General features: G+C 39.8%; 2 protein-coding genes and 2 pseudogenes across 3 annotated transcripts; 3 read left to right on the top strand and 1 right to left on the bottom strand.

Moving 5' to 3' along the window:
• Positions 1–22,391: 22,391 nt before the first annotated feature.
• Positions 22,392–28,006, bottom strand: LOC118968007 (olfactory receptor 10A5-like). Of its 2 annotated transcripts, XM_073215727.1 has the most exons (2): positions 27,900–28,006; positions 22,392–24,110 (listed from the first exon to the last, which is right to left on the bottom strand). In XM_073215727.1, exon 2 carries the CDS (start codon positions 24,055–24,057, stop codon positions 23,224–23,226), a length of 834 nt encoding a protein of 277 aa, XP_073071828.1. In that variant the 5' UTR covers positions 24,058–24,110; positions 27,900–28,006; the 3' UTR covers positions 22,392–23,223. The 2 variants fall into 2 exon arrangements, with proteins under 2 accessions (XP_073071828.1, XP_036852370.1); XM_036996475.2 differs by lacking the exon at positions 27,900–28,006 and having other exon boundaries at positions 22,392–24,211.
• A 9,479-nt stretch (positions 28,007–37,485) lies between these two features.
• Positions 37,486–38,858, top strand: LOC140844243 (rho-associated protein kinase 1 pseudogene; annotated as a pseudogene).
• Positions 38,859–57,334: 18,476 nt separating this feature from the next.
• Positions 57,335–58,279, top strand: LOC108389309 (olfactory receptor 2AG1-like). Its single transcript, XM_017647825.3, has one exon. It carries the CDS (start codon positions 57,335–57,337, stop codon positions 58,277–58,279), a length of 945 nt encoding a protein of 314 aa, XP_017503314.3.
• Positions 58,280–64,722: 6,443 nt separating this feature from the next.
• On the top strand, positions 64,723–65,823 carry LOC140844635 (olfactory receptor 2D3-like; annotated as a pseudogene).
• Positions 65,824–72,089: the final 6,266 nt, after the last annotated feature.

Raw genomic sequence — 72,089 nt, 5'->3', positions numbered from 1 at the left:
TTTTCCATTATAAAATTAATGGAACTGTGAATATATCATATTAATGTGGAATTAACTCCCAGATAAATTTTATTTGAAAAAAATAATGGAAAGAACATTTTATACATGCTACTCAAATTACATCATACAGGTTTCCGAAACTACCAGAAAGTAGAGTATTCCCATGAAATCTTACCCTCTGTAAGCAAAATGGTATGAAGTGAAGAAGCAATTACCATTACTTTATATGGAAAAAATGTGGAGCATTCCCACATCTAAAACAATAACCTCTCGTTACGGAAAACCTGGACAGGACTGATGACGAAAGGACAAAGCGACACTCGGAGATCTTGGAGGGTGGTTTATTTCACACTGGTGGGCTCAAAGGAAGGAAATCTCCAAAGGTCTGAGCCCCGAGCATATGCAGGGGGAGCAATTCATACTTTTTTTCGCTTCCATATATGTGGCATTTCGATGTGTGCAGCAAGGAGGGCAAAAGAGGAGCCTGGAGGAGTGAGAGAAGGGGAGGGTGCCAGAAGTTTTCTGCTGACCTGTTGGCCGTGTTAAATATTTTCCTTATTTCCCTTAGTATTTTCAATAACTTAGAACACATAATGCAAACATAAGCACAAAATAAGTTGAGAAAAAGCACAGATGGTCACAGACATAGTTCAAAGCCATAGCGGCTTGATGCTGAAATACTGAGTGTGGTTCCTGGGAAAGAGCTGGGCGATGGCGGGGGAGGGGGACCACTCTCGCTGCTCTGTGTGCACTGCCTCCATAATGGCTACTGCAAAACAAACACTGAATGCTACTTTTGCTTCCCACCTTTTTTGATAAAAGTGAATATCCTCTCCAGATTTCTTTCAGTTGGCAAAAACAGGTATGAATGTAAGGTTTTCATAAAAGCAAAGTGGCCTAATGAGAACTTTCCAAAAGCAGGGGACACATGTATTCTATAGAAATACATATGACACACACATAGAAATAAAATATGCAAATAGAAAATTTCTCAAATGATACACAAGAAATTAACAATAGTTGCCTTTGGAGCAAGAAGGTGGTGAACCACTGAGGTCCGCACTGAGAGGGAAATCTTTTTATTGCATGTTATTTCCTACTTAATTAATTGTATAATATATATTTTTCAGTTTTTAATACAAATGAAAGAAACTTGAAACAAAATGCTTTCTCTCTGGTTCTGTCCCTATTAATTTCTAGCCTTAGCATCTAGAGAAAGTTACTAAAATTACTCCATGTCCCAGTACTTTTGGTGAGAAGGTAATTAGAGGAAATATAGAAAACATGCCAAGCTGTGGTGAATTTCAGATATGGCAAGTTTCCATTAAAACACCATTTGGCCTGGAACGAAGGTTCGCATCAACGACAGGAAGAGGCATTCCAGTGACTACGTGATGACCAACATCACTGCCATTACTGCCACCAACACCGTTTCTGCAACTACACTTAATTTTGATCAGATTGACTTCTTTCTCTCCCACAAATGCATTAAACTCTTTCCTTCCTAGGACCTTTACACAGTTTGACCCATTGGTTTCTGAGGTTTTGCTTCTGGTTTTTACCTGGTTGTCTCCTACTAAATTTTCTGATACCTTTGTTGATATTCTGGTGTTACTTCCTCAGAAAGGAGTTCTCTGACCCACTTTTATTAGGATTACCATTTATTCTTCATCAGAGAATTTTTTTCTTTCAATTCATAGCAATGACAGCATTATATAATTATAGATTTGTTTGTGAATTCTTCATTAATTCCCTTCTAATTGGATTACAATGTCCCTGAGGGTAGGGACCCTGTAAATCCAGTACCTCGCAGTGAGTGTAACAGAGGTTAGGAAGTAAGCACGGAACCCGTGAGAACAGTGAGGAGGCTTATGGAAAAAGAATTCACAAATAAGGACTGGGCAGTGGCACAGAAAATGGGAATGGAAACAAAGGATGGGGAAAACTCTGCCAAAGAGAAATTAGCAGGATTTAGAGATTGGTTGAATACTCCTATGATAGCACTTATCCACATGTGGAATTGTAACAGAGTAGAGCACTTTGAATGGCACTGTTTTTGTTCTTCAGCTGTTTCTTTACTTGTCTGCTCACTCAGGAGCTATGAACTCCTGGACGGCACCACCTTGGTCACTGTTGTACCCTCAGGATTCAGTATGTGAGTATTCACTGACTGAGTGAAAGAATATGTCCATGAAAGGTGAACTTGAAAAGAGGAATCAGTAACAAGGCCAATGGTCATGGCAATGGAAATGGAGTTAACACTAAGGGATGAGTAAATTAGTGTGTTGCCAAGAATGATTTGCAGGAGTTGAAAACTGGGTGACTACTTCTATGATGGCAATGATCAAGTTGTGGCATTAAAACATTGTAAATGTACTGAATGATATTTCAATTTCATAATTGTTTGTTTACTTCTCTGACCCACTTACTAGATGAATATCAACCAAGTAGCAGTTTAAAACTACTTTCAAAACTCAGTATATAAATGTTCCCTGATGGAATGTAAAAATAAATCAATGAAAATTTGAATCCAAAAGAGAGGTAAATGATAATAAAGAAAAATTGTCCAGATTTGGTGATTGGAAGAATGTAATGTTTAGTAAATCTTGAGTTCAGAATGTGATTCTGTAGGCACACCACACAGGGGGTTAGGGCTTCCATCTGGTGTGCATGTGACCCTCAGCTAAGCAGCTCAGCACATCCCTGAGGCTCTGATCCTTGCTCCATGGTCTACAAGGTTTGGACGTTTGTGCTCAGTAGGGTCCCTGAGTGCTCACGCACATCTCTCTATGGACTCGTGCCTGCATCACTCATGTGTTGATCGATACTCAAAGTGCCCTCATACATTGCATTGTGGGTAATGTAAGTTGTTTACAGCTTTGGGGTTCTGACTCCAAGCAGATGGTTATAACTTTTGGTTGAGTTGTTTATATCAGTGCATGTATAAAGGGGTAGTCATGCTTACCTCTTTTGGTGGCCATCCCGGATAACAATTCTGGTTTTTCATTTAAAATTTTGGGGGCCTTTTGAGAAAAACGAATTTAGAAGCAACAGAGCATTTTTGGTAGGAGGTTGTTTAGTGAAAAATCTATTTGCCATGTTTATTATTCACTGTTACTAGGGAGAATGAAGCATTCTTCATGACATTTATTTCATACATTAGAATTCAGGAGCACTGTGGTATACAGCTATCTTGCTCCCTAAGGAGAAATGTCTTAGAAGCAGCTGGAAATATGAAATTCACATTTGGGTAAGAGGTCACTACCAAAGATAAGGATTTGGGGCTTAATCATTCATTTCAACATTTATTACTAGTGAGTACCAGGCACAGGAATATGAACACAAATGAGAGGCTGTGTTAGACAGGAAAATACATTTGAAAAGGGTGGAAAGAGAATAAGGTCTGTAACGCCCACTAAAGGGACTCAAAGAGTTAACCAGATAAAACTAGAGACTAGCCAGAAAAGATTCACAGAGTTTGTGAGTTAATCAGTGGAAGCTCCAAAGGCCAGGAGTAACTTGGAATATCCTGATATTCCCCAGATAAAGACAGGTATCTGAGTACATAGCCCATGTCCTCATTGTGTCAATTAGATCATGCCATTGTAAGATTACTTTAGCCTGGTAAAAGCCCAGCTTATTCTTTAACTTAACCTATATGTTGTTTTTAACCTCTCAAGCACCTAATCAGGTAATTTGCAACCTGGGCAGGAGACAAGCATCATTTTACAAACATCATTTAACGTAACTTTTAGCAAACAGACAATAACTCAGCCCATCTTGGGGGCAGGGAAGGTGGTCTTAATTTATATGTTCCTAGAGGGAAGTTGAGGAGGAACTTGATCAGCAAATTTCTTGCAGTTATTAATTTTGCAGAGTTACCTAAAGGACTGACAATAGAAGAGACATAATGTTTCTCATCAAAGATAAACATCTTGAAACCACTTAACTGGTCTACACCCCCTAGCCCTTTGTCACATTCTAAGGGGGAAACCCCAACCTTTCAGCACACCTCTTCTCTGAAGTAGCCCACACTCCCCATTCTCCGAATGTGTACCTTTTTGCCTTAAATAAAACCTTTTCTCAACCTTTCAGGATGGACCTCCTCTCTGAGGTTGCCTGCACTTTTTCTCAACCTTTCAGGGTGCCCCTCTTGAGGATGCCCACACTTTCTCTCTCTTTAAGTGTTAACTTTAAAACTTTTACTCTGCTTCACTACTGTGTCTCTGCCCTTCAATTCTTTGTTCGGGGCAGCAGGGACAAGAAGCAAAGAAAATAAGCAATGCTCCCCTAACAGCTTTCCTTACACTCAGCTGATAGGAATGCATGTAAATTACAATTGATTTCATTGTTTAAAATACTCTAGTAGGAATTGCCCAAGATATACCAAGTGAACTCAGCTTTGTCTACAGGAATCCGATAGGGATTCTAGAAGAGAAATATTTGAATTGTATTCCAAAGACTAGAATTAGAGCTGAATCTTGAAAGGTAAGTATAAGTTGATTTCATTGGGAGGATGTGTGTGAGACATAAGAATTTTAGATGGAAAAAGTGTGTAAAGACACAAAGGCTTAAAGATAAGTTCTATCATATATTGAGCACTTACTCTGTGCCAATAACCTTTTTCATTCAAAAAATAAAAGTAATTTTATACATACATTTAATGTTTCCTCAAATAGCTCAACACACAGTAGATAGGGCAGTTTCCATTAAATTGATGTCAAGTTTTTTTGTTTTGCTTGCTTGCTTTGTTCCTACCACTCCCCTAACTGGTCTTTTCTTTTTTAAGTTTTTATTAGGGTATTATTGATATACAATCTTATGAAGGTTTCACCTCCCCACCCACCCTCCCACACCCCTCGCCTTTGGTACCCATGAGTTCATTCTTGGAGTCTCTGAGTCTGCTGCTATTTTGTTCCTTCAGTTTTGCTTCATTGTTATACTCCACAAATGAGGGAAATCATTTGGCATTTGTCTTTCTCTGCCTGGCTTATTTCACTGAGCATAATGTCCTCCAGCTCCATCCATGTTGTTGCAAATAGTAGGATTTGTTTCTTTCTTATGGCCAAATAGGATTCCATTGTGTATATGTACCACATCTTCTCTATCCATTCATCTACTGATGGGCACTTAGGTTGCTTCCATTTCTTAGCTATTGTAAAAAGTGCTGCAATAAACATAGGAGTGCATATGTCTTTTTGAATCTGAGAAGTTGTATTCTTTGGGTAAATTCCAAGGAGTGGGTCAAATGGTATTTCAATTTTTAGTTTTTTAAGGAACCTCCATATTGTTTTCCACAATGGTTGAACTAGCTTACATTCCCACCAGCAGTGTAGGAGGGTTCCCCTTTCTCCGCATCCTTGCTGGTGTGATGTGATATCTCATTGTGCTTTTAATTTGCTTTTCCCTGATGATTAGTGATGTGGAGTATCTTTTCATGTGTCTGTTGGCCATCATAATTTCTTCTTTGGAGAACTGTCTCTTCATATCCTCTGCACATTTGTTAATTGGGTTGCTTTTTGGGTGTTGAGGCATGTGAGTTCTTTGTATATTTTGGATGTTAATCCCTTTTTGGATATGTTATTTACAAATATATTGTCCCATACTGTAGGATGCCCTTTTGTTCTGTTGATGGTATCCTTTTCTGTACAAAAATGTTTTAGTTTGGTTTAGTCCCTTGAGTTCATTTTTGCTTTTGTTTCCCTTGCTCGAGGAGATGTATTCAGGAAGAAGTTGCTCTTACTTATATTCAGGAGATGTTTGCATGTGTTGTCTTCTAAGAGTTTTCTGGTTTCATGACTTACATTCTTGTCTTTAAACCATTTCGAGTTCACTTTCGTGTATGGGGTTAAACAATAATAGAGTTTCATTTTCTTGCATGTAGCTGTCCAGTTTTGCCAACACCAGCTGTTGAAGAGGCTGTCATTTCCCCATTGTATGTCCATGTCTCCTTTATCATATATTAATTGACCATATATGGTTGGGTTTATCTCAGGGCTCTCAGGTCTGTTCCATTGGTCTATGGGTCTGTTCTTGTGCCAGTACCAAATTGTCTGGATTACTGTAGCTTTGTAGTACAGCTTGAAGTTGGGGAGCATAATCCCCCCAGATTTATTCTTCCTTCTCAGAATTACTTTGGCTATTTGAGGTCTTTGGCGCTTCCATATGAATTTTAAAATGATTTTCCCTAGTTCATTGAAGAATGCTGTTGGTATTTTGATAGGAATTGCATTGAATCTGTAGATTGCTTTAGGCAAAATGGCCATTTTGACAATATTAATTCTTCCTATCAGTGAGCACAGGATGTGTTTCCATTTATTGGTATCTTCTTTAATTTCTCTTAAGAGTGTCTTGTAGTTTTCAGGGTATAGGTCTTTCACTTCCTTGGTTAGGTTTATTCCTAGGTATTTTATTCTTTTTGATGCCATTGTGAATGGAATTGTTTTCCTGATTTCTGTCTCTGCTAGTTCATTGTTAGTGTATAGGAATGCCACAGATTTCGGTGTGTTAATTTTGTATCCCACAACTTTGCTGAATTCATATATTAGATCTAGTAGTTTTGGAGTGAATTCTTTAGGGTTTTTTATGTACAATATCATGTCATCTGCAAACAGGGCTAGTTTAACTTCTTCCTTGCCAATCTGGATGCCTTTTATTTCTTTGTGTTGTCTGATTGCTGTGGCTAGGACCTCCAGTACTATGTTGAATAGAAGTGGGGAAAGTGGGCATCCTTGTCTTGTTCCCGATCTTAAAGGAAAAGCTTTCAGCTTCTTGCTGTTAAGTATGATGTTGGCTGTGGGTTTGTCATATATAGCCTTTATTATGTTGAGGTACTTGCCCTCTATACCCCATTTTGTTGAGAGTTTTTTTTTAAATATGTAAATTTCATTTAAAAAGGAGTAAAAAAGAACATTCAATAATATTGAATTTAAACCTGACTGAACAATTCCTCATTTTAGGTATCACACAAATGAATGAAAAATTATTTATGTTTGATCCTACACATCATGTGAAAATATTGTATTTTGACAGGTTTTGATTTGAGAATATAACAGTGTGGAACAACAGATTTCCTTTCACAGATCTTGCTTTGAGCCCTCTGGACTCGTAAGATTCTATATATCAGGGTTAGATACTGGCATTACAGCACAAATACCAATTATGGCTCTGACATGAATGCTGTTTTATCAATCTAATTTGTTTAAATGTCTGTTGAATAATTTCATTAAATGATTTTTCATTTGAATGATATTACCAATGTGACCACCGTTAAACTCTGATTATATATATATTTTTTGAGAGGGCATCTCTCATATTTATTGATCAAATGGTTGTTAACAACAATAAAATTCTGTATAGGGGGTCAATGCTCAGTGCACAATCATTAATCCATCTCAAGCCTAATTCTCGCCAGTCTCCAATCTTCTGAAGCATAACGAACAAGTTCTTACATGGTGAACAAATTCTTACATAATGTGTTGAGAGTTTTTATCATGAATGGATGTTGAATTTTGTCAAATTTTTTTCAGCATCTATGGAGATAATCATGTGGTTTTTGTCCTTCTTTTTGTTGATGTGGTGGATGATGTTGATGGATTTTCAAATGCTGTACCATCCTTGCATCCCTGGTATAAATCCTACTTGATCATAGTGTATGATCCTCTTGATGTATTTTTTAATTCAGTCTGCTAAGATTTTGTTGAATATTTTTGAATCTGTGTTCATCAGGGATATTGGTCTGTAGTTTTCTTTTTTTGGGGTGTCTTTGCCTGGTTTTGGTATTAGTGATTCTGGCCTTATAGAATGAATTTGGAAGTATTCCCTCTTCTATTTTTTGGAAAACTTTAAGAAGAATGGGTATGAGGTCTTCACTAAATGTTTGATCACATTCAGCAGTGAAGCCATCTGGTATGGGTGTTTTGTTCTTAGGTAGCTTTTTGATTACCAGTTCGATTTTGTTGCTGGTAATTGGTCTGTTTAGATTTTTTGTTTCTTTCTTGGTCAGCATTAGAAGGTTGTATTTTTCTAGAAAGTTGTCCATTTCTTCTAGGTTATCCAGTTTGTTAGCATATAATTTTTCATAGTATTCTCTAATAATTCTTTGTATTTCTGTAGTGTCTGTAGTGATTTTTCCTTTCTCATTTTTGATCCTGTTTATGTGTGTAGACTCTCTCTTTTTCTTTATAAGTCTGTTTAGGGGTTCATATATTCTGTTTATTTTCTTGAAGAACCAGCTCTTGCTTTCATTGATTCTTTCTATCATTTTATACTTCTCAATTTTATTTATTTCTGCTCTAATCTTTATTATGTCCCTCCTTCTGCTGACTTTGGGCCTCATTTGTTCTTCTTTTTCTAGTTTTGTTAATTGTGAGTGTAGACTGCTTATATGGGATTGTTCTTCTTTCCTGAGGTAGGCCTGTATTGCAATATACTTTTCTCTTAGCACAGCCTTGGCTGCATCCCACAGATTTTGTGGTGTTGAATTATTCTTGTCTATTACATTTGTCTCCATATGTTGCTTGATCTCTGTTTTTATTTGGTCACTGATCCATTGGTTATTTAGGAGCATGTTGTGAAGCCTCCATGTGTTTGTGGGCTTTTTTGTTTTCTTTGCATAATTTATTTCTAGTTTCATACCTTTGTGGTCTGGGAAACTGGTTGGTACAATTTCAGTGTTTTTGAATTTACTGAGGCTCTTTTTGTGGCCTAGTATATGATCTGTTCCTGAAAATGTTCCTTGTGCACTTAAGAAGAATATGTATTCTGCTGTTTTTATGTGTAGACTTCTGTAGATGTCTATTAGGTCCATCTGTTGTAATGTGTTGTTTAGTGCCTCTGCGTCCTTACCAGTTTTCTGTCTGGTTTATCTGTCCTTCAGAGTGAGTGGAGTGTTGAAGTCTCCTAGAATGAATGCATTGTATTCTACTTCCCCTTTTAATTCAATTAGTATTTGTTTCACATATGTAGGTGCTCCTGTGTTAGGAGCATAGATATTTATAATGGTTCTGTCTTTTTGTTGGATTGACCCCTTTATCATTATGTAATGTCCTTCTTTGTCTCTTGTGACTTTCTTTGTTTTGAAGTCTATTTTGTCTAATACAAGTACTGCAACTCCTGCTTTTTTCTATTAATTGCATGAAATATCTTTTTCCATCCCTTCACTTTTTTTTTACTTTTTAAAAAATTTTGTTATCATTAATCTACAATTACATGAAGAACATTTTGTTTACTAGGCTCTTCCCTACCCCAAGTCCCCCCCACAAATCCCATTACAGTCATTGTCCATCAGCATAGTAAGATGTTGTAGAATCACTACTTGTCTTCTCTGTGTTGCACAGCCCTCCCCTTTCCCCCCACCACCCACATTATACATGCTAATCATAACACCCGCTTTCTTCTTCCCTGCCCTTTTCCCTCCTTACCCTCCTATTCTCCCTACTCTCTTTCCTATGGTAACTGTTAGTGTATTCTTGGGTTCTGTGATTCTGCTGCTGTTTTGTTCCTTCGGTTTTTTCCTTTGTTCTTATACTTCACAGATGAGTGAAATCATTTGGTATTTGTCTTTCTCCGCTTGGCTTATTTCACTAAGCATAATACCCTCTAGCTCCATCCATGTTGTTGTGAATTGTAGGATTTGTTTTCTTCTTATGGCTGAATAATATTCCATTGGGTATATGTACCACATCTTCTTTACCCATTCATGTACTGACGGACACTTAAGTTGCTTCCATTTCTTGGCTATTGTAAATAGTGCTGCGATAAACATAGAGGTGCATCTGTCTTTTTCAAACTGGAATGCTGCATTCTTAGGGTAAATTCCTAGAAGTGGAATTCCTGGGTCAAATGGTAAGTCTGTTTTCAGCATTTTGAGGAACCTCCATACTGCTTTCCACAATGGTTGAACTAATTTACATTCCCACCAGCAGTGTAGGAGGGTTCCCCTTTCTCCCTCCACAACCTCGCCAACATTTGCTGTTGTTTGTCTTTTGGATGGTGGCAATCCTTACCGGTGTGAGGTGATATCTCATTGTGGTTTAAATTTGCATTTCTCTGACAACTAGCGATGTGGAGCGTCTTTTCATGTGTCTGTTGGCCATCTGAATGTATTCCTTGGAGAACTGTCTGTTCAGCTCTTCTGCCCATTTTTTTATTGGATTATTTGTTTTTTGTTTGTTAAGGTGTGTGAGCTCTTTATATATTTTGGATGTCAACCCTTTATCGGATCTGTCATTTATGAATATGTTCTCCCATACTGTAGGATACCTTTTTGTTCTATTGATGGTGTCCTTTGCTGTACAGAAGCTTTTCAGCTTGATATAGTCCCACTTGTTCATTTTTGCTTTTGTTTTTCTTGCCTGGGGAGATATATTCATGAAGAAGTTGCTAATGTTTATGTCCAAGAGATTTTTGCCTATGTTTTTTTCTAAGAGTTTTATGGTTTCATAACTTACATTCAGGTCTTTGATCCATTTTGAATTTACTTTTGTGTATGGGGTTGGACAGTGATCCAGTTTCATTCTCTTACATGTAGCTGTCCAGTTTTGACAGCACCAACTGTTGAAGAGACTGTCATTTCCCCATTGTATGTCCATGGCTCCTTTATCAAATATTAATTGACCATATATGTTTCAGTTAATGTCTGGAGTCTCTAATCTGTTCTACTGGTCTGTGGCTCTGTTCTTGTGCCAGTACCAAATTGTCTTGACTTCTATGGCTTTGTAGTAGAGCTTGAAGTTGGGGAGTGAGATCCCCCCAACTTTATTCTTCTTTCTCAGAATTGCTTTGGCTATTTGGAGTCTTTGGTGTTTCCATATGAATTTTTGAACTATATATTCCAGTTCATTGAAGAATGTTGTTGGTACTTTGATAAGGATTGCATCAAATCTGTATATAGCTTTGGGAAGGATGGTCATTTTGACTATATTAATTCTTCCTAGCCAAGAGCATGGGATGAGTTTCCATTTGTTACTATCCTCTTTAATTTCTCTTAAGAGTGTCTTATACGGGAGGAACAACCTAAGACAGGCAGAGTCGCAGGGGGCCATCAGGTGAGAAATTGGGGATCAACAGTGGTGAAGCTTAGAACCTTACCCCCCCTGTTTTGAGAGAAATCTTCTGCATCCATGGATGTTTTATTGACCTTGTCTAGTTCAGATTAACACATAGTCTACAGGCACACACCTGATCATCTACAATTGCTCTCTTACAACACTAAACCATGTTTTCTACCTTTATCTTGCATCTACCTACCACTTCAGCATTTTATTAAAAATAAAAATAATAATAATAATAAAGGGAGAAATGTGGGAACCACATATAAATCAAGTATAAAAATCAAACGAATATTCATATTTGACCTGATAGTTTATAGTTCATAAGCGTGATCAAAACCGAAAGTTTCTGTGATGACTGCCCTTGTACTGTTCACCATGTAAGAACTTATTCACTATGTAAGAATTCATTCACCATGTAAGAAATTGTTTGTTATGCTTCAGAAGATTGGAGACTGATGAGAATTAGGCTTGAGGTGGATCAATGATTGTGCATTGAGCATTGACTCCCCTATACAGAATTTTATTGTTGTTAACAACCATTTGATCAATAAATATGAGAGATACCCTCTCAAAAAAAAAAGAGTGTCTTATAGTTTTCAGGGTATAGGTCTTTCACTTCTTTGGTTAGGTTTATTCCTAGGTATTTTATTCTTTTTGATGCAATTGTGAACGGAATGGTTTTCTTGATTTCTCTTTCTATTGGCTCATTGTTAGTGTAAAGGAAAGCCACAGATTTCTGTGTGTTAATTTTATATCCTGCAACTTTGCTGTATTCTGATATCAGTTCAAGTAGTTTTGGAGTGGAGACTTTAGGGTTTTTTATGTACACTATCATGTCATCTACAAATAGTGACAGTTTAACTTACTCTTTACCAACCTGGATTCCTTGTATTTCTTTGTTTTGTCTGATTGCCATGGCTAGGACCTCCAGTACTATGTTAAATAACAGTGGGGAGGGTGGGCATCCCTGTCTTGTTCCCGATCTCAGAGGAAAAGCATTCAGCTTCTCACTGTTCCGTATGATGTTGGCTGTGGGTTTATCATATATGGCCTTTATTATGTTGAGGTACGTGCCCTCTATACCTATTTTGCTGAGAGTTTTTATCATGAATGGATGTTGAATTTTGTCGAATGCTTTATCAGCATCTATGGAGATGATCATGTGGTTTTTGTCTTTCTTTTTGTTGATGTGGTGGATGGTGTTGATGGATTTTCGAATGCTGTATATTGTACCATCCTTGCAGCCCTAGGATGAATCCCACTTTTTCGTGGTGTATGATTCTTTTGATATATTTTTGAATTTGGTTTGCTAATATTTTATTGAGTATTTTTACATCTATGGTCATCAGGGATATTGGTCTGTAATTTTCTTTTTTGGTGGTGTCTTTGCCTGGTTTTGGTATTAGGGTGATGTTGGCTTCATTGAATGAGTTTGGGAGTATTCCCTCCTCTTCTATTTTTTGGAAAACTTTAAGGAGAATGGGTATTATATCTTCTCTGTATGTCTGATGAAATTCTGAGGTAAATCCTTCTGGCCCAGGGTTTTTGTTCTTTGGTAGTTTTTTGATTGCCACTTCAATTTCTTTGCTGGTAATTGGTTTGTTTAGATTTTGTGTTTCTTCTTTGGTCAGTATTGGGAGGTTGTATTTTTCTAGGAAGTTGTCCGTTTCTTCTAGGTTTTCCAGCTTCTTAGCATATAGGTTTTCATAGTTGTCTCTAATAATTCTTTGTATTTCTGTTGGGTCCATCATGATGTTTCCTTTCTCATTTCTGATTCTGTTGATGTGTGTTGATTCTCTTTTTCTCTTAATAAGTCTGACTAGAGGCTTATCTATTTTGTTTATTTTCTTGAAGAACCAGCTCTTGGTTTCATTGATTTTTTCTATTGTTTTATTCTTCTCAATCTTGTTTATTTCTTCTCTGATCTTTATTATATCCCTCCTTCTGCTGACTTTAGGCCTCATATGTTTTTCTTTTTCCAATTTTGATAACTGTGACGTTAGACTATTCATTTGGGTTTGTGCTTCCTTCTTTAAATATGCCTGGATTGCTATATACTTTCCTCTTAAGACTGCTTTTGCTGCGTCCCACAGAAGTTGGGGCTTTGTATTGTTGTTGTCATTTATTTCCATATGTTGCTGGATCTCCATTTTAATTTGGTCATTGATCCATTGATTATTTAGGAGCATGTTGTTAAGTCTCCATGTGTGTGTGAGCCTTTTTGCTTTCTTTGTACAATTTATTTCTAGTTTTATACCTTTGTGGTGTGAAAAGTTGGCTGGTAGGATTTCAATCTTTTGGAATTTACTGAGGCTCTTTTTGTGGCCTAGTATGTGGTCTATTCTGGAGAATGTTCCATGTGCACTTGAGAAGAATGTGTATCTTGTTACTTTTGGATGTAGAGTTGTATAAATGTCTATTAGATCCATCTGTTCTAGTGTGTTTTTCAATGCCTCTGTGTCCTTACTTATTTTCTGTCTGGTGGATCTGTCCTTTGGAGTAAATGGTGTGTTGAAGTCTCCTAAAATGAATGCATTGCATTCTATTTCCTCCTTTAATTCTATTAGTAGTTGTTTCACATACACTGGTGCTCCTGTGTTGGGTGCATATATATTTAGAATGGTTACATCCTCTTGTGGGACTGAGCCTTTTATCATTATGTAATGTCCTTCTTTATCTCTTGTTACTTTCTTTGTTTTGAAGTCTGTTTTGTCTGATACTAGTACTGGCTGCAACACCTGCTTTTTTTTCCCTATTGTTTGCATGAAATATCTTTTTCCATCCCTTGACTTTTAGTCTGTGCATATCTTTGGGTTTGAGGTGAGTCTCTTGTAAGCAGCATATAGATGGGTCTTGTGTTTTTATCCATTCAGTGACTCTATGTGTTTTGATTGGTGCATTCAGTCTGTTTACATTTAGGGTGATTATCTATAGGTATGTACTTATTTCCATTTCAGGCTTTAGATTCGTGGTTACCAAAGGTTCCAGGTTACTTTCCTTACTATCTAAGAGTCTAACTTAACTCACTTAGTATGCTGTTACAAACACAATCTAAATGTTCTTTTCTATTTCTTCTCCTTTTTCTTCCTCTTTCATTCTTTATATATTATTTATCAACTTCTGTACTTTTTGTCTATCTCTTGATTGACTTTGAGGATAGTTGATTTAATTTTGCATTTGCTTCGTAATTAGCTGTTCTACTTTCTTTACTGTGGTTTTATTACCTCTGGTGATAGCTATTGAACCTTTGGAACACTTCCATCTATAGCAGCCCCTCCAAAATAGGCAGTAGAGATGGTTTGTGGGAGGTAAATTCTCTCAGCTTTTGCTTATCTGGGAATTGTTTAATCTCTCCTTCAAGTTTAAATGATAATCTTGCTGAATGAAGTATTCTTGGTTCCAGGCCCTTCTGCTTCATGGCATTAAATATATCATGCCCCTCCCTTCTGGCCTGTAAGGTTTCTGCTGAGAAGTCTGATGTTAGCCTGATGGGCTTTCCTTTGTATGTGATCTTATTTCTCTCTCTGGCTGCTTTTAGCAGTCTGTCCTTATCCTTGATCTTTCCCACTTTAATTACTATGTGTCTTGGTTTTGCCTTCCTTGGGTCCCTTGTGTTGGGAGATCTGTGGATCTCCATGGCCTGAGAGACTATCTCCTTCCCCAGATTGGGGAAGTTTTCAGCAACTACCTCCTCACAGACACTTTGTATGCCTTTCTCTCTGTCTTCTTCTTCTGGTATCCCTATAATGCAAATATTGTTCCACTTGGATTGGTCACACAGTTCTCTCAATATATTTTCATTCTTAGAGATCCTTTTTTCTCTCTGTGCCTTAGCTTCTTTGTATTCCTCTTCTGTAGTTTCTATTTCATTTATCATCTCCTCCATTGTATCCAACCTGCTTTTAATACCCTCCATCGTGCTCTTCAATGATTGGATCTCTGACCTGAATTCATTCCTGAGTTCTTGGATGTCTTTCCGTACCTCTATTAAAATGTTGATGATTTTTATTTTGAACTCCCTTTCAGGAAGAATCACCAGGTCCATATCATTTAAATCTTTCTCAGGAGTTGTATTAATAATTTTACTCTGGACAAGGTTCCTTTGGCATTTCATGTTTGTATATGGTGCCCTCTAGTGTCCAGAAAATCTATTCTGGAGCTTCTCAGCCCCTGAAGCAACGTTGGGGGTCACAGGGAACTGGTACTGGTGCCTGGGGGGAGGAAAGAGCTGTTCCCTGCCTCCTGGCTGCTGTGCCTGTCTCCACTGCCTGAGCCAGTGGGCTGGTCACACAGGTATATTTTTGTCACAGAGCAGCCAGATATGGATCCCTGCTTTCCACAAGAAACCAGAATCCCAGTATCCCCAGGAACTCTGCCTGTATTTACTTTCCAACCCAGTAGTCATGAGAGTCTCATGAAAGCACCATGAAATGTAGGTTCGTGCTCCCAGAGCAGCTCTCCGGAGCTAGGTATTCAGCAGTCCCAAACATTCCACTCCCTCCCTGCTCCATTTCTCTTCCTCCCACTGGTGAGCTGGGGTCAGGGAGGGGCTCAGGTCCCGTGGAGCCACAGCTCTGGTACATTACCCCATTCAGTTAGGTCTGCTCTTTCCTCCAGGTGTATGCAGTCTCACGCCATCCACTTTCCTGTTGCTCTCTCAGGATTAGTTGCACCAATTAAATTTTCTACTTGTATTCAGTTTTAGGAGGAAGCCTCTGTCTCTCCTCTCACGCCACCATCTTTTCCATCCCTTCACGTTTAGTCTGTGTATGTATTTTGGTTTAAAGTGAGTCTCTTGTAGGCAGCATATAGATGGGTCCTGTTTTTTTATCCATTCAGTGACTCTATGTCTTTTGATTGGTGCATTGAGTCCATTTACATTTAGAGTGATTATCGATAGGTATGCACTTATTGCCATTGCAGACTTTAGATCAGTGGTTACCAAAGGTTCAAGGTTACCTTCATTACTATCTAAGAGTCTAACTTAATTCATTTAATATGCTATTACAAACACAATCTGAAGGTTCTTTTCTTTTTCTCCTCCTTTTTCTTTCTCTTCCATTCTCTGTATCTTAGGTATCATATTCTGTATTCTTTGTCCCTTGATTGACTTTGGGGATAGTTAATTTAATTTTGCATTTGCTTAGTAATTAGCTGTTCTACTTTCTTTCCTATGGTTTTATTACCTCTGGTGACAGCTATTAAACCTTAGGAACTCTTCCATCTATAACAGTCCCTCCAAGAGAGACTGTAGAGATGGTTTGTGGGTTGTATATTCTCTCAGCTTTTTCTTATCTGGAAATTGTTTAATCCCTCCTTCAAATTTAAATGATAATCTTGCTGTATAAAGTAATCTTGGTTCCAGGCCTTTCCGCTTCATTGCATTAAATACATCACGCCATTCCCTTCTGGCCTGTAAGATTTCTACTGAGAAGTCTGATGCTAGCGTGATGGGCTTTCCTTTTCATGTGATCTTATTTCTCTCTCTGGCTGCTTTTAATAGTCTGTCCATATTCTTGATCTTTGCCATTTTAATTACTATATGTCTTGTTGTTGTCTTCCTTGGGTCCCTTGTGTTGGGAGATCTGTGCACCTCCATGCTCTGAGAGACTATTGTCTTCCCCAGATTGGAGAAGTTTTTAGCAATTACTTCCTCAAAGAGCCTTTCTATCCCTTTCTCTTCTTCTTCTTCTGGTACCCCTATAATGCAAATATTATTCTGCTTGGATTGGTCACACAGTTCTCTCAATATTCTATCTTTCTTAGAGATCCTTTTTTCTCTCTGTGCCTCAGCTTCTTTGTATTCCTCTTCTCTAGTTTCTATTTCATTTATCGTCTCCTCGACCATATCCAATCTGCTTTTAATACCCTCCATTGTGCTCTTCAATGATTGGATCTACAAATGGAATTCATTCCTGAGTTCTTGAATATCTTTCCATACCTCCATTAGCATGTTAATGATTTTTATTTTGAACTCCCTTTCAGGAAGATTCATGAGGTCCATGTCATATATCTCGGGAATTACATTTACTCTGGACCAGGTTCCTTTGGCGTTTCATATTTGTATATGGTGCCCTGTAGTGTCCAGAAGCTCTACTCTCTGAAGCAATGTTGGGGGTCGCAGGGGAGTGGGATTGGTGCCTGGGGGGAGGAAAGAGTTGTTTCCTGCTTCTCGGCTGCTATGCCTGTCTCCACTGCTTGAACCAGTGGGCAGAGCACACAGTAATAAGCTTTTGTCCCAGAGCAGCCAAATATGGATCCCTCCTATCCACAATTGGCTGGAATCTCAGTCTCTCCAGGAATTCTGCCTGTCTTAGCTTTCCAATCCTGTAATCATGAGAGTATCATGAAAGCACCATGAAATGTAGGTTTGTGCTCCCAGAGCAGATCTCCAGAGGTAGATATTCAGCAGTCCCAAGCATTCGCTCCCTCCCCCGCTCCATTCCTCTTCCTCCCGCTGGTGAGCTGGGGTGGAGGAAGGGCTTGTGTCCCACTGGGCCACAGCTTTGGTATGTTACCCTGTTCTGTTGGGTCTGCTCTATTCTCCAGGTGTATGCAGTCTGGCACAGTCCTCTTTCCTGTTGCTCTCTCATGATTAGTTGTATTAATTATATTTTTGTATTATATGTGGTTTTAGGAGGAAGCCTTTGTCTCACCTCTCATGCCATCATCTTTAATCCTCTGCTTAACTGGTCTTTTAGTCTCTGTAGTAAACATTATTTCCCCTTCTTTATAGCTAGTATCTCTATATATGGAAGGCATACACAATTTTTAAAGTACATGCTATTTTGGATTAAGATGTCGATTAAAATTCCAGCTCTGACCCTTTAATAGATGTTACTATCAAACCAGTTATTCACCATTTGGAGCAAGTATACTATCTAGTAAGTTGTGATAAAACCTCAGAAGTGATTAAGCCTGGACATGAGTACCACACTTTTGAATAAGCCCACCAGCCTTCTCAGAGAGACCTAGGTTTCATCTTACTTAGGCTACAAACATTCTCCGGTGGAAATGTCAGCAAACCACAAGCTCACCTTTTCCCTGACCCATCCCCTCAAAAACCTACCAAAAACCGAGCCATAAAAAGACTCCTAGCCTGTAAGACATGCCTTCTTTGTTCTGCTCGCCAGAACAGAGAGGTCCCTCTAGGGATTAGCAATAAACCTGCTTGGACTGTTGAGTTTGTGTCCCTTCTTTTCCTTTTAAGATTAATTGATACTTTATTAAAAGTATGTAACTCATATTTGCTTGTCAATAAATATTAGCTACCTAATTCATCCTGCTCCATTTGAGGAGGTGGAGTTTACATATTTTTCTCACACTGCAGTTACAGCAAACAACCTTAAGAATTTAGCATAACTGATCTCCCACATTCAACTGAAAAACATACAGTATAGAAAGCATCATAAAGCTCAACAAGTAGAAATGGTTGGTTTATGTAATTTTTGTTTTATTATATATTGTTATGTATTAAGTATTATTATATATATATATATGTTATGAAATTAAGTTATTATATTATATCCCTCTAACAGATAAGGAAATATAAGGATAGAAATTTACAGTAATTTCTGTGAATTTGCATAGCTACCAAGTACTAGACAAAAGATGTGAACCAGTGTGTCTCAGGGTCTAAACTGTTGAGCAGAATAAAGAAGACTCTGCTTAGAGAAATCAGAAAGGCAAGGTCTAGGGAGAAAGAAAATAGTTCAGCATGACAAGAGTTGAATATCCATTCAACTATATGGTTGGGGTCTCATAAGAATTGAAACTGGAAAGATAAGCTATAGCTGAATCTTCAGGGGCTTGTATGACATGTTCAGAACATCAGTTTCATTCTGAAGATGAGTGTGAATTGTAGGGATTTTAAGCTTGATATTGATGGACCATCACAGGTATATTTAGAAAGAATTCTGGAGAGGGAAAGAAGGATGGGTTAGAAGGAGGTGTATATTTAAGTCTGCAGCATGACTGGAGGCTGGGAGACCAGTTAGGAGGCGCTAGCAATAATTCTACTAGGAGATACATCAATACCCAAGTTCCATCTCCACAGGGGCATTTCTTGATATTCTGACAATGGATGTATATCTAAGAGAAAAGTCCACAAGGAGGAGAAAAAAAGAGGGCCACCCACTGCAGTCCTAGGACAAATATTGTTTAAAAGCCTCAAAAATAACACAAAGAATCTGTATTTGGACATGTAGAGGGAATAGAAAGGAAATTGTTCAATGGTTTTTGAAGGCAAGATGATAAAAAGTTTCAAGAGCAATGTTCCCTTTACACAGACATCAAAGAGAACCTGAAAAGCATTTGATTTCCTCAAGGATCTCTGGGCCAAGTCGGGGATCACTGGATGCTGCTGTAATTCCTCCCACAGAATCACTGCTCCCTCCACATCTCTACCTGAAGAATCAGTCTCTGATTGCTGGAAGGGACCCTGGAGACCCAAGAGTAAAATCCTGGGAGTCTCTGCTAGAGGGAGTTCTGTCTCCCTCTGATGCAGCTATACGTTGGCTGAGCTCTGCTCTCACTCCTTGCATCCTCAGTCTCCTCCATCCCTGGGGTTGCAGACTAACCAGCCATTAGTGAGCAATCCCAGGCTGTGACCTCATTAAAAAGTTGTTAATGAGGCACACTGCTGTTCAGAGAGCACACCTGACTGAGGCCCCAGTGGTCTGTCCTGGGGCCTGAGGGAAGCTGAGGGGAAGAGTATCAGGTCTGGGGAGAGAGCTAAGGAACTCAGGCTGCAGAGCCACAGCTCCCAGTGAGCTCACCTAGTGAAGCTCGAGTCCCTGCTGGCCTGCACACTTACAGGAGTGGGTGCAGCCCAGGGCGGCAGGATTTCCCTCTGAGCTGTCAGCTTTGCTTAATGTCTGCTCTGCTGACCCGTATTAATGGAGGACTTCAAATCCTGAGACTCACAGGTGGTTTTCCCTGCACTGAATTTGCTCTCATGAGCTCTTAACTGCCTGAGTATGAAGATCTTTTGACTGGAGTCTGTTATAGGCTGTGTCACCTTGCCACCCATTCTACACTCTGCCAAAGGAATGTTTCCAAAATAAAGATTTGATTGTTTGTTTGCTCTGAAAACCTTTCAATTGATCCATATAGTTCCCAAAATAGTGTTCAAAGCCTTGACATAGAAGGCCTTTCCAGATCTGGCTCCTATGACCACCCTACCCTCATCTGCCTCCATTTTCCCTCCCATGTCATAAATGTTATTATTCTCACCATCAGCATCCACTTCATTGCCACTACCTTCTGCATAATTACAATGGTTAACCTTCTATAGAAATAACTATGTGCTTTCTTTAGTGACATACATGTGTTAACTCATTTAATCCTCCCAACCAAGATGTGAAATGGGTGCTATGATTACCTTCACCTTTCAAAAGAGGAAACTGAGGCACAGAGGTGCTATATAACTTGCCCAGTATCACAGAGTTGCCAGGTGACAGAACTAGGATAAAACCTGGGCATTTAGCCATAGAGTTCACATTCTTACCCAGCTGTCAGCCAACTATAGCCTATTGTCAAGTACAACCTTCCAGTAGTCTTCATATAGTGCATGAGTTAAGATGGTTTCTACATTTTTAATGGCTAGAAAAAAACTCAAGAATAATATTCCTTGACACGTGTAAAGCATATGATATTCACGTTCTACGGTCCCAATGAAAGTTTTACTGGAACACAGCCATGCTCATTCATTTACACATTATAGCCATTCTCATGCTGCAACAGTAAAGCTGAGTAGTTGCATAGAGTTCACTCATCAGTTCTTAGAGAAGAAACAGCTTTATTTACTTTCACCATTTTTAGATTAGAAAACTGCTGTATTGTTCTCAAACACGATGTTAAGGGCCTAATCTGACAGCCTTGGTGTGATATTAAATGATGAAAACAACTATATGAGATGTCCGTGCAGTGTGTTTGCAGCTGTCAGCGATCATTACAAGTACACTGACATGATATCATTTGCCTCTGGGTGATAAGAATTTGTCAACTTTTTTTCTTCTTTCTACTTGTCATATTTTCCCCAAATCGTAATGGCAACAGTTTGTTGACTATACAGTGGAACTGATCTCATTATGTAGACTTATATCAGATACAGTATTCAGAATAACTATATAATAATATGCTCCAAAATTATCCTTGGCAAGTGACAATGTAGCTTCCTCCCCTAATCTTTGGTTATAAAACTGCTTATTTAATTTTAGGGCAATTCCTGGTTTTGAAAGTTTTTTATTGCATTGTATACATAAATCACAGCTAACTTGTAATAGGGGGAAATTGTAGTTGATGTCAAGGTCTCAGTTTCATATCCTGCCCCTACTATTTTGGTGACTATGTGACCTTGGGATTACTGCACTCGAAATTATTCAAATATTTGTAACATCATATATTCTCTCTCTAAAACAAAACATTGCTCATTTCTTCACTTGATCTCTTGTTTCAACATGTAAATCATATGAATTTCCTTGTAAAAAATTTATAAAGAATTTGTAACTGTGAGGTGGCAGATGTTAACTAGATTTATGATGATGATCACTGTGCAATGTATGCATATATGGAATCATTATGTTGTGCACTTGACTAATATAATGTTATATCTCAGTTATATGGCAATAAAACAACTTATTAGTTTATATATATATATGTCTTAAAGGAAGGACATTCCAAATGTGGTCTAATCATTTTGGAATAGTGTTGAGCATTTTTTATTGGTTAATTCCTACAATTCTAATTATATTTCTGATAATGCAGTTTAAGTTGGATTAAATTCATGTTTCTCTTGTCTTTCTCACAAATATTTTCACATACTCAAGTCTCTGTATACTGCTTTTAAAATAATATTTTATGCTGATTCTGAGTTAATTAGCTTTGAATTTCATGGTACTAAGAAAGGACAGAATTAAGATTCAAGCTATCTGAATTGTATTCCTATTATCTATAATCAAATGTCTTGAATATTGCTTTCCTTAGCTATGAAATGATGGATTCAGATGAGGTAATGCTAAAAGTAAATACCTAAATATGGATCAGTAATATGCTTAGTGCTTTCTCAAATGCTTTACACTAAAATTTACCCTTAAAACAAACCAGTCTGACAGATACTATTAATATTTGCATCATATTACAGATGAAGAAAGAGGCAAAAAGTGGTTGATTGACCTTTTCATGGTCACCCAATTAGTACATGACAGAGTAGGACTGAATCCAGGCAAGTCCCTTTATGGTATGTAATAGTCCATTTCTTCAGGACTTACAAATTTTTCTTTCTTAATTTCTATTGGTCATGAAATTACAAACTTCAGAGAGCAGCAATTGGGCTTTATGGTGTTTTGACGTTCATATCAACAAATACAACATTTTATTTGTAATAAAACATACAGAGTTGTTAAAAAAAAAGATCATATTGGAGTAACCTATGATTCCTTTTAACCCTTGAAGAAAGCAACACCATGATTGAACTCACACTTGAGGAATTTTGAAATTACTACAACAAGACCTAATAGCCTGAAGATGAACTTGCAAGAGAATTGAAAATTCACATCATTCTACCTGGTATAATCAGCATAGGATGGAGTTGATTAATGTCACTGGGTTTATAAAGGAATATAAAGGGGATGGCTGGTCCTGTATCCACATTGCATAACAACAAACGAGATCCAACTCAGCCTGCCAGAGCAGCATACAAAATAAAATGAATGAATTACAAGTATTATGTACTGGAAGAATTGTGTTTGTTTATTGTTTGTTTTGGATTGAATGGTGTCAGACTTAATCCAAAACAAGATAAAATGCCAGGATGACTGTTGTGTCCCCAAATTCACATAACAAGCAGGCTCATACTGTGAACAATGTGTGGCACATTGGAGAACACTAACAAAGTTAATACTTGGAATGGATTGGCCACAGATGTTCCAGAACACCAGTGAGCCAATAAGAAAAAGAACTTAAGCCTACAATAGGCATGCAGAGGATTTGGCAGATGGTAGAGATAAGTCTAAACTACCTCTGTGTTATTATCTCTCTGAGCTCATCAGTAGTCATTTCAGCAGCTGGCTGTGAGCTCAGTACACATGGGAGGAGAAGCAGAGAAGGATCACAAACATGAAACTGATTGTTCCTCATTCCATAAACTTTGATCTTGTCTCTTAAAAGACTACAGGATGCAGCTTCTGAGGCCTACGAACTTGCGGAAGGTCTGGCCAATAGCATTCTTCACCTCATTATTTCTCAGGCTATAGATGATGGGGTTCAACATGGGGGTCACAACAGTGTAGGACAATGACAGCAGCTTCTTGCTCTCAGGAGAATTATTGGACTTAGGCCGGGCATAAGTGAGGCTTGAAGATACATAGAAAAGGGAGACAACAAGGAGGTGGGAGGAGCAGGTAGAGAAGGCTTTATGCTTCCCTTTAGCTGATGGAATCTTGAGAATGGCAGCAGCGATGCGAGTGTAGGAACACAGGATCAGCAAACATGGTATCATGATGAATATAATGGATCCAACCACCGCATAGATCTCAAATAGTGCAGTGTCTGCACACACCAACCTCAGCACAGGTGGGCTGTCACAGAAAAAGTGGTTCACCTTGTTGGCACCACAGAATGGAAAGCTGAAGAGCCATGTGGTCTGCACAGTAGCTACAGGAAAGCCTGGAAACCAAGCGGCAAAAGCCAGTTTGGCACGTGTCCTTGGGTTCATGATCACAGGGTAGTGCAAGGGATAGCAGATGGCTACATAGCGGTCGTATGCCATGGTGGCCAGGAGGGAACATTCAGCAGCTCCGAAGAAGAAGAAGAAATACATCTGAGTGGCACAGCCATGGAAGGAGATGGTTGTGTCCTGGACGATCAAGGTCCCCAGCATCTTGGGCACAATGACGAGGTTGAAGCCAATCTCCAGGAAGGACAAGTTCCTGAGGAAGAAGTACATGGGACTATGCAGCGTGGGGTCAGCTAAGGTAATCAGAATGATGAGGCTGTTTCCCATCAGGGTGACCAGGTAGATGATGAGGAACGTCAGGAAGAGCAACGACTGTATTTCTGTAGGAAGGGATGAGAAGCTCATGAGGACAAACTCACTAACTGTTGTCAGGTTTCCTCTAGCCATGGATACAGGAATGAATCGCCAGCTGTGGTCATGGGATTTGATTGGAAGAGTCAGATTCTGGATTTGTTTTTCAGACTCCTTACTGTCAGGGAAAGAGGTAGGGTTAAGATCTCATTTGGAAGAGGAAGGGCTTTGTGTTGTTAAAGAATAAAGACAGGAAGAATGGCCTGAGTCTGATCTCTGAAAGGCACAATTGCTCATTGCTCCCTTCTCCTTCTCTTTCATAATACATTTTCCACTTTGTTACCATATTTGCTAAAACATGTTGGATCATATCTACTTGCACCCATTTTCTAAGCACATTTAACAACTTTGAGGTGGGCTTAAGTGAAAGGGGTCCGGAGGCAAGGAACCAGGCAGAAAAACTGCAGAAATTTTCCATTTATTATAATTTTATATCTCCCTTCTTCAAAGATTCATTGTGTTCACCTTTTCAACCTGTTGCCAAAATTAGCATTTGCCACTTCTACACATTTAGGGATTGCTCTGAAACAACTGAGAGGTATCCAGTGGAGAAAATGAATTGTATCATATTTTGTTTTATGGTGATTCAAAGTAGGAATAAGAAAAACAACCAGAAGAATGGGAAGAGTACTTGAGAGATGTGGTTGTTTTAATGAACTTTTTATTCCCCTCTTGATATGAGAACTGCAAACTACTTCAAAATATATAATAATAATTTGCTCTTGCCCAAACAGATATGAAGTAACAGCCTTAGGAGTTTCCTCTTCAGTTGTAGCAAAGCTACGACTGACAACTGATGATCACGACCCACTAGAGCCACTAGCCCTCAGGACTAAGATATGATCAGAACATTGTGCCTCAGCTACAGAAACAGTGAATGTGTCCCAGGAAATTCCAACTACGCTTTCAAGAAGAGACCAAAAAAAAATAGAGAAACAGAATTCCCCAAAAATATTAGAAAAACATGGGGAACATCATAAGAGTGAATGTAATAACCACATTGTTTTTCTTGTGAAACCTCCATAAGAGTGTATATCAATGATACCTTAATAAAAAAAATATGGGGGACATCAGCATGAATACAGAAAGGAAAACATTCATAAATAAATAAGTAACCTGGACTACATAAAATAAAAGACAGAATCTTAGATAATCATGAAAAAATTCAACATTCATTTCACTTCTACCAGGGTACTGGTGATAATGATGACTGGACACTGAGGCTTAGAATCTACTGGAGGAGATATTATGTAATCAACTGCAATTAATCACAATGAATTTCACAACACAGGAAATACACAATACCATGAGGACCTATGAAGAGATGAGGAACCGGGACACCTGATTTAGTCTATGATGGTTTTACAGGCAACAGAGATTACAGTGAGGTTGGCTGAAAGATAGGCAAAGCATGCATGGTGCTGTATAAAATCACGAAAATATCATAAGAAACAAAGTACCAGGAAAATGAGTAAAATCACAGAGGGAATAGTTTTTGAAGTGAAAGCACTCCTTAGCATGCAGCAAAAGAAATGCAAATACACTCACAACTATACATCTTGGTCTTTCAGTTATTTTTCTTTTAATTTTGAGAGTAAACTTCCTTTAAACATTCAGAGAGGGAACAAAAATGAAAAAGCAAAACCACACAAGTTACAACCAAAAGACCCTTTAGGCTACATACAAAGAAACAACTCCATCTCACATCATTCACAAAATTGAATTCTAATGGATTAGAGCCTTAAATGTAAGACCTGAAACCATCAAATCCCTAAAAGAAAATACAAGAAAAACTACTTAAAATTGGTCTTGGCAACAATTTTTTGAATCTTATGCCAAAAGGACAAACAGCAAAAGCAAAAAATAAACAAGTGGGACTATGTCAACTAAAAAGCTTCTGCACAAGAAGGGAAACTTCAACAAAATCAAAGGGCAATCTGTGGAATGGAAGAAAATATTTGCAGACCATATAGCTGATAATAGTTTTACATCCAAAGTATATAAAGAAATCTTACAACTTAGTAACAAAAAAATAAACAATCTGATTAAACAATGGGTAGAGGACCTGAAGAGACATTTTCCCAAGAAGACCTGCAAATAGTCAGTGGGTGCATGACAATGTGCTCAGCCATCACTAATCATCATGGAAATATAAATCAAAACCGCAATGAGGTAACACCTCCCACCTGTCAGAATGGCTATTATCAGAGAACCAAGAGATAAACTGTGTTGGCAAGGAGTTGCAGAAAAGGGAACCCTATTTGTTATTAGTGCAGAATGTGAATTGGTGTAGTTCTGATGCAAAGCAGTATGGAGGTTCCTCAAAAAATTACAAATAGAATAACCATATGATCCAGCACTTCCACTTACATGTATGCAGCCAATGGGAATGAAATCACTATCTCACAGAGAGATCTGCACTCCCGTGTTCACTGCAGCTATCATTCACCAGAGCTAAGATGCCACAACAACCTTAGTGTCCACTGAGGAGCGAATGGACAAAGATGTGGTACATATACATAGGCAATATTATTCAGCCATAAAAAAGGAGGAATCCTGCCACCTGTGACAGACAACATGGATGGGACTTGAGGGCATTTTGCTAAGTAAAGTCAGACAGGAAGACAAACACTGTAGGAGCTTACTTATATGTAGAATCTAAAAGACTTAAACTCATAGAAACAGTAGAATAGTGATTGCTAAGGGCTAACAGTGGAGGAAATGGATACATGTTGGTCAAAGGGTACAAACTTCCAGTTGTAAGAGGAAAAAGTACTGGCGGTTTAATGTACAACATGGAAACTGTAGTAACAATACTGTACTACATACCTGAAAGTTGGTAAGAGTGACTTTAATATCTCACCACACACACACACACACACATACACAAAAGGCAATAATGTGAGAGGATGGAAGTATTAAGTAACCCTAATATGGTAAACATTTCATGGAATAGATGTTATCAAATCATCATGTTTAATATCTTAAACTTACACAGTGTTAAATATCAACTATAACTCAATAAAGCTGGAAACCAAGGAACTCAGAAGAACAGCAGATTTCTGCTGAAAGCACACATGAGGAAACGGTATATTCAGGTTTAAAAAACTTGGAGGGAAAGCTAAAACTTTAATTATTATTGCATAATAAATAATGAAAATAAACTGACTGCATTTGCAAATACTCTAGAAAGGAAATAGGCACAGAAAGGAGGAAACAGAATTGAAAGTAGAAATTGATTTAAAAGTTGTAAAATTGGCAAATATATCTGAGTTTGTCCTTTGAAATTAAATGTAGAGATAAGCTATTGAAAAATCTAAAGAAATAAATGAAGAAAACAAAAATATGCAATATTAGGAATAAGGAATGGAAAATAATCTGAGAAACAGACCAAAATTTTCTTATAAGAGAATACATTTGCATTAATAAATGTGATTTTTTAAATGAAATTAATGATCTTCCAGTAATATGTAAGGTTGCCCTCATTTAAGAAGCTATGCATTTTTCCTTTTATTTTTCTATAGTCTCCAAACAACTGTCTGATATAGATGCTGTTATCCTCCCCATACAGCTCATGCGTGAACTGAAGGTTAGAGGTTAAGTAATTTGGTAGTTAGGGAATGTGGTACCCTTTATGCCTGGGCAGTAAAAGGCAGAGCCTGCACTCAGAGCCATAATCAGAAAAGATACAATAAAAGCAACACTTGGGTTTTCAGTAATGCATAGAGTATGAACACAAAATGTATCTTAGGTCTCACCTTCTGTCGCCTTGTCATCCAGGTACTTTACTCTCCACCAGAGCTGAGCTTCTCAACACTCTTTCAGCAAATTACTTCCCTTCATGCTGTAAACCAAAGGGTGGCATTTTTTTTCTGTAAAAGACCAGAAATAAAATATTTTAGGCTTGTGGACCACGTGATTCCTTCTATATCTACTCAATATCCAGAGAAATACATGTACATATGAAACACATAAATTTAGGTATACAAATAAACACTGAGGTATACACATACACTACCTAAACAGATGAGCTTGACTGAGATCCAATAAACTGTATTCATAGACATTAAATTTTAAGTTTGATATAATCTCAGGGGCCATAACTATTATTCTCCTTTTGATATTTTTAACCATTTAACAAATGTAAAAGTCATATTTTTAGCTCACAGGCCATATCTAACACAGGGCTGGCTACATTTCACCCATGAGGTGTACGTGCCAGTTCATGCTGTGTATCTTTACACGTACATCATTTGTTTGCACATGCCACATTCTCTACCTGGCTGACTTTTTCCTTCTCATTTTCAAAACTCAGATTGGTTTTCCTTGTGTTGCTTCCAAAGAGGGCCATTCCTGGACTCTATTAGAATGGTTAATTACTCAGTTGTACTTTAATTACCTACTGATATCTGACTTACAGGTTACTCTGCAAATTCCTTCAGACCAGGAACTACTTATTATTTATAGGAATAAGCCCAATGCAAGTCCAGATTATACTATTTTTCTATAGTTTTGTATAATTGAGTGGAAAAATAAGCACAAGAATTTCAGAAAGTTCATTATTTCCAGAGTTTCCTTTGGATTCCATATTAACTCACATACTTATACTAAAACCACTTCCACCGTAAGGGCCATTTCATGACAATGCACAGTATTTGGTGCTGGTGAAGAGGATGGGAAAGGAAGAGGGAGGAGGGATGCGAGGGCCTTTGGGTTTCCCAGAGAACTGGAAACCGCAGGGGAAGAAGAGATGGCCCCCTGGCTCAAGATGGGGAAGCACTGCACAAGCTGGGGGCCCACAGACAGCTCCTTCCGGGTTCCACCACAACTTCTGTACCAACATCCCCCTGCTAATCACCTGACTGCTGTCCCAGCAATAAACACCCAGTCTTCTAAGCCTTCTGTACCCACAGGATTGTCCTGAGGAAGCAGGGTACTCTGCTGTCCTCTGCCTAGTGACTGTTCCACTGAGGCAAGCCTTCCCTGAGTTAATCACAGGAAAGTCAAGACTTGGAGGAAGTATAGTTCCTCTCAAAGCTTCAGGGACCGAAATTTTGCTCACCCAGTCGGCTTTAGAGAACAGAACTGCAAAAAATTATCCTGAGTATCTCTTTCTTGTATGGCCTCAGGTATCAGTTACCCCATGACACTGACAAAGTTAACAGGCCCAGAGAAGAGAGAAAGTGATGAGATCTTCCCAAGGGCAGACATACGAGTAGAATCAGGTGTCCTGCAAACCCCTCCCTAACCTTGTCCAGTTGAGCATGTGAACCTCAAGCAGGACCCCTGGCTGACTGGGCGCCTCACCTGGGCCAGGTAGGGAGACCTGACTTGTTCAGCTCTGCCTGACGCCACAGCTTCGTGCATGTCCTTGAGCACTTGGAGGGCTCTGGCTCTGTTGTCAGAAGAACCGGGAGAGGAACCAGGGAAGTCCTGCTCTCTGATGCAGGTGAGCTATTAGTGGCTGGGTCTGAAGCAGTTCAAGGCTGCCTCCCTGTCAGGCATAAGTGAGCACCTGGAAGCGTTGGCCTTGTGCCCAGTGCTGATTTAGGAGTTATTCCCAGCTGTGCCTCTTTTGTCCTTGGGGCAGTTGAAGGGCTGGTGCCTGTATTTTTCCCCCAGGTGTTCCTGTGCTCATCTTAGCACCTCTTTTCTTCCTCATGGGGACCCAACCTTTCTTGAATCCACTGCCCTGTGGGGCCCTATAGAATGTCAGATGCCAACAGGGTAAGTTTCAACAAAGGAGAACCATTCCCTAAGAATGTGGCATTGTGCAGAGAGGCGCACAGAAGGTTTGGATTCTGGTGACCTAAGTTTAACCCCATCTCTGGAACTCTCTGGTTTGGGATGCTCAGCAATTTTGTTTTAATCTCTGAGTTTCCATGTCCATATTGCTTAGACAAAGAAATAAATGAGGTGGGATATATTAACCTTGATGTTAACATATTAAAGTACATGTAGAAATACCTCATATGAATATCAAGTTACCATAACCTATCATAGAGCCAATATTTGTTCATCAACAAATGCACAGTAAGTGATCACCACACGCCAGGCATTGTTCTAGACGCTGAGAAAGAAATGACCAAAGCGGACAAAGGGCCTGTGACCATAAAGCTTACAACTGACTGGGGGAAGCCAGGCATTGAACAAATAAGCAACTGAGCACAGAAAACTAAGTAGCTGCTATAAACAAAATCTAGGAGGGAAGAAATAGCAAACTGCTGAAAGGAAAGACTCAGTCAAATAGAGTGCCTTCAACATAGGACCCTTTTGGTTTTTATCTAATACTAAATTGGACATTGTTTAAGATGATGTAGAAGCCAAACATGTAGTCCCTCATCCAAAGGCTGATCAAGTGAGTCTTGGCTTTTGGCATTTGAAAAGGCAAGTGAGCAGTACAACACTGATTATAACTGTAGATTTTTCCATTTGAATATTAAAGGAACTGTGAATATCTTTTTTTTTTACTTTTTATTTATAATATCAGGGTTTTTTAAATTAAGGTATCATTGATATACATTCTTATAAAGGTTTCACATGAAAAACACTGTGGTTACTGCATTAACCCATAATATCAAGTCCCCCTTACCTCACTGATGTTGCTATTAGGGTCATAAGATGCCACAGAGTCACTACTTCTTCTCTGTGCTACACTGTCTTCTCTGTGTCCTACCCCAACACCATGTGTACCAATTATAATTCTCCTCAATCCCCTTATCCCTCCCTTCCCACCCATCCTCCCCTTTGGTAACCGCCAGTCCTTTCTTGGAGTATGTGAGTCTGCTGTTGTTTTGTTCCTTCAGTTTTGCTTCATTTTTATACTCCACAAATGAGGGAAATCATTTGGTACTTTTCTTTCTCCACCTGACTTCTTTCACTGAGCATAATACCCTCTAACTTCATCCATGTTGTTGCAAATAGTAGAATTTGTTTTCTTCTCATTGCTGAATAGTATTCCATTGTGTATATGTGTGACATCTTCTTTATCCATTCATCTACTGAAGGACACTTAAGTTGCTTCAATGTCTTGGTTATTGTAAATAGTGCTGCAATAAACATAGGCATGCATATGTCTTTTTGAATCTGAGATCTTGCTTTCTTTGGATAAATTCCTAAGAGTGGAATTCCTAGGTCAAATGGTATTTCTATTTTTAGTTTTTTAAGGTGCCTCCATACTGCTTTCCCCAATAGTTGAACTAATTTACATTCCCACCAGCAGTGTAGGAAGGTTTCCCTTTCTCCACATCCTTACCAGCATTTGTTGTTCCTAGTCTTTTCAATTTTGGCTATCCTTTAATTTTTTTTTGTTTCTTTAATGTTTCTTAGGTTCAGTCCTTGACCCACTCATCATCTCTATCTACACAGTCCACCTGTATAAGCTCATTCAATCATTTCAACCACCACTGACTTGTAAATACTGTAAAACTTTTATCTCCTGCTGATATCTCTTTCTAAAGCTTCTAATTTGAATAAAAAATGTTTGTCATATACCTTGGCAACAATGTCCCCAAACACCTCTGCAAGTTTAAAAACATGCATATTTTTCTCCTCCTTCTTTATACTTGGCTGGCCTCATTACTCTCAGGAAAAGCCTTTTAACATGGCTTTCAAATCCTTTACAATATGGTTCCTGCCTGCTTTTTTAGCCTCATCCCTAACCCTTTCCAAAAGCAAATATATTTAATGGTATTCCAAGTACTCTGTGTTTCTTACCTCCCTTGTTCATGCCTCTGCCTTCTCAATTCCCTCTGTTAAAGATGTGTTTAAATTTTAAGATTCATCTTTAGTGTTACCCCAGACACTCAGATTACAGTCTTCTCATTCCCTAAATTCTGTCACTGTCTTGGATGACCGTGGTGTCCATGAGAAAGATCCATCTTAGTTGCATATTTTAAAACTCAAATAACTTACATGTTCACACTTTTTATCTTTAAATAATTTATGTATTTAGCTCTACAAATACTTATTGAACATCTACTCAGTGCATGATGTGGTCTTAGGCCTAAGGATGATACAAGGAGACAGTCCCTGCCCTTGAAGAGGAGCTAACCCAGGGTAACAGTGACTGCTAGCTGTCTCTTCAATATCCTTCCTTTCTGACAGAATCACAAAAAGGCAAGCATCAGTGTACCCAATTAAAAGATAACATGCCAGTTACTCCTGGGACAGGGGTAGCCAGGAAAAGTAAGCAAAGATATTGGGTGAGACTACCTGGAAAGCTCCTCAGGAGACTAAGCAGCTAAAATTGCATCTTCTATTAACTGCTTTCTCTATCTTCCTCCTGTCTGATATGCAGATGTGATTGCTGAAGTTTTCCTGGGTGTGTGGCAACTTTAGGGATGGAAACCATATGCTAAGTCAGTTCAGAAAAATAAAGGGAACTAGAAACCTGATGACCTTGAAATTGCCCTATCAGCTCAGGACTTCTTGGATTTCTTTTACATAAGATAAAAATAAGCCTCCAACTTGTTTCAGTCACTGTTATTATTATTATTTTAAGATTAGTGAAAAGCTGATCTTAATGGATAAAGAAGCAAGTTCAGAAGGATGATAAATTAGGGTGAGAATAGAATCCTTAGGGAACTATGAGATTAAATGTTAACTCAGGACCTAAGGTTTGGAGAAGGCTTCTTAGAAGTGATGTCTAAACTGAATCCTATAAAATGATTTTGAATTAGTTAAGGAAAGAGTATGGGAAGGGGTGTCGGGGATACAGAGTCATGTGTACAGAAAGCTGGGGGATGGGGAATAGGAAGACAACCCAGTGCATTCTGGGAATTTTAAATATTTCAGTGACGCTAAAGGAAAGAGTACATGGGTGGGAGAGTGGTCAGAACATGAGAAGGGATCATAATGTATCTTATCTGACTGAAAAGGGAGACCACTAAAGGATTTTAAGCAGGGGAGTAACATGATAATATTTGGATTTTAGACATGCTAAATTGAAGTGATGGAAAATCAGTAGCTATTTTAATAATACCAACAAAAGTAGAGCAAAAAAAAAGATGATTTAAAAAAGAAATTTTTTTTTTTTGAGAGGGCATCTCTCATATTTATTGATCAAATGGTTGTTAACAACAATAAAATTCAGTATAGGGGGGTCAATGCTCAATGTACAATCATTAATCCATCTCAAGCCTAATTCTCGTCAGTCTCCAATCTTCTGAAGCATAACGAACAAGTTCTTACATGGTGAACGAATTCTTACATAGTGAATAAGTTCTTACATGGTGAACAGTACAAGGGCATTCATCACAGAAACTTTCGGTTTTGATCACGCATTATGACCCATAAACAATCAGGTCAAATATGAATATTCGTTTGATTTTTGTACTTGATTTATATGTTGATCCCACATTTCTCCCTCTATTATTATTATTATTTTTATTTTTAATAAAATGCTGAAGTGGTAGGTAGATGCAAGATAAAGGTAGAAAACATAGTTTAGTGCTGTAAGAGGGCAAATGTAGATGATCAGATGATCAGGTGTGTGCCTATGGACTAAGTATTAATCCAGGCTAGACAAGGGCAGCAAGACATCCACGGATGCAGAAGATTTCTCTCAAAGCAGGGGGGGTGAGGTTCTGAGCCTCACCTCTGTTGATCCCCAAATTCTCACCTGATGGCCCCCATGCAACTGTGCCTGTCTTAGGTTGTTCCTCCCTTGAGGAATCTTACCCATCTCTGGCTAACCAGTCATCTTCCAGGGCCATGCAGGGAAATGTAAAGTTGGTAAGTGAGAGAGAAGCCATATTGTTTGAAAAGGTTAGCTTTTTACTTCTTTGCAGATTTATGCCCTGTGGCTTCTATGCCCAGCACTTGTCTCGAGGTATCTTTACCACCTGGAGGAATTATGATACTCGGTAAATTTGATATAAGGCACGAATTCTATTTAAGGGTTGTAATTAGGAAGGAAGAAGAAAAGCTATAGAGGTAGCATATGGAAGGAAACATGGGAGGATTAATTATTCCTTTGACATATCTTCTTGTAGAGTACCTTAAGTATGTGTAGGTTTTAAACTACTAACTAATTTGCACACACATATTAACATAATAGGAATACGGTGACATAAACAAAGCAAATCTATAATTACCATCCATCTCCAGTGAAGCCAAGAAAACCATTTAGACACCCTAGGCATTTGCGAAAATTTATCTATGATATGATGGATATTGTCCAACTGTACTTGAACAATCAGACAAATTAAAGCAGCCCATTTCTGGGATCTGTTCACATCCCATATGTTCTTTTAACCGTAGATAGTCTATAGTCATGAGATTTTGGAGTGCTACAACTTGTACCCCTCCCAACTCCTGGTTGAGTTCCAACAGTACAGATCCAGTCAAATTCGTTGTCTCACTGTATGCACATGCCAGCCTAGACATCTCCCTCCTCATTCCTATGGCAAGTCCAGGAGACGGTGGGCTGTATGCAGCCACAACCGCAGCATCGTCCGGATGCCTGTGGAGGCTTTTTGATGATCATCCCCCTGGCACAAGTCCTCCAGAGAGTGCTGATGCCATAAGCTCCTCCTCATATCGTATCTTAGTTCATTTTCTGGGTATCCAAGCTAGGCCTTGATCTTCTGCATAGAAACAAACAGACCCTTTGCCCACACTTTGACATGCCCTCTATACCACTGTGCAGAACTCATTGGAGGTCAGCACACAGTAACTGCTTTTTTTTTTTTTTATTAAGAGAAAGGAATATTATCAGAAAAGAGTACCTCCATAGCTGATCATCTGACACCCTTTAAGTGATCAACATTAAGGATATTTAAAGCATGCGTTGATCTTTGATTTACCAATAGTTTTATCCTATCAAGGAGTAATCCCCCTTTTCTTTCTTTCTTTCTTTCTTTTTTTTTTTTTTAAAGAAATTTTAAGAATGTGATTTTTGATCAAATTTGACAGAGCAGATGAATCTGTGAAGAAGAAGGAGAATTGAGGTTGATGTCCAGGTTCCTGGGGGGTAATTTCATTCACTGATAGAAGGAATCCAGAGAGAGGAGCACCATGCTGTCTTCAAAGGTCACCGAAAGTTGAATAAGATCTACATATGGAAACTTTTGAAAATGCCAATTGAACATAATGGATGATTTTCTAAATCTAAATATGTTTTATCCTTTAACATAGAACATCTGTCCAGCTTTGTCCAATATGAAAGACATATGATACAACTGGGGAAAATACATTTCAATTATAATTCTGTTCTTTCCTGTTACTCACCCTTTTTTCTTCTACTAGTTGGATATTAAACACCCTCCCCCCCACCAAAAAAAACACAAAGAATTTGTATAGCAAGGACTTGTTAGTCTAATTGTCCAAATCTCATACCAGAGTTCTTGTGCTCAACTATTTACACATTTTCTCTGCAACATCCACTCTTTTAGATCCAAGAGTGGATGCTAGGGAAACATAGTTTATCCCTAGATGTAATGAGAAAAGATTCATGAAGGACCTTCTGGTGGAGTTGGTTTTTCTCTTAGTTTCGTCAACTGTTATGAGCTAAGCACCTGCTACATCCTCGTGAAGCTGAGAATCTAGCAGCTGAGACAAACACACAAGTAAATATGCTATTACAAATTGAAACAAGTACTCTGAAGGAAATATCAAGTGCAATAAAAGACTTTAACAGATGGGCCTGATTTAGATTGAGGAGACACCAATCAAGGTTCATCTTAGATAAAAGAAACAATGTTAGGCAGCTTAAACAGAAAGGTATTCACTGCAGAATACTAAATGACCTTCAGATTAATTGGTGAAGCCACAGACCCTAGGATGAGCTGCCGTGAACCATCCCCAAAGCCACAGCACAGAGCTGAACCATGAGTGGGGCTACTAATGATGCCAGAGTCAGAGAGCTGATATTCTTGCTGCAGAGCCCAAACACATCCCTCTGCTGAGATCTGTACCAAAGAAATAGATGCCTCACATTCTGTTTTTGTCTCCAGTGAACTTAGTTCTGAATTCAAGCCTTCCATGAGAGCTTCTGCCTGGTAAACATAAGTCACCTTGAGAACTTGGGCAGCAAGGGAGGATGGGCAAGATAATTTTGAGCTTTTCAGTTCCTCAGCTCAGGAGGCCACACTAAAGGAGGTTGGAAGAAGCAATGAGCAGGAGAACCATGGTGTCTACCACAGATGTACAGGTACTTCCCAAGGAAATAGGTGAGACTTGCGGGAAGAGTGTTTGGCCAAGTGAAGAGTGAGGAGAAGAGAAGCACATATACAGCAGCATAAGTGTTAGCTCTGAGGTGGGGTTTGGCCCTTCCAGACCTTTAAAGAAGGATGATGAGTCTGGAATTCAGTGAATGGGCAACACAGTGTGGGAAGTCATGGAAGCTGATCTAGGCCAGATCACGCAGGATGTCATAGGCTGTGTTAACTATTTTAATAATTCAAGTTTTTAATTTCACAATTTAAATTGTCTCCTCAGTAACACTGGAAGCCATTTAAGGGTTTTAAGCTGAGAGTTACTGTGATTATACTAATATGTTTAAAGATAATTCTGGCTACTGTATGTATAATGGGTTTTAGAGGGAACTCCAGATTAAAGATGGGGAGGGCTGTTGGGAGGCCCCTATCACAGACCCAGTGAGTGGCAATGGTGGAGATGGGATGAAGTGAGGTGTTTCAAAGCAACACCTGCAGGGACAGAATCAATGGGACCTGGAGAAAATAAAGAAGGAAGCAGACAATGTCCTAGGATTTACTATAAATAGGAGTGAGTTATTACTATATATAATATAAATGCATTCTCCTCCACCCAGAATGGTGATTCTTACATCAGCACTGTTGTTAAGAAAGGATGAAAGTGTAAACACAGCTCATTCATTACTTGGCTGAATTCCCGGTGTATACTTCTTGTTAGGCAGTATAGCTCTGTGGGGTCTTATTTCTCTAGTTTACCTTTTCTGTTCTTTTTGTTGATGTGTGTGCTGTGTTTACTAGGAATAAAAAATTACTTACTGTGTTCTACCTAATAGCCTTTGCACTCAGTAAACCAAACTCAGGGTCTCCAGTTTTAATGTTATGTAGGCACAAAAGAGAAGGAAACGATGATAGGAAGAACATGGCTGGGGTAAGTGTGAAGATGAAAGACCTCAGGTCATGGAGACAACAGTGAACAACTGGAGAGTTCGACCACAAACAACTAAGGAAAACAGAAATTGTTAAAAAGCTAGGGCTCAGCGACGGGCCCTTTCCCGACCGGGGCCGCAGCCCCTTCCAGAAGCTCCCGAGTCAGCAGCAGCCCCCAGCCCAACTCTAGTCTTCCTTAGGGCCGGTTCTCCAGCCTTCCCTCTCCTAAGCCCACATCGGGCACCGACCTCTTGCTCCTCTGCCGAACGCCGCAGCAGCAGCCTCCACAGTAACATAACAAACGGAGAGTGACTGTTGTGCCGTGGCCCTGGGTCCGGAGAGCGAAGATCCCCTCAGTGAGGGGAGGAAGGGAGCTAGGTGCACCTGTGACCCTGAGGTTCCCGCTGCTGCGAACCCACCGCCAGAGGAGGTTGGTTGAAATTGCTTTCCACTGCTGGTGCTGGGAGGAGGTACTGGCACAGTAACAGCAGCATGTCGACTGCGGACAGTTTTGAGACTTGGTTTGAAAATATAGACCACCTGCTGCGGGATACCAAATTGGAAGTGAATTTGGAGTGTTTGCTGGATGGATTGGATGCTTTGGTATATGATTTGGATTTTCCTGCCTTAAGAAAAACAAAAATATTGACAACTTTTTAAATAGATATAAAGACAGAATGAATAAAATTAGAGATTTACAGATGAAAGCTGAAGATTATGAAGTAGTGAAGGTGACTGGTAGAGGTGCATTTGGAGAAGTTCAGTTGGTAAGGCATAAATCCACCAGACAGGCATATGCTATGAAGCTTCTCAGCAAATGAAATGATTAAGAGATCTGATTCTGCTTTTTTCTGGGAAGAAAGGGACATCATGGCTTTTGCTAACAGTCCTTGGGTCGTTCAGCTTTTTTATGCATTCCAAGATGATCGTTACCTCTACATGGTGATGGAATACATGCCTGGTGGAAATCTTGTGAACTTAATGAGCAACTATGATGTGCCTGAAAAATGGGCACAGTCCTATACTGCAGAAGTAGTTCCTGCATTAGATGTGATTCATTCCATGGGTTTCATTCATAGGGATGTGAAGCCTGATAGCATACTGCTTGATAAATCTGGACATTTGAAGTTAGCAGATTTTGGTACTTGTGTGAAGATGAATAAGGAAGGTATGGTACAATGTGTACAGCAATTGGAACACCTGATTATATTTCCCCTGAAGTATTAAAATCCCCAGGAGGTGATGGTTATTATGGATGAGAATGTGACTGGTGGGCCGTTGGGGTGTTTTTATATGAAATGCTTGTAGGTTCTACACCTTTTTATGCAAATTCTCTGCTCAGAATTTATAGTAAGATTATGAACCATAAAAATTCACTTACCTTCAATGATGATAATGACATATCAGAAGAAGCAAAAAATCTTATTTGTGCCTTCCTTACTGAGAGAGAGGAGAGATTAGGGTGAAATGGTGTAAAAAAAATCAAACGACATCTCTTCTTCAAAAATGATCTGTGGGCTTGGGAAACACTCTGAGACACTGTAGCACCAGTTGTACCACACTTAAGCAGTGACATTGATACAAGTAACTTTGATGATTTAGAAGAAGATAAAGGAGCTGAAAAAATATTCCCTATACCTAAAGCTTTTGTTGGCAATCAGCTACCTTTTGTAGGATTTACATATTACAGCAATTGTAGATACTTGTCTTCAGCTAATCCTAATGATAGTACAATGAGCTCCAATGTGGATAAAAGCTTGCAGGAAAACTTGCAAAAACCATTGATAAGCTGAAGTATTAAGCTGTAAGAACAGCTGCATAATGAAATGCACTTAAAAGATGAAATGGAGCAGAAGTGCAGAACTTTAAACATAAAACTAGAAAAGATGATGAAAGAATTGGTTGAAGAGGGAATCAAAGAAGAAATCTAGAATCTACAGTGTCTCAGATTGAAAAGGATAAAATGTTGCTACAGCGTAGAACTAATGAGTATCAAAGAAAAGAAAGCAGGAAAATGAGAAGAGGAGGAATGTAGCAAATGAGGTTAATGTACTAAAGGATCCGTTGGAAGACTTAAAGACAATAAATCAGAATTCACAGCTTGCTCATGAGAAACTGGCACAATTACAAAAGCAGCCAATAGAAGCCAATGATTTACTCAGGACAGAGTCAGACACAGCTGTGGGGTTAGGGAAGAGTCCCACAGAGAGGAGCAAGGCAGTCAGTGAGCTGGAGTCCCTAACCAGGGAACTGCAGGAGAGAAATAGAATTTTAGAGAATTCCAAGTCACTAATGGACAAAAACTATTACCAGCTGCAAGCTGTGTTGGAAGCTGAACGAAGAGACAGAGGTCATGATTCTGAGATGACTGGAGACCTTCAAGCTCAAATTACATCTTTACAGGAGGAGGTGAAGCATCTCAAACATCATCTTGGAAGAATGGAAAGAGAGAGAAAAGAAGCTCAAGATATGCTTAATCACTCAGAAAAAGAAAAGAAAAATTTAGAAATAGATTTAAACTATAAACTTAAATCATTACAACAACGGTTAGAACAAGAGGTAAATGAACATAACATAACCAAAGCTCATTTAACTGACAAACATCAGTCTATTGAAGAGGCAAAAACTGTTGCAATGTGTGAGATGGAAAAAAAGCTAAAGGAAGAGAGAGAGAGGCTCGCAAGAAGGCTGAAAGTAGGGTTGTTCAGATTGAGAAGCAGTGTTCCATGGTAGATGTTGATCTGAAACAATATCAGCAGAAGCTTGAGCATTTGATGGAAAATAAAGAATGGAGCATGAAGTTAAGAATCTAAGTCTTCAGTTGGAGCAAGAATTAAATAAGCAACTGTTGTTACAAAATGAATTGAAGACTCATTTGAAACAGATAATTTAAAAGGTACAGAAAAGCATATGAAACAGGAACTAAAAACTTTATTGAGAGCAAATAAATTGTTAGAATTCGAGTTAGCTCAGTTTACAAAACAATACAGATGAAAAGAAGGAGAGATGCAGGAGCTGCAAGATCCACTTAAAGCTGAGCAATATTTCTTGAGACTTTATAAGACCAAGGTAAAGGAACTTAAGGAAGACATTGAAGAAAAAAACAGAGAGAATTTAAAGAAAATACAAGAACTACAAAATGAGAAAGAAACCCTCTGCACTCAGTTGCATCTAGCAGAAACAAAAGCTGAGTCTGAGCAGTTGGCTCGAGGGCTTCTGGAAGCGCAGTATTTTGAATTGACCCAAGAAAGCAAGCAAGCTGCTTCAAGAAATAGACATGAGATGACAGATAAAGATCACACTGTTAGTCGGCTTGAAGAAAAGAAGAGCATGCTTACCAAAGATATTGAATTATTAAGAAAAGAAAATGAGGAGCTAACAGCTAAAATGAGGAAGGCAGAGGAAGAATATAAATTGAAGAAAGAGGAAGAGATTAGTAATCTTAAGGCTGCCTTTGAAAAGAATATCAACAGAGAACGAATCCTTAAAATACAGGCTATTAAAAAGTTGGCAGAAATAATGAATCAGGAAGATTTTTAAATTGATAGAAAGAAAGCTAATACACAGGATTTGAGAAAGAAAGAAAAGGAAAATCGAAAGCTACAATCGCCAAGTGTCACAGGCTTCAGGGTTAAGATCACGGTCACTCTGTCCTTGCTTTGGCACACAAACACATTGAGGGTTTCTTGTTTCTTGTTTTTCTTCTTAATTGCGGGTTTGCCTACAGGTAGATCAGATTAATTATTACTATGAAATGAAAGTACAATTGAGGGAAAGCTTAGCTATATATATATATATATTTTTTTAAAGGTGCTGCCTTTTTTAATTTCTAAGAAAATGCCTGTCAACCACGACAGAACAGTTTTCCTCATCCAAGTGGGAGGGAGGGACTTTCACTCTCATGTGGACTGGACATCACTATCGAGATCAGCTCATGGAAGGAATAAAGAAAATATCTCTAAATGAGATGACAGAAATTCTTTTAAACGACTTCAGATTCTGTACTCTTGCAAGACTATACAAAACTATTTTAGGAAAGCAGTGACATCACTGGTCTTCAGGGCCCTCACTGTAGAATTTAAAAGACTCACTGTTGATTGCCCATAGTGGACTTGATGGAGAATAAATATCTTACCTTATGCTTAACAAAACACGGTATATGTGTTTCGGCAAGTCTGTAGATTGGGGAATGGGAGAAAGCAAAAAAAAAAAAAGTTACACTTAATCTATGCATTTTTGCCAAGCCATATTGACTTATTTTACTACTAGATACATGAGGAACTAATTGTACAAAAGAAGCTCTTTTAAGAGCATTTTGTGGGGTGCATCATTTCTGTAATTGTTTAATGTATTTCTTTATGGTTTTAAGTGATAAAGACATTAAGTTAACAAACATATAAGAAATGTATGCAATGTTTGAAATGTAAATTATTCTTAGAACACTTTTGATGGGAGTTGCATTGTCCTTTGAGCACCTTTATTTGAGAGAATTATTTTACTGCCATGAAATAATATAGAAATTTCAAAAAACATTTTCAAAAAAGTATGTGTCTGTGGGTTTCTCGTTGATAATTTAATTTTAAATATTTAGAGTTTTGTTGGACTTTAATACACTGAGTACAATCTTTGCATCAAAGTCCCTGCTAAAATAATGAATGAGTTGATAAAACTCTGCAAACTGTAGAAGGTTACATCAATATAAAAGAAAATTATGGCAAACATCTGTGATGTTTGCCAGTTAACACAGGAATTACCAGATAAATACTGTTAAACTCTTGTCCAATAATGAGAGTTGATTCATATGGGCAGTATGATTTATTGTTTATTTTTTAATTATTTTTTGTTCTGAGTGGAATTATCTTGTTTACATAGGCACACTTCCATGCACAGATGATCTATCATCATGAAAATAGTTTTCTAACCATGGCAACTATTAATTATTCCATCAGTCCATTCCTCAGCAGTGATCTGTTGCTCCATTTACAGAGTTAGGCAAAACTAACATTTCTAAGGTATTGATTGATAGTGCCAACCTCCAGTTTAGCTCACTTTAAATTTAGCTTGAACTTATTAATTGCCTGTTTTGTAGGAGACATCTTACTTTCTGCTTTCACATAATATAATATATAAACTGTCTTGAATGAGAGTACATTACATACATAATAAGACTATATTCATGATGACATCAATGCACAAGGCAATATAGGCTCATGCAAAAATAGTCTTCTGACTTTGGATTGTGAAATATTCTTTATTCCAAGTGCTGATCAATACAAGTGCTATAAAAATACCTAAAAATTTTGCTATAACCAACATTAATTAATGTTCACCAAAAAGAAATTTTCAGAGTGTCTTGCAAAAATCTCCCATAAAGGTAGACTTACAATGAGTACACTTGAAAATCAAGATATAAAATAGGAATATATACTTAGACATAACCAAGGCACTGAAGACATACGAATTATGTCTGTAATTGAGGAGATGGACTTTACAGACTAAAAACTTAAAAACTAAAAGTGGAAGTGATAATAACATATAGACCCTGGCTACCAATCTCATATGTTAGAAATCACCACACCTTCCCACATATAACAATACATTTAAAATTACAAAAAGTCCTAAATGTAAATGTCCCATCTACTAAACCATGTGAAATGTGATGAAAAGTATGCTTTGGGAGCATAACATACTTTTCCAAATACCCTGGCATTTAAGCCATCAAACATTTTGAGCATCTTTTCTTTTCTATGAAAATACACTCTCCTGACAATCACTGGACTTCTATTATCACCTCTGCAGAATTTCCAGATCTAAAGTCCCATCCTGACATCTCTCTAGCACTAATATCTAAAAGCCTTTCTCTTTCACATCCAATCTACATTTCAAGTTCCATATACACCAAACAATATATTCTCATCCCTCTCACATGTCCTCCTTCTCATGTATGTACTAATTCAGTTTATAGCACCATGAAAATCATCAATATTCACATTCACACCGGATGCCAAGTGGCATTGATTCTACAATCGGCAGATAGGCTAGAATACATACACACCCTCTAATTTCATTCTCATGGTCATAATCGAAGCCCATTTTAAAAACATTTTCTTACCTTTACTACTATAATACTTCTCTACTTCCTACTTCTTCTCCTCTGTGCACTCTATTACAGCCCTCATCTGACATTTACCACTGCATCTACCTTGCAGCCTTACCTCAAAGGCTATTGTTAAATGAATGCCAGCTTTATGAACCAATCTATTTTCACTTTTTGGAGCAAACACACCACTGCACTTCCCTCCCCAATCATACAAAAAATGCTCCTACTCTAGTCCAATCATCTGGTTTGGATGAGAACCATTTTGTTTCAGTGGAGTTTGCCCTTTCCAGAGTCCTGTCAAGTTTTAGTTGTGTTTTCTGTATTTTGCAACCCAAAGTGTCTCTGTTACACAGCCTAAACTCCAGTTAGGATAAAAACATTGAGGATAAAGCTCAGTTCAATGCCATCTTGTCCAGAAGGCATCCCTGAATCTGCAAGCTTTCTATAAGCAATCTGCTCAGGTGTAATAGTTTATTTCCATCTCTCTGGTGGCATTCTGTAATTTCTTTCAACTTCTACAATGATATTAGTATGTGTATATAACTTTCTCCTCTTCTAAACTCTTAAGAGGTAAAACCTTGTGTATAATAAACCCCCAAAAAGTATTTGTTGAAGAAATGATTGGATAGATGAAGAAACAAGTCTTTGCAAAGGATTCTCTAAGGCTTTTGGTCGCTCCCAGATGTTTGGCATCACAGGGACACATCAGAAAAGGAAATAAATTGGGAATAAATGATGTTTTCCCTGAGCTTCCATTCAAATCATTGTAAACCAGTCATATCACCACAATGTTGTAGCTGCATGTTTATGCTGCCTTAACTTTTACTGCCAAACACCTGAAGTTAGCTGACGACACATACCAAAGTGTTTTTAACACAGTATAATATACAATTAATATATGACTCAACTGGTGTGGGGAGTTGACGACTTCTCAACACCCAGCCGAATACCAAACCAAATGTCAATATTTTCACAGGGACTCTTTTAATAACATGGGGACACCTGGGATTTCTCTTCTCATTAAGCAATGCCCTGGCCTGACTGTCTCTCATCCATTAGAACAACAAGATGGGCATCTCTGTGGGTGGTGCCTGAAAGGATCAGGAAGTCCAAAAAGTTTTATTTTCAAACCCTGCACATTTAGGTTTTTGACCTATTATAGTTGTAGACAACTAAACTGAAAGAAAATGTGACTGATCCTTAGCTATTGCAGTCTCCTTCATAGAGCACCTACCATTTCAATCAATAGATTTCAAGTGAAAAATACTACTAAAATTCTTTTTCCTTCTAGAGCATCAGTAATACCAGCTACCCCACTACCTATCACTTTTCAACAAGGTTCCATGACTTTAAAAATACAGGTCAAATTGTTCTGTGCTTAAGGCATCAAAAATACTTCCTCCAGTAACTTTGTTACTTCCTCACAGTCTCATTCCGCATTGTTGGCAAATTTATTAGACATACTATTGAGATTTATAAAGGAAAGCATTTTTTTTTCATTGCTGTTCTTAAGCGATGAAAATTCTTGCCTTTTTTTTCACTTTGTGCCACGTGGAGCTCATCCAAGGGAGTGACATACATTGATCCAAAGGGAGGTTCAAACAATTTTAGAGCAAGAATAAAGATGAGAAATAGGTCTGCATCTCACTTATTCATTTAAAATAATCCTGTCCAGTTGTCTTTCCTAAAAATCCTACACATGACCCTACTATGACAAAGCAAGTTCTTGTCACTTGCTTTGACAGGTAATCAAACTTTCTGTATTCTCACCTCAACTCTGCAAGATTCAGTCAACTTAAAGCAGAGAAATGTAGGAAAACTTGAAGGTAAATATGGTGCATATTCTGGTTATGTATTCTGGAGCTTCATTTAAGATTGGCTATTCATTGCATAGGCGGGGAGGGGCAGGACTAGAATGAGCCATGGGACAACAGAACCGGTGCCAGATGTAGGGTTCAGGTCGAGCCTGGCCTTCTGAGAGTATGGCTAGCCTCTCTATTATTGAAGCCACACTTTTCTCCTGGGGTTTCTGCCAAGTGGATGGAGTTCAGGGGAGATTCCAGGCTGCTGTTAGTACTTGATTATCAGATCATTTGGACTATCCTTCCATAGGTCCATGAAATGATCAAGCCCTCAGAGAAAAAGGAAAAATGGGACAGTAGATCCCTTGTCACTGAGGATGAGAGTGGGGCCTAAACCCAGGATACTAAGTCAGAAAATTTTAAGAAAAGGAACCAAAGCAGAAGACAAGGTCTACTGACTGCTCCTGATGGTAACGAGGAAGACAGTAACTCAGAGGCCACACAGATGCCAAAGACTCTGTCAGCCCTGGGTTCCTGTCTGATCTGCAGTGAAGGAAACATGGGGAGCAAGCAGAGTCAGGAATGTTTCTAGGTATTACTCTCCTATCAAATCACAGAGACTGTAAGAGTGAATGCAAAACTATCCTGTTTCTAAGTTTTATCAGTGTATTTGTTGCTATCATTTACATTTGCAGAGAGACGCTAATATACATTAAGGACCCATTATGATCCAGAAACTTTAAGAAGCATCTAAATCCTATGTGTGTTAACTTTTGTTTCCTAGAAGAAACTGAGGTTCATAGAAATTAAATGAGTTGCCTAAGGTGCCAGGTTAAATTGTGGAGCCAGGATTCAGAGCCATGGCAAATGGTTGTGATTTTTTCACCACGCCATGCAGGCACTTTATTTATTTGGTCGTTTTTCCATGCACCCAGGGTGCCTATCAGTCTAATTCATTTCATTTGTAAGAGCTACTATTCTACTGTTTTGATAGTCGGTGGACTGCAATGACAGCCAGGACATCCTTGAGGCAGAAGTGTCCTCTTGTGTGTTCAGCCTCATGGAAACCAGTACCCAATCCACATGGCTGAGACCCAGGGGTTGACTCTGCCACACTTCAGAGCAATTGACAAATTGCTCACAGTTGTCTGGGGTTCAAGAGCTCATCTCTGAGAAATGACACTTTCTCCTTCCTTTTTAAAGGGACAAGTGTGCCTCCTTTTCTTCTGTGCTTCTAAGAATGTCTGTACTTTGGTCCCTCTACTTGCTGTTTTGTTTCATCTGTATCTCTACTTTTGAATTCTTCTCAGATTTAACTGCCATTTTTAAAAGTATCTTCTCATTCTAGCTAAACTTTTTCAGATGACAAAAAGAAGAGACTTCATTACATCTCCATTGAAACGAGATACTCTATGACTTAGAAATGCTTCTCTATTATTACACTAATTGGAATGGGTGGCCTATTAGCACCGATGGTAGAAGGAAATGGCTTCTGCATTCAACATGAAAATGTACTGCGAACTGCTTAATGGAGATGACTTACCTACTGCTTGAAGTGAAAATTATGTCAGTAGTTTTCAGAGGGGTGCTTTCAGGAATAAGAGGAAAGCTAACTTATATCTGGCAATAATTTAAAAAATGAGATTCAATATCCTCAGCATAAAAGGTCTTGAATATTTGACACCTGCCTAATTCCTCCTTCCAGACTTCTATCCAAGTTATCATTTTTATAATCATTACCAGTGGTAATTGACGTTACCATTATCATTCTTATTGTAATAGTAGTATTCGAAGAGTTCTTCTCAAGTGTCCAGCAATGTTTTACATATATTAATTTCTTTAAACCTCATAGCAATTCAGTGAAGTAGGTGCTGTGATTATCTCTGTTTTATAGATGACACTGAGGCAAGATATGCTCTGTAACTTGTCCTGTATCTTACAACAACTCAGAATGATAGAGGTAGAATTACTACACGGGCATTTTGGCTTCAGAGGCTACACACTTGCCCATTATGAAGAGTTAGGCTCCTGCACTATTTGCCTTGAAATGTCTATTTCACACATAACTTTAAACATTGAGTCCCATTCCTTGTTATATTTCTTGTTTTCCTACTACTACCAATTATGCATGTATGTTGCCCAGTGTCCTAATATTTATATGTGTGTCTCCCCGCTGGACTGAATTCTTGTACATCTGGATTGAGTTGGGTCTTGGAACTTGTATTGTGGTTTTACTGAATTTTTTAATGTTTACTATATTAGTTTTAGCATACACATATACACACAATTTTCTTTGAGAAACTGGAAACGAAATCCTTGACCTCTCTCTTGCTACCATGCCTCTACTGCTATACATGCTCCTCCTCCTTACTTTTCCATCTCAACAAAAGGAACCTCTATCAACCTGTTGCTTATGCCAGAAATATGAATGAAGTCTTAGGCACCTCTCCAAAACTAAAGACATCATTGGCTCTCACCTGGCCTGCTGCCATTCCTATACTCATCTCTCTTTTTACACTATTGCACTTATAACTCATCATCTACCCAGAAGATACACTCATCCTTTAAAGAAAAAATCACCCTTTACTCAAAATGCTTCAGTGATTGTCTATGGCATTTAGATTAAAATCTAAAACCTATTACATGGTCATAAAGAAGTTCCAGAAGGTGTGACCTCTTCTCACCTGTATGATCAGTTTTTACTTCTCTTGTCCTTATTTACATTTCAACCAAATAGATTTTTTTTCTGGTTTTGGTGTAAGAGTAATACTGATCTCAACGGGTAAATTGGGAAGTGTTCCTTTCTCTTCATTTTTTTTGGTACACTTTGTGAATGATTGGTGTTAGTTCATCATTAAAAGTATGGTAGAATTGATCAGTGAATCATCTGGCCTTGGATTGTTGTTTTAGGAGTTTTTTTGAGGATTAATTCCAGTTCTTTCCTTCTTACAGGTTTACTGAGATTTTCTATTCTCTTGGGTCAGTTTTGGTTCATGTCTTTCTAGGACTTTTTCCACTTCTTCTAGGTTATCTAGTTTGTTGGCACTGTGGTTTTTCATAGAGTCACTGATATTCCATTTTATTTTGGTGAGGTGGGTTTTAACGACCCTTGTTTCATTCCCAATTTAAGTAATTTGAATCTTCTCTCCTTTATCTTGGGCAGTCCAGCCAAATGTTCAACCGCTTTTTTGTCTTCCAAGAACCAACTTCTGACTACCTTGATTTTCTCTATTTTTACTCTATATTTAGTTAATTTCTGCTATATTTCTTTCAGTATTTTATAGATATATTTATTTTTCCTTCATTGTGCTCACTTTCTGTTTATTCTGTTATTTTGCTCTTCTATTTCTATTTTTTTTTGATGGAATGTTAAGATATTTGAGATCTTTTGTGTTTTTTTAAACTGATGTGTAATTGACATATAACATTAGTTTCAGGTGCACAACATGAAGTCTCAGTATTTTTACATATTATGAAATGATCACCACAATATATATAGTTAACGTCTGTCACCACACAGTTACAGAATTTTTTTTTTGTGAGGAGAACTTTTAAGATGTACTCTCTCGGCAACTTGCAAACATGCAGTACAGTATTATTAGCTATAGTCCCCATACTGTACATTATATCCCCATGACTTACTTACTTTATAACTGGGAATTTGTACCTTCTGACACTCTTCACACATTTCAATCCCCACCCCTCCACCCCTGCATCTGGCAACTACTAATCTATTCTCTATCTATGAGCTCAGACTTCTATTTTTTTGATGAGATACACATGAAAGTAAGGTCATATAGCATTTGTCGTTCTTGTTTGACTTATTTCACTTTGTGTAATGCCCTCAAGGATCATCCATGTCATTCCAAATGTTAAGATTTCCTTCTTTTTATGGCTGGATGGACATGGGGGTGCAGATATCCTTTCAAGGTGTGCAGATATTCTCTAGTGCTTTCATTTCCTTCTGGTAAATATCCAAAAGTAGGTTTTCTGGATCTTATGTTAGTTCTCTCTTTAATTTTGGGGGGAACATCCACACTGTTTTCCATTCTGTCTGCACCAATTTACATTCCCACCAACTGTTCACAGTGTCCCCTTTTCTCTACATATGCTGGGATTAAATTCATTTTTGAGACTCAGGAAAGTCAAGAGTGATAGGTAAGGAAGGAATTCATTAAAACAAGAATAGCAAGGAATGGCAGCTGCCTTGCAGGCAGCAGAGAGCAAGGAAGAACAGAGGGAGGAAAAAGAATCTCATTGAACTCCTGCTTGGCATAGAGCAGATCCTTTGCCAACTCCTAAAGCCAGGGTTCCCTGGTGCCCATCCAGTGTCTGCTTGAATCTACATGGCACAGAACTAAGCCCCTACCAACCCAGGATTTGGGGGAGCCACAGAACAGTGGATGAAGTGAGATTATGTTTTGAGGACTTCCCAAAGGCAAAGAAAGGAGATTGTCAGGCAGGGTACTAAGAATCATGATCATGCAGCTCAGTCCTGCCCAGGTCACCCAGGAGATGGGACCTTGGAAGCCCAGATCAGAGCTCTCAGCAGCCCCTCCCTACTTACCTGGAGTAGCACAGAGAGAGTGACACATTTGAAGAAAGGGAACCTCAGAGAGGGGACACGCTTAAGGGGTTAGAGTTTGGGATTTTAGAGCCTTTTTGGTAAGGGTCAGCATAAGGCATGATGTATACAGGTGATTCATAGCTCCTCTGAAGTTTTGTCTCAAAAACAGGTTACTTAGGTACCTGTGTTGGTCTGGATCCTGGCATTCTGTGTCCACATGGGTCCATGCACACATTGGAGGGCTGTCTCCTGCCCTGGTTACTGAGGTACTTGACTAAGGGGCTGGAAGAAGAGGGAGAACAGGGCATAGATTAAGTTAAAGAATAAGCTGGGCCATTTTCGTGGGCTAAGTAGATTTTACAATGGCATGCTGTAATTGGTACAATGGTATGGGCTATGCTCAAATACTTTTCTTTATCTGGGGAATATCCAGACATTCCAAGTCACTCCTGTCCTTTGAAACCTCAGCTAATTAACCAATTAATTCTGTGAGTCCTTTCTGGCTCTCTGGTTTTATGCAAATAACATTTTGAATCCCTTTTAATGGGCTTTACTGACCTTGTTTTCTCTCCACCCAGGTCATGTCTGTATTTTTGCCTAACACATCCTCACCAACACTTGTTATTTCTTGTCTTTTTGATACTAGCCATTCTGACAGGTGTGAGGTGATACTGCACTACAGCTTTGATTTGCATTTCCCTGATGGTGAGTGATGCTGAGCACCTTTTCATGTGTCTGCCAGCTTGGTGGGTCAGGTAACACTCGGTCATAATGGGCAGCTAGGTCTCAGAGTAACTTGGTGGCCTATGGTTAACTGTTCAGTGTCTACTAAGGCCCAGTAGTAAGGCAAAACCTATTTTAGAAAACTATTTCTCTAAAGCCTATATAGACTTGGATTTGCTCTAAAATCCTCAGGGCTTATGCTGTGATTCACTAACAAGGGTCTACCAAAGGCTCCAAATAGCGTCCCTATGTACTACTTGTTACATGAGGAAGTGACCCAAATGTCCACACCCCACCCCATGTCAGCACTGTTATCTGTTGGGTCATTGGCCCAGGTAGCAGAGAAGCTCTTATAGCAGCCTGGACCTGCTGCAGAGCCTTCCCTTGTTCTGTCCCTCTAAACACTAGCAGCTTTTTGACCCATTTGGTAAATGAGTAGAGTAGCCATACGTACTACTCCAAAACCCAAATTTATTTCTCAGAGTCACAGTGAAAACTGTGTTCTCCTACAGTGGGTGAGCAAATCTTACGATAAAAACATTCTAACAGTTGAAATTCCCAAGCCTCTAGGCACCTTTCTCTGTAGTACAGCAAGGCAAGTCTGATGATTCACTTTTATTTCCTGTAGCAGGACGCCTCTGGGTCCATGGTTCAGCCAACCAACTAAACAATCTTCAGAACCCTTTCTAATCCCTTAAGCTGAACACTGAATCCAGAATCTCTGCTTAGTGGGCCCATATCAATCAAATGTCTATATTAAGCCTGATCCAACTTTTTTCCTTCCACTTGATTCCAAATGCATAAGCTCCATCCCCACGTAATATCCAGATTTCAGTCTGTATACATTGGAAAAACCATGCTTTTCATTTGATATATAGCACATCTCAGGGGTCACTTTGCACTTCAGCCTTTGAAGTCCGCTGGGACAGGAGTCTACTTATAGGGGTGAAAACAAAGAGGGATGGTGAGGGTGGGCCTGAGGAGAACTGGCAGTGATTTACAAGCAGCAGCCTCAGGGGAGACCATTACAGGTTCTTACAGCAAAGGAGGGCCGACCTCTCAGGCGGAAGAGCTGCTTCTGTTGATAAGGAAGCTTAGCCGAACAATATCCCCAGAGTCATTAGGATCTTTCTGCAGGCCCCCAATCCCATCCTTTCCCAGCCACTGCCCTAACTTTAACAGAAGACACCCTGGGAATTTAGGGATTCAATGTGCATTATAACTCAGCCACTGGCAGAGTGAGACTCTTGAGTTAGTTTTTTCAGAAGCCTTAGCCAGAAGATACAGAAGGGTTTCTTTAGGGCCATGGAAGGAGAGTAACATTCATCCACTTCCTCGTTCCTTTCCTCACACTTGACAGGTGTTGGGCCAGGTCTGTGGGCCTTCTGAGTCACCAAACATCCACTCTCTGAGAAGCTCTGTCTCCTCGTTGGGGACAATTTCAAATTCCCCATCCTCTCACCCACCAGCCAGAGAGCAGAAGGGAATGTAGAACAATCACCTATAGACTTCACTTTACCTTAGGGAAATGACCCCCTTATTTATACAACCCATGTGTGGGGAGGGAGGGAGACTGGTGGCGTGCCACTGTGGAAAGTCCAGAAATCCACCTCTTTACAAACTCTGAACTGTCTAGACCTGAATTCAGATGTGAGCTACCCTGCAGTTCTCAGTATCTTCCCCACTACAATGTAAAGAAGACAGAGACTATATTTTCCACCACTGTGTCCACTGTCCCTAGCACAGTACCTGGCACATAGTAGGAATTATCTAATTATCTGTTGAATTCGTAAGTGAATCTCAGTATCAGACAAAAATTTGAATGGACTAAAATAGGGGCCATTAGCACAGAGCTCTAATCACCTGGCTTAACTAAGCAGAGGCAAACACTTATGAACACACACATACTTTTTCAAAACATATCCGGAATCATGTCACTGAACAGCCCTTCCCCTGCCGTCCCTCTGATCCAGTCCATTGGCTCCCTCCTGGGTCACTGCAAGTCTCTCACCCCATCTCCTCCCTTCCTCTCTTGTCCCTCTAAAATCTTTAACAGAGCAACCAGAGAAGCTCTCTCAAACAGAAAATCACGCATTTTGATGCACCAGCCAAAGCTCTCCAATAGCTTTCCACTTTGTTGTGGTAGGAGCCGCAGTGCTTGTAAGGGCTCTACACAGGCGCCCTCCACTTTCTTGTCTGCACACATCTCCAAGCACACAGCAGCTCACGCTGTTTCAGCTCCACTGGTCCCCTTGCTGCCTGCCCTCCTCAGTGCACCTCAGAACCTTTTCACTGGCTGTTCTCTCTGCCTGGGATGTTCTTCAAGGTTTCGCTCAAAGGTTACCTTCTCAGTAAGTTCTGACCCAACCACCGTATTACACATACAGCTCTTTCCCATCTTCTCTGTTCCCGTTACCTTGCTTTTTTTAACCCCAAAGCACATGAAATATGCTGATATACAGTACAGTATTTATAATATTTTATTTCTTCACTCCTCCCTCCCCGAACATAAGATCCATGTCAGAAGGGAGAACTATCTTTTTCATTGCTATGTAATTTAGCACTTTTTGTCTAGTACATAATAGAAATTCACTAAATATTGAATGAGGAAAAAATAAAAGTATGGAGATAAAACACATGCATTGATCTGAGTTAATTTGCTCTCACACACTCATTTACGTTCAGTGAAAGAATAATCTCTTGAGGAAAGACTCAAGAGTCCTGCTTCCACAGCTCTTCTGAGTCCCAATCGGGTCCTCACTAAACCCCATGGTGTGGGCCGCAGGGCAGGACTAGCCGGAGACTCAGTCACTGTGCGTGCAGTCAGGGATGTGGACGTGGCCATCCGTGTCTCCTTCACAGGTGGAGGGCTCCCCTGGGCTGCAGAGCTCACTGACTGATCAAAGACAGCCAAGGCAGAAGGTCAGGAATCATGCTCAGGGGACTTATTAAAATCCTATCTCCTAAGCCAGCATTCCCAGGGAGGGATCACGTCAGTTGGGAGGATTTCCCTTTAAACGAAACCTCTGAACAGAAGGACAAAGTCATTGTCATCACACAGGCAGGCAGAAAAGCCACCCCCAAAGACAGAGCCCTGGCTTTTGGCTACTGGGGAGAGGGAGGCGGGCATGGCAGGTCCCCCTGCGGGTCCTCTCCTGTGTCCTCACTCTTGGACTTGCCCTTCATTCATGTTTTCCTCCTGAGCCCAGTGGGAGTTGAAGTGTTTTTAAAAACCCGAGCAGTGAACTCAATCTGACAACTGATCCATGGCCAGAAACATTCCCTCACTGGGGCACTGGGCTGGGGAAGCAGCCTGTCCTAACTCCTCACCCAAGAGAGGAGCCTGGCAACCTTTTGTTCCTGTGTGACTCCTCTCTCAGAAGTGCAAGCCAGGCAGAGACCAGGCTGCCCATTCCCAGGGGGGCGCCTGAAAAGCCAGCAAGATGGGAGGAAATGGGCCCACTGACCTCACATACCTCCTCACTGCTGGGACCATCCACAATACTGGTGCAAAAGCCGCTTTATTTACTCCCTAATTTCTATTTGTGCTTCTTGACCCCCCAAACAAGCTACACAGCCTGCAGTGAATCTACCAGCAGTGGCTCCTATCCCTCTGAGGTAAGGATTTCATCTCTGTTTGGAGGATATTATAAGGTGTCCATAAGTGAGTGCTTAGGAAATGAGAGTGGGACCTTAGGAAATACAGCTGGTTTGGAAGACCCCTAGGTCTTGGACATCTCAGTAATGTTGGTCTGATTTATTCATTCATTCATTCAGCAAAGAACCCTTGAAGATATTCTATAATTCAGACACTGCTATGCATTGAACCAACATTACGAATAAGACACAATGCCTGTATTTAAGGGTTAGTATCAGAATCTTTGGATATAATATTCAGGGTAGGTATTCACACTGAGAGAGGCAATGCAAGCTCCTAGATGGTAGTAATAACTAATGTTCTAAAGTATTGCAAAACCTTAACCAAGAAAAGGATCAAGGGTATAAGAGATGGGAAGAGAGGAAAGAAATGGAGCATTCGTGGCAGAGGGAGATGCAGGTGCAAACTCCTAGAAGCAAGAGAAGGCAGGTTCGTGAAGAATTTCAAAATGATCAGTGTGGAGGGAAGTGGGACCTGAATAGGGATGAAAAACGGAGGGGAGGCTAGAGGCCATAGTAAGAAATGAGGCAGGAGAGATCAGCCTGGCCAGATCATGAACTGTATTGGATAACAGGCCAGGAAGATTGGAGCTGGTCTTGAGGACAATCATTAAAGTGTGTTCAGTAAGCACATGGAATCAGAGTTCATACATTGGGGTTTCTGTAACACCGCAGTGTGAAAATGGATTGTAGGGGATAAGACTGAATACAGGGAGATCAATTGGGAGACTGCTGTAGTAATCCAGGTGGGGGTAATCTCCAAGGATATTGACAGGATTGTGGAAAGAGATAAAACCTAATTTGGGAGACAGCAGGAGCTCAAATTAATAGGAAGGCATAACCTCAAAGCCACTTCACTCACTAGGCTTCACATTCCTAACATCCTTGGTCACCATCTAAATTATAAGTAGTTATCATTTCAGCTACTCTTTTCATATTGCTGTGCATTTACTGACCCTGAGCCAACCTCTTACTGCACACCTGACCTCACTCTCTTACCCAAGAACATTCCTTTATGTTGTCTGAAATCTCGATCCTTCTACACAAATTGCCACTTCCTTGATCCAGAGCATATGCCTCCCACTTCCTTGCAAAACTGAATCCTGGCTCTTACCTAGGAAACTCGTACTCCTGGTGCCCTCTTTGGGGACCTCTGATCATTGTTCAGCACCCTGCCTCTCTGTAAGTTAAGAGGCATTCTTCTTGTCTCCCATTAGTATTTTCCAAACCATTACATTTCTATTCTCATGTAACATGTTCTTGTCCTTGAGGTTATTTCATTCTTTGGCATTTTTATCTCCACCCTGGACATTCCTTCACACCTTTTGAGGACTTCCGCACTTAGATCAGTCTTCTAATTGCCTAGATCTGTGATTGTCTTAGATGACTTTAGATCCATAGGAATGACCCATCTCACTTCCATATGTTTTAAATTCAAATAGCTTATATGCTTAGACAGTTGAAGCCACCCGTTCCAGTGGATTCACTATGCATTTTGCCTCCATTTATTCCTGCTCCACCTCTGGATTTGAAGTACATGATCAACTCTTTAATTATAACCTACTGCTCTTCCAATTCACACAGGCTTCAGGTTTCATAACAATTTTTCAGCCTCGAAGAATCTACATGTTCCATGATCCTTCTATTAATTCTCTTTTACTCAATCCTCTCTAGACCATTCTTCATCCTTATCCATCCTGAAGTGGTGGGTTTTGAAAATTCTCACTCTAATTATCTCAGTTCCCTTGCACCTGTAATCTCTCATACCGTCTATTTCACAAATCTCCAACTCTATGTCAGTGCTACCACCTTCTCTGATTCTGTACCAAAGATGGAGAAAAAAAATCTGCACATAAGCCAAAAAAATGGCACTATTTCCTGCCCTTCAACTATAACTAATCCCTCAATCCCATCAAGAAATCCTTTTGACTTAACTTTTTTAGCAACATGTTCTATTCTTCTCACCAAGCATTCAAAGCATCACTCTCTTCTCGAGCCTGGGTCCTCTCCCTTAGTAGATAAACACGCTTCCTTCCTGAGAATACTGAATTCCGATGTAATCGCTCTCTAACCCAGCGGCGCTGCTTACTAGCTTCCCCTGATCTTATTCCTCCTTCTATTCATAAATATTCACATCCATCCTCACTTCTCTGCCTCGTCTTCGGAGATACAATTCCCATAACTCTGTCCAACGCCATGTTCTCACTCTCCTTAAACACATCCCTCCTGCCTTTTCTTGCATCTTGTTTTATCTTTAACTCCTACAACTTGAGCCTTTCTCTGCTGGCTCCTTCTCTTCATTTTATAAATACTCAAAATTCACCCCCTACCCTGAAAATGATAAAAATATGAAAGGCTACCTTACTTTCCCTTTCACCCTTTCTACTTTCCAATCTTTCTACCTTTTCATTCAAAACTAGAAAAGTGTGATTTTCTACCCACTATTTCAACTTCCCCACGTCCTCTTTACTCCTCAAATCACAGCAGTCTTTCTTCTCCTCGCACATTCTCCTGAAACTTCCATATCGATTTCCCAACAATACTCTTACTTCCAAAATCCATACCTTATGACTCTTCATGAGAGGGATTGAATAACACGGCCAACAGGAAGTGGTCTCTGGCACCAGAATACCGGGGATCAAATTCAGGCTGTTATTTAGTCACTGTATGACCCTGGAAAGCCAAATAATATCTCTGTGCCTCAGTTTCCTTATCTGCAAAGTAGCTTTAATAATTGCATCCACCTCACAGGAATGATGGGAGGAAGCTCTCAGGATAGATCTGGCACATAATAAATGCTTAGTACATTTTGTCTACCACTATGACACTAACTCTCTGGAGCCTGGCCAGGACGCCATGAATAGTCTCAGGCACTTCTCCAATTGTTCCTTTTCTTTTGAAGACTGCTTTAAAGACAAATTTTCAGAAAAAGACATTTTAAACTTTAATATTAAAGTAGCTTTGCCAATTCTGTCCCAATGTTGTCATCCACAAATTACCCTTTGTACATTATTGCACAGATGGAAACTAACACTGAAGGAAATTATCAGAGGAGGAAATGTGCTCTTTTCACAATAGGTGATCAGTACATATTTGATTAATTCATGAATGAAAATTATAATATGGTATGATAAACTGAGCAACTAGTTCCTGCCGGCCTAGGGCTATAACATTCTAAAGCCAGCAAGTCCCCAGTGACCACATGAGAACTACCTTACCTAGATTTTGTGTAATTTCAGGTGACTAAAGAAACCACAGAATGGAGCTCTGGAACTCCACCCTGGAAAGTGGCTTCATCTTGGTGGGGATTCTCAAGAACAGTGGGTCTCCTGAGCTGCTGTGGGTCACAATTGCAGCCCTGTACATATTAGCCCTGACCAGCAATGGCCTGCTGCTCCTGGTGATCACAATGGACACCCGCCTCCATGTGCCCATGTACCTCCTGCTCAGCCAGCTTTCTCTCATGGACTTGATGTTTGCATCTCTAGTTACTCCCAAAATGCTAGTGGATTATCTGCGTAGGGAGAGCACCATCTCCTTTGGGGGCTGTGCCTTTCAGATGTTGGCCATTCTCACCGTGGGAGGTGCAGAGGACCTCCTACTGGCATTCATGGCCTATGACAGATATGCGGCCATTTGTCATCCTCTGAACTACATGGTCCTCATGAGGCCAAGGGTCTGCTGGCTCATGGTGGCCACATCTTGGATGCTGGCTTTCCTGAACTCTGTGATACACACCTCATATACTATGCACTTTCCTTTCTGCATGTCCCGAGAAATCAGGCACCTGCTCTGTGAGATCCCACCTCTGCTGAAGTTGGCCTGTGCAGATACCTCCAGATATGAGCTCATGGTGTATGTGATGGTTGTGATCTTTCTTATGCCTACCTTTGCTGCTATCCTTGCCTCCTATATGTTTGTCCTAGTTGCTGTGCTCCACATGTCCTCGGGTGAGAGGAGGCAGAAAGCCCTCATCACATGCTCCTCGCACCTGACTGTGGTAGGAATGTACTATGGAGCTGCCATGTTTATGTACATCCAGCCCAGTTCCTACCATAGTCCCCAACAGGACAATATCCTCTCTGTATTTTATATTATCATTACTCCAGTACTGAACCCTCTTATCTATAGTCTGAGAAATAAGGAGGTAATGGGGGCCTTCAAGAGAGCATTGGGGAGGATTGCTTCTGTCTGGAGATGGTAGATGCCAATGTCAGGTGGAAGCTCTGTGGCTTCTAGATGGGGCTCCATGTCTGCTCTTAGTCTTGAGCTATCTCCTTCCACGTTTTGAAAATTCTGAAAATCTGCCACACTAAAGGTAAGCCCTCATTTGGCCTTTGAGACCGAATTTTACTCTCTCTCAGCTGTATGTTTCAACAGTGAAGGATGAATTCATTTCTCTGATTACCATCCCAGGGTCTGACTAAACTTTCCCTTCTGTTCTGATAAAGATGGTCTTACTTTTGACTTCACATTTTTCTTCCTTTCAATCACACAGGAAGTTAGCCACAATTTTTTTTTTATAATTCCATTTAAAGCAGGAAATGAAAAATGAAGAGGAAAAGGAAGGTATTGAATGAAGATTTACTAGGCTTTACTAGTTGCTAGTGACAAAATTTCTCAATTCTTACCTCCTTATCAGTGTAAATTTGTAGTCATAATCCTAGATGCTTTACTGTGGACAGATCTTGCCAGGTCCACTCACTGGTCCAGATTCTAGAAAAATATTCCTATCAGATACCTATGTTTTGGGTTCTAACTAGCCCATTAAGCTGCAATTGTTCAAGGACAGCCAAGTGCTTTCCAAGTCGCACTGTTTACAAATAAGTTTCACTGCAAAATATCAATGCTTTAAAGCCAGTGTGTGAAAGCGGTTATCACATCTGGTAGTAAGCATCATAATGCAGGAGCTCCCTGCTGGGAATATGTTCCTCTAAAGCCTCAGCTCCAATTAATACTGCTTAATGTGAGCAGATGGTTGAAATTGACATCCAAAATAGAAATGGTCTTTCCAAAATCTTTCCCATAGGTCTTTCCCATAAGTGCATCAGCACCTCTTACACTCTGCCCATTACTGCATTATTGCAACTGGACTAGTTCAAGCTACTTTTTTTTATCAAGAGACCACTTTATTATAGAATTAGATTTCATTTTCCTAGATGGTAGCTATGACCTCTATTGATAGATCTTTTGATGTCAGACTTCCAAAGTGCTAAATCCCACTACCCCACCAGTAGTAAGGACGCCTCCACAGGCCCTCCCTCCTCCTCCCAAACAACTTCAATCTGGATTCATTGGCTTTGAGCTCTAATCACATGTATTTCATTCATTACTAAGGTCCATCTGTATAAGACTAAGTTATTTGAATAGTGATCCATGGGTTATTAGTCATATTCCTTCCACACATGAATCAAAATCCTAAAGAGGTGTAACTATTGGCCTTTTCAAGTTATCTAGCCTGATCCTTCTGTAATACGTCCAAGAAAAAAGAGACACAGATAAATTTTTTAGAAGAGGTTCAAAGTTAGTCAAAATTATATTGATTTTCTTTTAATTTTGGATTTTAATGCAGAAATGGGTGCAATGATGACAATTAAATTGATTGGCCTCTGTAGTTAAGAAATTGCATAATTTCCTCCAATAATTAGTGAAGTTTAAGCCAGCTATGTAAATATTCATCCTACTTTGTAGGAAAATATGAATTTATCCCCATCCATACAAATTCAATTTAAAAACAAAGTAGAATCCAACAGACTCGGCCTAATCAAATCCCAGGTCCCACCTCCCCAATGTTCTTAAGCACAGGAGAGAGAAAAATCTTTAAGTAAAGTATAGCGATTATACAGTTTAAATCATAATGAAATTACTTGATTTGATTAAAGCATAAATCACCTGAACTAAGATAGAGGAAATCAATGGAAATGGAGGGATTTCAGAATTACTTATAAGTTAGAAATGATAGAACTTGGTGCCTTATTTATTACAGCTTAAGGGAAAGAATTTAATGAAATCATGATTATCATATTTGTGGTATACATGAATTATGAGCAGGGAACTTGCAATGTCTAAGTCCTACCCACTACACTGAGGGGGTGACAACGAGCAGCCTGCTCTCCTCTGAGTTCTCCAGTAATGAGGACATGCAGTTGAAGAGCCCTTTCCCATAGGTTCCCGAATCCATCACATATACTTACTTTTGTCTCCCCATTGGATTTCACAGATGACCACGGGTGACAAGGAAGTATGTTTCTTCCTCTTGGGGGATAAGGAGAGTGGATCACGTGAACTTTGCTTCTCCTTTTATGGGGCCACAGACGCATTACCTATCATCACTCTTTGCTGCGGTCCAGGACTATCAGGTGGGCAGTGTTGAGGAGGGTACCCAAATGTCACACTCATTTACACAGTCTTCCAAACTGGATCTGTTTGTAAGGATTTACCCTGAAAAAAGACATGAGAGAATTAGTGTAACTAGTTATTATTACAGTTGGTTTATTATAGAAAAATACAAAAGAAGTCATATACATCAAGTGACTAGGAAAAAAGCTGACTGTAACCCTTAACCTTAAGATTCTAGTCCTAAGGTCACCTCTCAAACGTCCTGCAGTACCACTTCCTGATATGTATCCCTAGCTCCAAGTAAATTTTTATAAGGCAAGGTAGTGTTCTAATGCTGCAGAAAATAAGTACTGTAAAGGGTGTTTTTGTCCTGCCAGTAGAACAGTGATTAAAAATTGACCATATCCAGAGATTTCAAAGATAAGTAAATGTAGATTTACTAAAATAGCCTTGCTCTTTAACAGAGAAAAGCTTTTCTTTGTGCTGAGAATAATTAAGCTGTCCCTTTGGAACTTCCATCCAGAGTCGGTAGAATCCTGTTTGTCTCAATTCAGACATGACCCGAACAGTAACAAGGGAAGGAAAATGGCAACGGCACTTTCTCAGTGGTGGGACAGATATTCAGTACTTGGCTCACCCCTCACCTTGGGAATCTCTAGCAAGCATAGAGTTCATGCATTCGTTTATGAGGAAAACTTAGAAACACAAAACACATAGAGGGTTATAATATTTTCCATATAAAAGGAAATAAACATTGATGAGAAAATACATCACTAATTTCAACCTAGAATCCTCACAAAAATATGAATCTGTCCTGGTATTTAGCATATGTTCAAATACTTGATTTTACAGAAATTATCTCAAATATGTTATTTTTCAGGACAAGCTAATATTATTGAACACTGGCCACTGCAATCTCTAATGAACTATATTTCAGACCCATTTTAATAGAGAAATACTGAGGAAGATGCAAGTTTCTACTTTTCTGGGGATTTAAGTAAAGGATGCATAGATATCTGCCTGCATGCACTTAACACTCTTAATCTTGTTTCCCAAAAGAGAGAAAGGATGGTAGGCTCCTCAGGCCCAGCGCTTGCAGAATTTTTTCTTTGTTCAGGCTGGAAATACTAGAGAGTTACAGAATTCAGCATGATTAAAAAAAAATACAGAAGGTCCATGGCATCTCATTGTGTGTAGATATAATAGAGTGAGCTGTGCCCACAGAGAACCCTAGGGAATATTCTGTGTGCATCACCTCTCAGGGTCTCTTCCCAGGAATCCTCTCAGAATAAAATGCATTTCAGTGTTGATGCCTCTTATTAAGTGTTTACCTCATCAAAGAACACAGTTGGAGTTGGAATAGAATCACTGAAAAGTCCAGGTCATGCCCAGCTGTTAGGAGAGAGGGCTGAGAATCACTGGGATCCAATACCTAACTCAGGATCTGCAGTTTGGATCGCTGGATGGCCCTCTGAGGTACCCAGTGTGAGGTCCCCATCTCTAGAACAAATTCATCCTAGGTCTCCAGGTAAGAAAGAGGAAGATGCTAAGAGACCAAGTCTCTCCAGACCCAGAAATCTTGAGTCTCCCTGGGAGAATGGTCATGTCCTTATTTTTTATACCTCCGGACTATATGGAAAAGATTTTTCTTTATTTCTATTCTCTGGAATCCTCAGCCTTGGAAATCTTGCTAATCGGTTCTCCTTTAGGAAATCAGTTTGTGTTGTGAGAAACCAAAAAAACAAAAGAACCATTATCTCTCAAAGTATCTAACCCTTTTTAGCTCCCAGAAACTTCCTATACTCTGACCTTTCATCTCTGTTAGCATAGATGTTCTTTTTCTTTTTTACTTTTTCCACATTTTCTTCAGCTGATACTCACTGGATTCATAGGGCACTAACTAGGATGCAAAGCAGAGCTTCTTGCAAATTTGCCATCCATTGTGCAGGAGGTGGGAAGGAGCCAGATCTCAGTGAGTGGTAATGTTGTGTGTGTGGGCACCCCCTGCCCCAGTACCCTGGTACTCAAGTTGCTACCACATTACATATGTCCTTTCAGGGGCTAAAAATGAGAAAGGGAAGAGGATTGCATACTGAGGGTCTGTTCCACTGGAAGAACAATAACTACCACTGATACCCTCTCACCTAACCAGTAGCCCAGGTGCTCACAGCCCATTTCTCCTCTGATTGGTCATGTGATCTCCCATTCCAAGGAAATCATAAAGCTAGACCAGTATCAGCTGTGCTCTCCAAAGCCCACAGAGTGCTTTAGAAGAATGGTTAGCACTTAGGAGTGTTTGGATGCATGTGTGGGACAATGACTGTGTGTTGTTGAGGAGCCTGTTCAGTCCTGAGTGCATAAAGTTATGCATGCACTCAGTCAGTGAACATTTCCTGAAAATATACTACATGCTGCATGATGCAAACATATAGATGAGATGGGATTCCTACCCTGAATAAACACAGACCTGTGTCAGGGAGACAGGCTTAGAAACAATCACATATTACTCAGTAAATACCTTTAAAATCACATTATTACACAAACAGGTCAAAACATGAATTGTACAAGTGAAATATGCACAGTTCATTGCATGTAAATTAATAATGAAGTAATGAAAACATGTACTTATTAAAATTAATGAAAAATTGGGGTAGTAATGGATTATTCTATTTATTCTCCTTTCTCAATTACTTACAACAATATTCTTTTTAAACATTCTGAGAATGACTATCCCCAAAGAATACAATTTATATTGAAAAAACCCACTGTTAGAACATACACACACTTAAATAAAATTGAAACAAATGTTTTTTGAAAATCATTTGATTATGAAAGATGGTATTTTCTTTTCTATTCCAGTTTTAATAAATACTGGTGGCAACCCATTAAATCCATACATTACCCATTAATGCATTGTAAGTCATAGTTTCAAAAGAACCTATTTATCAATAAATTATTTGGCCATTGATGCTGCAGACTCTTTTACTGATCCTCTTGCATATTCTCTTGACACTGTATTTAAAGGGAAAATAGGTCTCATTTACTCCTGCCAGTCCTTCTCTGTCCTTCAAAACCCGTGGGTCTTTCTGTATGCTTGGAGTAGACCCAGTTTCAGATCCAATCTAGATGGAAATTCATGAGTAGAATTCTCACTGTCAACCTGCGGTCTTGAAATCAAGTCCTCCTTGGTAGGTCACAAGCCAGTGACGCAGCCACAACTGATCAGACCACATTGTTTCTACACTGCTAGTTAGATATAGTGACTTACATGTGAAAACCATTTTATGTTTGCAGTCTTTGACTGACCCCTATCCCAAAATGGCCCTCCCAAGTAGGCTAGACTTCTGCTCTTACAACTCCTTTATACTAAAGGACAGGCTTAAGACAAGTTCTTCAATCATTTCTAGGGATTATCAGACCCCTACCCTGACTCCCAACCATTTGCACATGGCCCTGCTACCTTCCCTAAATCTTTCTAATCTCCGTCCCTCTTAGCTTGGATCCAGCTATGCTACTCCTTGCTTCTTCCTGACGTACAACGAAGTGTAGAATTTGAACAGTGTTTCCTTGCTCGCTTCAAAGCACTGGACCAGTGCCTGATTTCCTACTACTACACATCTCCAACTGAATTTATATTTTGATACAAACTGCAACATGAATGAGCTCAAACACTGTTACACCAGATAAGACATTGCAACACTACAGACAGCTATTGTGGCTGCATTTAGTCTCCATGAAGGGCCCCTCTAATTCCATAGTATATGATGCTGCCTAGGTCTAATGGCGTCTCTACTGTCCGGGCTGATGATGAGTCCCGTCATGCCTTCCTCTTTAACACTGTTTTCAAGCCTTGGTTTTTTGATCCAGTGAAGAATTTAGGAAAGGACCAGGACTGCGGATTATAACACCATGGTCTCTTAAAACTCTCTTCCTCCTTGGAAGGATGATAAAGGATCCCTTGGACACACAAAAAGAAGTTCACTATTGGCCTGCTCCTTGATGAAATTAAAAAGAAACTCTGCTGACTGACAAGTAAACTAGAAAAAAGAAAAACCTGGGCTTTCTACTAGAGGGAGGATTCTTTTTTTTTTTAATCCATATAATATGTTTGCTTCCTTTGCCTTTTGTTCACATACATAACATGTACTTTTCTCTAGGATAGTTTTTGACATAAACCACACAATTGCTAGGCAATTGCTCTACAATTGATAATCGCCTGGCAGCAAGGATCACCAAGAAGGCATATTTCTGGTTTTGCAATACCTCAAATTAGATAGTTTCAGTAGGAATATAGAGAGGGAGATTTTAGAAAATCAAGTCTCTTACTTACATGTTTGCAAGAATTTTGTTAATCAAATACATTTGTTCCTTCAGTTGAGATCCTCAGTGTAAGGATTCGGTGCTCCATCGTAGTCAGCTTTTGGTCACTCTGTTTATGCCAATGTGTAGACAGGAGTAAACATTGATGGGTAGAGAAAACCAGGCCTATCTAACTGAATTCATCTTGCTGGGCCTTTTGTCAAATCACACACCCAGATCTTGCTCTCTGTGATATTTCAGATCATCTACCTGCTGACTTGTTTGGGAATCTCCTCATCGTAATGCTCACTCACACTGACTCTTGACTTCATACACCATACATTTTCCTTAAAAATCTGCCATTTACTGATCTCTGTTTATCTGCAGTGATCATCCCCCAGATGCTATTCCATTTGTTGATAACAAGAAAGACCATTTCCTTTACCAGATGCTCAATCCAGATGGCTTTATTCCTGGCCATCAGCTGTCCATAGAGTTCACTTCTAGCAGTGATGTCCTGTGACTGCTGTGGCTGTCTGCAAGCCTCTGCACTGCTCCACCCTCATGATCCAGAAGGTTGGTGTCCAGTTGGTCCTAAGGTCCTGGACCTGTGGCACATTTGTGTCTCTGCTAGACACCTCATTTACTTGATGTCTCCCATACCAGGTACAGAATGTAAGCAATCATTGTTTCTGTGACCCTCCTGCTCTCCTGAAGCTGGCTTCAGCAGGTACACATAGCACAGAGATGGCCATCTTTGCAGTGGCTGTGGTAATCCTCCTTGGTCCTGTCTGCCTCATTCTTTTCTCCTACTGGAATATTATCTCTACTGTGGTGTGGCTGAAGTCGAGGGAGGGGAGGCTCAAGGTCTTTTCTACCTGTTGTCCCCATCTCATTGTTGTTTTCTTAACCTACGGGTCAACTATATTTGCCTACATGTGGCCACATTCCAAGAAAATAAATAAAGGGGACAAGGTGATCTCTGTGTTCTACTCAGTCATAACATCCATGATTAACCCATTCATTTACAGCCTGAGGAACAAGGATGTGAAGGGGGCATTTAAGAAAGTATTTAGAAGGTGGAGTTCCCAGAGGGAGACTTTATATTAATATAAAATCATGGAATTGAGACCATTCAACCTGTTTCAATACCATTAACAGCTTCCTCTCCCATCCTAGTCAGAGATATCAATAACCATATGGGAGCACTTTATCTTTTATCCCCTTGTACCTTTTGTAATGTTTTCAGGTTTATCTAGTGCTGTCCTGCTCAAACTTAATCTCTGTGTTTGCGGTTTGCTTGTCTGGTAACAACTCTTTGGCTAATACATTAGAAGCTACTTTTAAAAACTGAAGAGTCTTAATTTACACTGCCATATGGTTTTACCAATTCACTTTCACCCAGGGACACTGCCTTTTGATGCTAGACTCCACACTATTTCCCAGAGTTATCTCATTCCAACATCATTTAGTCATCCACAGATCCTGGAATCCTACCTAATGTTAATATGCCAGGCTCTACAATTTTCTATAAAACTAAAATTATTTTTACCCTGAAATTTGGATATTGGAACTCTTTCTTTTTTTCTGTAGAGTCCCCCAACACTGCTATTGTCAATCCAACCACAAAGGAGGGGAGCTCTTGTCCTAGACAATAAGGTGTGGAATGACACAGTCCAGCAAATGTCTTTGATACATCACACACACACCTGCTTCATATTCCAGACTCATATGTATATCCCTTCACTTGCCCCACCCCATCTGCATGGAGCTATTTACAAGCATTCTTGTCATATAAAGAAGAGTGCTGCTCCACTAGGGAAAGCAGTTTGGAGGGTTCTCAGAAACTGAAAATAGAACTGCCGTCCAACCCAGCATTTCCCCTTCTCAGAATCTATCCAAAGAAAACAAATTATTAGTCAGAAAAAGTACATATACTTCTATGTTTACCACAGCATTATTTATAATAGCCAATATATGGAAACAATCCAAATGTCCATCAATAGATGAATAGATGTTAAAAAGCAATACATACATATGGAATATTAGCCTTAAAAAAGAGTGAAATCTAGCCTTTTGTGACAATATGAATGTAACTAAAAGGTATTATACTAAGTGAAGTAAGTCAGAGAAAGACAATTATCATATGATTTCACTTATATATAGAATCTAAAAAACAAAACAAAGTAACAGAAACAAAACACAAACAACTCAGAGGCTCAGAGAACAGACTGGTGGTTGCCATAGGAGAGGGCACTGGGGGATGGATGAAATAGGTGAAGGGGGAGAAATTAGTGAGACTGTTTGATATCTTGATCTTGGTGATGGTTACATGCATGTATATACATGTCAAAATTTATCAAGCTGTATGCTAAGATGTGTGCATTTTATTGCATGTACCTCAATATAAATAATACTAAAATTTTTTAATTTTTTTAATTTAAAAAAAGTAAAGAAGAGTGCCACTAACCACAGCCAACCCCTCCTCTGAGGAAGTGGGAAGAGTATGGGAGCACTTTATGTTTGACTGGGAGCAATTCCAATTAGGAGTTCTGCTTTCACTTCATGAGCTTTTCTAAGGCATCTACAAACTGTGTAATTATAGATGAAGGATGGCATGAACCAGAGAGAATGAGAAGATGCTGATGAAAGTCAAACTTTCCATATGGACTTTCTACTGCTCCAGCTTCAGTGTCCATGGCCTGTCCTCAGCATAAAATAGTGTTCATTCCGTGTAGTGATGTCCTTGCTGAACTGAGTGAATTGTGTGCAAAATGATTCTGTGTGGAAGGATAAATGTGCTCAGCAATAGATTTGCTATGCACATGTGATGTGTATTGTTTTCAGACTATGTAGACAAGCATGATCCTATATAAGGAAACAAAAAACTTGTCCTGTACTACTACAGATTATTTGAGAAGATATGTTATAAACAACAGCATCTATTTTTAGACATGCTGCTGCCTCATGGTCATTCAAAAGTTCACCTATCACTTCCTCTCTGCTTGCCATTAAGTAAAGGGGAAGTCATATGACATAATTGGAATGATCATTGAAAAAGTGGCCATGGATCACTTTCAGTTATATAAAAACTATATAGCTGACCTCATTAGGATACTGGTGGGGTGAACAGGGTAAGAAAATACAGATACTCAGATATATTTAAATGAAAACACCAACCTCTGACTGGATGCTAGACTATCAGTGACTGTTCAACAGTGAATAGATTAATAACAGCATGTGAGAAACAAGATACTGAAATCCCAACATTCTGGAAACTACCCTTGTCCTCTAGAGTGTGTATTTTTTTTGGTTTTTAATGGAAATAAATTTTCTTTTCTTTATGCCACAAGTTGTATGACTATTACTTTTGTATTTAAATCAACCCATACAACATTGATTTCAATAGCAAGTTTATCTGAGCTCACTTATTCAATGAATATCTAATTTATTTATCAACTATTTATGGAGAACTCTTCCAAGTGCTAAAAATTCCTATGACTTACATTTTATAAGAGAGTGATACAAATAAATAAAATATATAATATATCTGATGGTAGCATGTGTGATGAGAAAATAAAAGAAGGACAAGTTGGTTGCAATTCTAAGTGATGATCAGGCAAGGGCTTCCTGAAAAGGTGACATTTCAGTTATAGTACATCTCCGATAAATTAATGTCTGTGCTGTGACCAAAAGGTGGAGAAGAAAGAACCAACTGAGGAGATGTCTTGGGGAGGAGGGTCCAGGCAGAGAGAAGTCTGAATGGCTTGGATGGGAAACAGATTTTGAGATCAGGATGGAGAAAAGTCAGAATGGTTGGAGGCTGGTGAGTGGCAGAGAGAGTGACAAGGCACGTATGAGGTCACAGAAACAGGCAGAGGGCAGATTAGTAGGGCCTTTGTGTTAGTTTCCTAAGGCTGCCATAGTCAATTGTCACAAACATTGAAGCGTGAAACATCAGAAATTCAGTTTGGGAGGCCAGATGTCTGAAATGAAGGAATCTTCAGATCATACTCATTTGGAAGGCTCCCGAGAAGGACACTCCCTGGCCTGCTGCAGCTCTGTGGTGCTCCAGACATTCCTTGGTTGGTGGCTGCATCACTCCAGTTCCGGCCTCCATCTTCACATGGCCTTGTTCCCTCTGTCTCTGTGTCTTCCCTCTTCCTAAAAGGAGTCTTGTCATTGGCCTCAGGGCTCACCACAATCCAGGATGATTTTGTTAGTGTAGTAGACAGTGTGGGTAAAATTGTAATATTTCCAGAATATCTCTCCTCTCTTTAGTACATCTGCATATCAACAGATGTTCAGAGGTGTAAATAAGTAGGCTTTAGTGCACTTGCATCTTTCCTCAGGGGTGGAGAAGTTCATCTCCATATCAATGGGTAATTATCTGGGCAAAAGAGGCTTATCTGTACCTGAGAGGTGAGGGGGAGGGCTGGTGTGGTTGCTGCTGGAGCAGAGAAGAAAGACGGCCTGGGACTGCAGTTTGTGAGCAATACAGGTTTTAAACTTTATTTCTCCCTTTGACTGATTTTGGTTTTCAGAGGTATTTGCCCTGGAATTTCCTTTCCCTGGACTTACAATTGGCATAGTTGGCAGGATTCCTGTAAACCTGAAACCTGTCATAATGGGTGTGACCTTTGGAGGGCTGCCCCTAGAAATGATGGGGAGAAGCAGCTCTCATGCCGAGGGACATGTGTCTATACTTGTGTGGTCATGGAGGCGCCACCACCACTGCTGGCCACACCGACCCCAGCCCATGGCCCAAGCCTAAGGCTACTGCTTCTGCCACTGCTGCTGCTCTTGCTGCCGGCTGGAACCTGGCCATAGCCATGGAAAGGAGCAGAGGTACAGGTCACTTTGAAGCAACTGGCTGCTGTGTACTATGCCTTGCTGACTACAGAGCCCATCACCAGAACAGCTCCAACCAAGGTAATAACTTCCTATCCCATCGCGGGATGGGTGTGAGACTGGACCCAAAGGCTACGGAGTGGCGTGGCATAGACACCTCTAAAGATAATGTGGGTCCATCAGTGTGGCTTGTATTTCACCTTTGAAGAAGTCAGCCGAGCCTGGAAGGAGTGCCCTGAACATTGTGCAGATCAGCAAACCACCAAGAGGGGCCTAGAGCGTCTCTCTGCAGCCTATGGTCAGTCACTGGTTACTGAGAGTGATTGAGGTACCCACTTTATTGGACATGTGTTGCAAGGATGGGTGCAGCAATTAGGAGTAAAATGGATGTGGCCCTGGACATTTCAACACATGGATCAGCGATGGCTGGCTCTTCTGGCACCTTGGGGAAAAGGCCTGGAAGCTGGCCTTCTGTGTATTCCTGTAATAACAGCAAATTGGCCCCCGACAATTACAGTTATTTGCCTCTATGGTCTTTGTGTCCTGGATGTTCCCCTTGGCTGCAGCTGCCATATGATGGCTGGAATGGACGAGCTTTGGACTTAATCTGCATGGGACTTTGTGAAAGGAAAGGAGCGACACACAGCAGCAATTCACCAGAGAGTTCCGCTTTATTAGGGAAAGGTGCTGGGTTATATAGGAATGGGCATGAATTGATTGAGGTGTCACTTCTACGGGGCTGTTGGCTGTTGGCTAGGTGCTGGGATTGGGAGGGGGGTGAGAGGTGATTGGGCTTCAGGTGGTGCCGGCGGGAACCGAGGACCCCAAAGAGAAGCCAGAAGTTTGCCATCTTACTGGTGAGGGCCTTTCATTCCGCCCCTTTCTCCTCTATGGGGTTGTGGACGTTGCTTTTCTCTCTGACTGCTTCCTGCTGAACAGGGGCGGAGAAGGGAGTGAGGGCTTGAGGACTGGGAGGAAAGGGTTGATAGGATTCCCCACAGTAAGGACGAGTAGATGTGGACTTCTTCAGGTTGGAAATCAATGAAGGTTCCCTGTAACTATAGGTTGAGGACTTGTTGATTCTAATGGTGGTGCCAGGAGGATACAGGTGCCAGAAGCCAGGCGTCTGCGGCTATTGTTTCCAGGAACAGTTTCCAGTGGAGAGAGGGGTCCATCTCAGTGTGTGGCGAGGAGGTCATGTGAGGGTGAGGGATCTTCTGTGGCCAGAAGCTGATAGTTCCTGAGTAAAAGCTGGTTGAAAGTTTGATTAGAGATTTTTCTGACTTGGGATTTGATGAACTTTATTATACAGGGTAAGAAGAGACAGGTGAGAAGAATGATTATTATGGGGCCTGCAATGGGCCAGACCCAGGTGAGGAGGGGGTTTGTTAGTATTGACGAGAATGGGTTGGAATTGGAAGCAGAGTGGAGACTGGAGGCAAGGTCAGTGAGTTTGGTGATGTCAGTTTCTACAGTGCCGGATTCGTTGATGTAATAGCAGCACTCTTCCCAGAGGAAGACGCAGGTGCCGCCCTTCTCGGCTGTAAGCAGATCTAGGGCCCGCCGGTTTTGAAGGGTGACTTTAGCTAGCGAAGTGACCTGTCTTTGGAGAGAGGCTAGGGAATCGGCAGTGGATGTCAGGGCTCCCTTAAGTTTGGCGTCGAGATCTCTAACTGCCCATAGAGAGTGACCCAAGGCTCCTCCCGAAAACCCTGCCCCAATGGCTGAGGTGATCAAAGAGATACCAACCATGATGGGAAGGAAAGAAGCCCTTTTTGTGCGCGAGGGCAAGGGAGGTTGGAGCTCAAGTAATTCTGCCATACTGTAAAGTATAAGCTGTGGGATTAGGGTGACGAGAATGCAGGGTATATCAGAGTTGAGGGGCAGTGAGTTGAAAAGACTGCCATTGCACTAAAAGAAGTGTCCCGGTTGTGTAAAAGTCTTAGAGCCGGAGGTAGGGGTGTAGATAGAGAGGCAGTGAAGTGCTCTGGAGGGGGGTGGAGTTGGGCCTACACAGTGGCGGATGGTGAGATTATCTGCGTATTCTGGTTCCCATAGGGGTATGTCTGCCAGGGGGCGGAGGGGTTGTCCTTCTGCATGGAAAGAGTAGTTGGAAATATTGAGTGGCACGGCGGCTAGGGTGTGGTTGAGAAAGATGGTGGTGTCCTGAATGAGCTGTAATGAAGAGTAGGAGAAATGGGAAGAGGGGCGGGGATAAGAAGATGAAGAGGCGCTGTCAAGAGTTTGGATAATGACTTTTTCGGAATGTCTGCTATCTGATGCAACTTGAGAGATCTGGGAATGAGAGGGAACATACTTTCGAGAGATATGAAGGGTACCATGGGGGGTCGAGGACCCCCTGTAGTAAACTGAGGCTGTGACTCTGGCAGCCCATCGAGAGTCCCAGGGATCTGGGATTGATAAGGAGAATGAGCCATTGGGATATTTCATGAAACGGTTGGAGGAGTAATACTGTGGGTACTGGAAGTTACCCATTTAGTGAATGGCGCAAGACTAGTAGGGAC

Source organism: Manis javanica, chromosome 11 (genome assembly GCF_040802235.1).
Source record: "Manis javanica isolate MJ-LG chromosome 11, MJ_LKY, whole genome shotgun sequence".
Lineage (NCBI taxonomy): Eukaryota > Metazoa > Chordata > Mammalia > Pholidota > Manidae > Manis > Manis javanica.
Note: the sequence above shows the minus strand (reverse complement) of the source record. Positions and strands in the feature narration are given on the sequence as shown.

Excerpts from the sequence above, each read along its gene's own strand:
- LOC108389309 (XM_017647825.3), top strand. The coding sequence starts at position 57,335 with ATGGAGCTCTGGAACTCCACCCTGGAAAGTGGCTTCATCTTGGTGGGG.
- LOC118968007 (XM_036996475.2), bottom strand. The coding sequence starts at position 24,177 with ATGGCTAGAGGAAACCTGACAACAGTTAGTGAGTTTGTCCTCATGAGC.